Source organism: Mesocricetus auratus, unplaced genomic scaffold (genome assembly GCF_017639785.1).
Source record: "Mesocricetus auratus isolate SY011 unplaced genomic scaffold, BCM_Maur_2.0 Super-Scaffold_100676, whole genome shotgun sequence".
NCBI classification, from domain to species: domain Eukaryota; kingdom Metazoa; phylum Chordata; class Mammalia; order Rodentia; family Cricetidae; genus Mesocricetus; species Mesocricetus auratus.
In genome coordinates, this window is record NW_024429266.1 from 78,295,602 (window position 1) to 78,367,690 (window position 72,089).

The following is a 72,089-nucleotide window of genomic DNA, read 5'->3' on the forward strand; positions in this document are numbered from 1 at the left end:
TAATATATTACATTTGAATTTGAATTTGAAAGATGTTATTGCATTTGTATGAGTATTTTGAATGAATGCATTTATGTGCACCAAACTGTGCCTATGGATTGATGGTGATGTGCTATCATTTGGGTGCTGGGGCCAAACTCCAGCCTTTGTAAGAACAGCAAGTGCTCTCAACCATTGAGACAACTTTATCCCCTTATATTTTAAATCTGAAACTCTTCCTGGTTGACCAATACCATCCATTTTCAGACATCTTCCTGATACTTGTACTTACGCAGATTCTTCTAAATGTTATAAATACATATATTTAAATATTTATGGATTCTGTTTGTTTGTTTTTTCCTCCTTTAACATAACATGGTGAATCTGTATATATACAACTAACACAATCTGTAAATCTACAAGATCAGATACTGAGTTTATCTAGATTATTTTAGAAGTATGACTACAAAAAATGTTTAACACTCAAAGGATATCCCTGGGTTTCTGTCCGTGCTTTAACCACCAACAGCTGCTCTTAGTTTTTATTTTGATTCTATTGCAGCTGCCAGGAAGTTTCTCAACATCCCTTCAGTGAGCATGCCATTCTACATGAAAATGGGGCAATTAACCAGTTTCCTATTAAATGCTATTGTTAGCCACAATCCTATTCCCCTCTCCCTCCACAAAGGCATCCTGATGTCCACACATATGCCCCACACATCATGAAACACAGAAACACAAATATGAAAATGGCTTATGAAGCAAATCCTACCATTCCAGAAGTGTAAAGGTATTAGTTTCCACAAATAAATTTAATCCCTAAAAAATAGATTAGGGAATGGAGCAATAACTCCAAGTCACAGCAATACAGACATCTTTAGGAACATTAAAAATTAAGGTGTGAAGGTCTGAGCTTAGTGCCTTTTAGCATTTGGGAAACAGAAGAAGGTGGATCTCTGAGTTCGAGACCAGCATGGTCTACATAACGAGTTTCAAGTCAGCCAGGGCTACACAGTAAGACCCTGTCTGTAAAATAATAAACTGCAATTAAAGTATCCATTTATCAACACCATTCGGTGATATATTTGACTAATTTATATAGTTCTTTGAAATTTGGATTCACAAAAAATTTCAAGTGTATTAAAATAAAATTATACTAATTCTTATTACTCAAGACTGACCCCAACAGTTTATAAATGATTTATCCACAAACTACATGTGTTAGTTTGAATAAGAACGGCCCTAAAATGTTCATATATTTGAATCTTACTCATCAGGGTGTGGCACTACTTGAGAAGGATTAGGAGGTGTTTCACTGGGGGTAGTGTTTGATGTTTTAAAAAGCCCAACCCAGGCCCAGTGGCTATCTGTTTTCCTGCTGACCACAGATCCTGATGTAGAACTCTCAGCTACTTCTCCATCACCACATAGACCAGCATGCAGCCATGCTCCCCACCATGACAATGGCCTAAATTTCTGAAACTGTATGCAAGCCCCAATTCAATTTTTTCCTTCATAAAATTTCCCTGGTCATAGTGTCTCTTCATAGTCAAAGAACACTAAGAAACTACAAAACCAATTCATTTAGAAAGAATTCAGTGTTGTTCTGCCAAGATAACTTGCAGCTCTCACACAGCAACTGTTGAAGAGAATAATTTTAATTTTTTTTTTAAAGACAGGGTCTTGCTATGGAGCCCAGGCTGGCCTTGAACTCAGGGGTTATAGGCATGCACTTCCACCTCTGATTCCTTCATATATACTCATTTATAATTATAAATTATTTCTTTTTATCCAATGTATTCTTTAACCAATTCAGACATTGTCTCCTATATAAAAGGCCCCAAAATAAGGAATACACAAGATAGCCAAAAGTAGATTATAGCAATTTACTTGACATAAGAACAGTATATTTCAGGCCTATGATTTTCATTGAATAGCAACAAAAATAATCTGTACAGAAAACTTAAAGGCAATCCTATAGCATACCGTGTAAAATGTGCAAATATACTTTAAAATGTAATTATTGTGTATGCAAGGTAGAACTGCATAGCAATTCTAGTTAACCTAGTAATTGTTTGCATGTAGTAAATGCAAATGTCCAAGGCACAACTCAGAGTTGGTACACAAGTGTGTGACACATAACCTCAGATCATTTATTTGAAGCCATTAAAATAGCATGATGCTATGTTTAGCGAGACATCAGTTTATCTCTAAAGCTTCATGAAATGCCACATTGATAATGTTTGTGTGGCTAGGACAAAACTGCTCCCTGAACTTAAAAGTGAAAGACAAGATTCTCACTATTCTGTATTTTAAAAATTATATATTTATATATATATATATACATACACACCACATCAAACACAGGAAACTTCCTAAAGTCCAAAAGGAAGCCATTTTCTTATTATTAAAGGTCCCCATTACAGTATTTTATAACAATTCTTAAAAAATGTATACTTCTTTGCCACCTGTTTTGGTTAATCTTGGCTACAAAAAGACACTGAAGTAGACAGCTTTCTCCTTCCAGTGAAGATGACTAACTTACAAAGTCTCTTGCACAGTGAAAGGTGTCAGGTGGTTATAAAAGCCTGTTGCCTTTTGCGGAATCACTTTAATCTACACAGGAAGAACCAATCCATTGCGAAGCCAACAGTAGCACTGGCTGTGGCATAAACCCCCAAGTTGATCACAGTGTTCTGTGCTTTACCACCCATCCCTGAGAGTAAAGATTCTACCATTTTAATTTTTTAATAAAGCAATAGCTTTACATTGATAAGAATGCTTAAAGATTTTTTTCAAGATATTCATATATCATTAGCTTTAGCCCTATTTAATTTCCTAAAAACAAAAGGAAGAAGGAAGGACATTGTTCTTTGAAAGGGTGCTTGTGAAAATACTAAATGCTGCATATCAATGCATATCAAGCCAAGCTCAAGGCTCTCCTCACTGTTTCAGTTCTCTGCTGCTTTTCATGCCACTGCTCACTTCCTTACCATTTGACAATCTTTGTTAATTAGAGAACTTGACAGGTAGTATAGGAAAAGTACAACACAAACTTAAAGGAACACTGAAGTGAGATGTATATTTTCCTGTGTAAAGAGTTTTACTGGGAATAATCTGAATGTCATTCAAGAAAGGCAAAATACCTACAAAAGAGAAGAAATGTAGAGTAAACATGCTCTTGCTGTCTTTGCACTAGCCTTCTTGGCCAAAATCCTCTGTAAACTTCTTTAACTTCAACAAGTCATGGTCATTGACGGTTGGCTTGGTGCTGGACAGTGACCGCAGCATATCCCACTGTCAGAGAAAAGAGAGTATTAACAATGGACTTAAAACAGTAAAAACTATCATTACTAATTTACAGTCAAAAGGAAAGTCTGCAGTACCATGAGAGCCTAAGAGAAAATCCCTTACTCCTCTTCTTTGTGCCTCTGGGTGCTCATCACCTAGTACAAGGACAGTCCTAGCAGCCAGGGACCATCACCTTCCACAGTCCGGCCCTAACTCTTTCCCTTCAACAACAAGTCTGCTTCCCACTAAGTGTAACTCTGAAGGAAAATGGTAATTTCTCAAGAAATTAATAATTTCATACAATCTCTGTGGAAATTTGTAACTGAAGCAGCAAATTCTGAAAGTTGAGTCTACTAGCTATTCAATAACAGAAAATCCTCTACATTATTTCAATCCTTCCCATGAAAACTGCATTTTGTAGTAACAGGACTATATTCCTTTTGAAATGTACTTACTGAATCATACTCCCTTTATCACAAAAACACATTTATGTACATCACTCAGTTTTACTTAAATGAAGCAATGCTACAGAGTAATGAGAATTTTTTAAGTTAAAACTAATAATGAAGCTGAAAATATGCTAATGTTAGGAAGTCATTAAAAATAAATGGTTCCAGTAAAATTGCATGGGAACTGAAATAAGGAAGAACTCTAAATTATTGTGAATACTTCAAAGCAGTACAGGATACAAAAACCTTAAAAAAAATCTAATCTATCAAGAACTACAACAAAAGGGATTTCTGAATAATCAGATAAGCACCAATGAGATGAACACATACACAGACATCTATCTCTGGTGTCTGTCTATGCAGCCTAAAAAAGTAAACAAAAACAATACTATTTATGAACAGTATCATACAAGAGTTGATATTTCTGGTTATTTTTAAACATGTGAGATTCAGGGGCAAAACTCACATTTTATTTAACTTTTAACAATATTTTATGCAATATACTTGAGAAATCTGTGGATGACTTATATAGCCAGAAAACTGTGCTTTCAAAATATAGCCTTTCCAGTTAACACAAGTCTCACAACTTACGATAATTATTTTTACATCTAAGCACAATTAATATTTACAATTTCTCAAGTATTAAATATATAAGCCTGATCATAAAACTCTCTATCATCATAAATTCTCTAGCTGATGTTACAGAAATGAATGCTTGCTCTTTGACAAATTAGTGTGTACTGATTTAAAGTGTCCCACCATGGAAACAACTGGCTCCAAGAGTTTATCTCCAGGGACATCCATCCATGTCATTTCCACAGCCCCGGGATCTCCTGGAGAGCAGGGGGTCAGCAGGTCATTTACAATGCAGTTAGGATCAGATCTTGAGGGTCCACGAACCTGTAATCACAGTAACTTGAATTTATCTGAATAAATGAAATAAGAATTAAGAGTTCTGTCATTATCAGGAAAGTTAAGAATACATTATTTTTTATGCTGTATTAAAATGTTTACTCCAAGAAAAATATTATATGGAAAAGATGTTATCATTAGGTTGATTTAAAATATTTTAGATTTTGGTTGATTCAAAATTTTTCTTGATGCATTCCTATAGCTTTGTATTTCATAAAATAATTTACACACCTATTGGGGTTAGAAAGGAAAGATGCTCTGAAAGAGAAGCAGTTACTTCTGGCTACCCCTTCTCTTATCCTCCTCTGATGCTTATTAAATGGTAGTTACCAAACACACATTACAAAATGTTCCAAACTTGTTCTTTTCCATGGCTGGAAAACTTGTGACATTTTGCAGGACTATTTAGTCTTAAATTATTCAATATCTATGTCTCTTTTAACAAAAACTTAAAGCAAAACTTCATGTGTGGTGGTTTCAATAAGAATGTCCCCCACAGTCTCATATATTTGAATGTATGGTTTCTATATGGTAGACAGTTTAGGATGGATTAGGAGATGTGGCCTTATTGAAGAGGTATGTCATTGGGGGTGGGCTTTGAGGTCTCAAAAGTCCATGACAAGCCCAGTTTGTGTCTCCAATTTGCAGATAAAATGTAAGCTCTCAGCTACTCCTCCAACACCGTGCCTACCTGCCTGCCTGTTGCCACGCTCCCTACCATGGTCCTGGGCTCACCCTCTGAAACTGTAAGCAAGCCCTCAGTTACATGCTTTCTGTTATAAGCTGCTTTGGTCTTGGACATGGTGTCTGTTCACAGCAACAGAAAGTGACTAAGACACCATGTAAGTGCTATACTGGGTAGTTTTTTGTCAGACACAAGTTAGAATCATTTGGGAAGAAGGAAACTCAACTGAGAAAAAGACTTTTTATCAAGCTGGCCCATATATAGGAAAGTCTATGAACCATTTTCTTGATTAATGACTTGTGTGGGAGGACCCAGTCTACTGTGGATGGTATCACCTGTGGGCAGATGGTCCTGGTGTATGTAACAAAGGAGTGACAGGAAGCAGCACTCCTCCGTGGCCCCTGCATCAGTTTTCGTTTCCAGGTTCCTGCTCTGATTTCTTTTCAACATGGACTATAATCAAAACCCAAAGAAATAAATCTTTCCTCTCCAGACTGCTTTTCACATCAAGAGAAAGCAAACCAAGACAAAAATAAAGTGCTTAATTTCTGTCATTTCATGAAACACAGCATAGTTAAAATGAAGTTTCAGCAATTTCTAATAAAAGAACCTTTGTAACAAAACTACATACACATATTTAGATGGTAAAACATTTGTATCAATTTGGGGTTGCTGTCAAGTTTATTTCATGATTAACTTTATTTAAGGACTGATGTAGGTGTACAGTACATCTTTTCAGCTTGCTGTAGACATACTCATACTTAGTCTACTTGTGTTTATGTCTATCTTTCTTCCCCAGCTGTATGAGATCAGGGATTTTAGTCTATTTACATGGGTATGGTGCACATATGGTGCAAAAATAGTAGACTCTGCTCCAGATTGCTCTGGCTACCCCCAAAGTACATTTTCAACTATCAGAACGACCCAGAAATGCCTCAGATCACTTCATAGAAAACACAGTACTTTAGGACCATGATTAATCTCCAGTGGAGAAACTCCCTCCCTCCCTCCTTCCTTCTTTCCTTTCTTTTTCTGGTCTTTCAAGACTGGGTTTCTCTGTGTAGCCTTGGTTGTCCTGGAAATTGCTTTAAAGTCACACAGATTCACCTGCCTCTGGGATTAAAGGCATGCACCTCCATGCCCATCAAGGAACTATTTTCAATGCCACAGAAAGATATTTATTACATAAGCATACTTATTATAACGTTGAGCCATTCCAACTCCTGTGAGAAAAAAGCCAGGGCACATGACAGGCAGACTAAAGCTGTTTACCTTTTTGAAATGAGTAGCCGACTGAACTTTTCTAACAGGTTGCATAAGTGCATCCCGTACAATGACACTTATATCTGCTCCTGAATAGCCATCTGTCTTCCTCCCAAGTTCTTGAAAGTCTGCTTCTGTGAGGCTATTCTGAGTACTGCCCAAGTGCAGTTTAAACATGGCTGCACGGGCATGTGCTTCAGGCAAAGGAATATAAATACGTTTCTCAAATCTGAAAATAAAAGAAATTATACAAGTGGTGCTAAACATTTATGCTTAGTTTCAATGTAAAATTCGCATATTTAGAAAAACCATAGACATTTAGTTAGGTATAACCAACTGTATCACATTAGGGTGAACACACCCAGAGTTAAACATCCACATATGTAAGTGCATGTGCACACACACAGATACCTGCCTGTCTACCTCAGGGGAGACTGGCTATAATATACCAAAAACTAATGTCAGAATAGTCAGGAAACAAATTTTGCCTGGTTCAATCTTCCACATGCAACTTCTGGCTCATTTTTGGCTGTTTGCTTCTGGGATTCATGGCATAAAGGCAGGTTTCACAAGATCTGCACACTCAACTTGTGATAAACAGTAATGACTCATAGTATAAATTAAGGACTACCATAATTCTCTAAGTTAAAAATAGCAAAACTATTTGAAATCTTACAGACTAAACATTACACAAGATATTCTTTTCACTATGGAGTTCATTCTGAACAATCCTTGTACTATACATCATAACTAGTTTATTAATAATTTTACTAGTTGTGGTGGCTTGAAAGAATATGGCCCCCAAGGGACTGGAATTATTAGGAAATGGGGCCTTGTTGGAGGATGTGTGTTACTGTAGAGGTGGGCTCTGAGGTCTCATATATGTTAAAGATACTGCCCAGTGCTACAGACCACATTATGTGACCTACAAGATGGAGGACTCTCAGCTCCTTCTCCAGCACCACGTCTCCCCGCACACTGCCATTCCCACCATGACACCAATGGACTGAACCTCGGAACTGTAAGCACCCTCAGTAAGTGCTTTTCTTATAAGAGTTGCTGTGGCCACAGTGACACTTGGCATCATAAAATTCAGGCATTTGGAACGAAGGGAAGCAAGGAAGAACAATTTTTGCAGATTCACTGTGGCAGTGATATTTTAAAATTTCTCTTACCTTTACATAGGCTTGCTTTGGAATCAGGCCACTTTCTAAAACTGCCTAACACAGTTCCTCTGGTGGTATTGGATGCTAATTTAGCATTCTGTCAAATCAACAAATGATAAAAGTGGCACACACTCAAGTGCTCTGTTTATCATGCAATTAAAGAATGCTCTAGGGAGTTCCAGAGCTGTTAGGAATCTATACACTGTTTCTATAGCTGAAGTCTCAATTTCACCTTAAAACATGACAAACTTTTGTTGTTTTAAACAGAGTTTATACAGTCTAAACTGGTCTGGAACTTGCTACCTAGCTGAAGATGACCTTGAGTTCTTGGTTCTCCTGGCCTTCTAAGTGCTGGGATTACAGATGATTGCCACTTCACCCAGTAGCAAATAAACTTTTCTTATTTTTTAAATTAAAAATCTATCTACCTTACCTAGCATGGTAGCTCATGTCTGTAATCCCAGCATGTGGGAGAGGCTGAAGAAGGAGGTTGCTGTTGAGTCGAGGGCTAGCATGAGCTACAGAATAAGGGGTAAGAATAACAAATCATTCTGCCATGGCCACCAGTATGGTCTCCAGTGGCAGCCCAAATGAACTTCAACACAGCTTCAGAAGGCAGTATAAACCACAGACACCCATGTGGTCTTCAGTGGTAGCATGGACCACAGGCATCAACATGGCCTTCTGCTCCCTGCTCCCTCTGATTGTACATGGCAAGGAAGGTTCTTTTGCAGAGGTGTCAATGACTTCAGACTCAGAGTTGAGAAAAACAGACAAAGAAGGCTTCTGTGAAAACCCCACCCCCAAAATTAACAGCCTAGACAGGAAACCATAGAGAACTCTGCAAAATTGGGATATGGATGCTGAAATGTAGCTCTCCACAACTGAGGACTTCTGGTAGGCGTGGAGATAGGAAAGGACTCAGTTTTCTTTAAGGGGATGGCCACTGAGAGTTTGACCATGGTCCAGTGACTATATAGACAACACAAATTGGACTTGTCTTATTTTGGGGAGGGGGTACACAAGGATGGGGGGCAGACCTTTGAGAACTGTAAAGTGAATGTGATCAGGGTACATTATATGAAATTACCAAGTAATCCATAAAAATATTTTGTTTGGTAAAAGAAAAGGAAATCATTTTGTAGAACTTTATGTGAAGGATTTTCACAGAGATACAGACTGTTTTTGTCAATTTTGAAGTATCATTCCTCCTAAACTTAATCAAAACTAAAGTTAAGTATAGACACCAAGCAAAGTACTTTTCAAAGTGGAAAACTCCAGTATATAGAGTCCTCATCTTCACTCTAGCCAGCAAACAAACAAGCAATGACCATTCCTTGCCCTCCAACACAGGGGAGAAAGAGGGTTAGGATTGATTAATAAAAAGGATTCAAAAATTTAAAAATTGAAAAGTTATAAGAATAAATTCCTATAAAGGGAAGGGACATGATCACTTATTGCTACACCTCTGGTTAGAAATAATATGTTTATTCTAACAACATACCTTCGTCTAATTGCAGAATCCAGAACCCAGGGTATATTTGTAGCTCCCAGAACCAAAATACCATCATTGTCCACACCAACTCCTGCATTAAAATAGGTAATGTTTTAAATGATAATTTGATGCTTTCTTTTTTAAAAAGTTATTGGTGTATACTAACTACAGGTAACACTGTTACTTAGGGATATTTTCACAGACGTATGTAAGGCATTTAGAATATACTCTCCCAATGTCCCATCTCTTCCCTTCCCATTAGTTCTTTTGGTTCCCTGAAGCAGTCTCTTCTATTTATATGACATATAGATATGCATAGGTTTACATTTGTCATATAATCCAGTAACCACAAATATGAGGAAATATATCTGTCTTTCTGAGAGTGGTTTAGTTTATTTAATGAGATTATGTATAGTTATGCCCATTTTCTGCAAATGAGAATTTCATTCTTTGTACACACGTACACACACATATACACACACACTCACACACACACATTTTTAATCTACTCTCCACTCTGTGTTTGTATGTTCCACTAAGAAAGGTAGTTCTTTATGTAACACTGATGTACTTCATCTTCATCTTTACAAAAACTGTAACTAATCAAGAACCACACTGCTCAAGCACCAATCGCACCATCCAAAGAAGCAAATCTCCTAGATTATGAACACATACTGTTAATACTCTTTTCAAAATATTCTTTCATGCACTTCCTGGTACCTGAGTAGAGATAAAATCTATTTACTAATAATATCTGTGAATCCTGTAAGACAATTACAAAAATGATACATCCGTGCAGGGAGTGGTGGTGTATATCTTTAATCTCAGTGCTTAGAAGGCAGAGCCAAGCGGATTATCCATGAGGCTAGCTTGGTCTACACCAGAAGTTAAAAGCAAGCCAGGGCTACATAGTGAGATCCTGTCTTAAAACAAAGCCAAGAATGGCAATAATAGGTTTTAGAGAAATTCTACATAAATTCTTTTTCCATTGATGGTTAAGCAAGAATCAGAAGTTATCTTGAAAACCATTAGTACTACCTTGCATTTGAACCAGGAATTCGGTCTTAATTCTCCGTGCAGCTTCACTTTCATTTTCGCTTCTTGAACCGCACAGAGAGTCAATCTCATCAATGAAAATAATGGAAGGCTTGTTCTCTCTGGCAAGCTGGAATAAGTTCTTAACCAGTCTAGAAGTAAAAACAAATAAAGCTGGTACAAAAGGACCACAACAAGGCAATATACCCAAAGTATAAAAACCACAAAGACAAAAGGCTGTAGGATAGAAAACAATAAATTACAACTAGATACTAAATAATTCACTAAGCTATTTGCACAGGCACACATACAAGTGCATACACATACTTACTAGCTTTTTTCCCACAAAAATAAATTCCCAGCTAGGTACTGAGCTTGACAGAGAAATGAATATCTATATTATATTCTTCCCCTGAGTATTTAGCAATGGTACATGAAATCTATTAATGCACAGAGTGACACTTACTTTTCACTTTCCCCCAGCCACTTAGAAACAAGGTCAGAGGAAGATATAGAGAAAAACGTTGAGTTGTTTGCTTCTGTTGCAACAGCTTTAGCTAAATAGGACTTTCCTGTTCCTGGTGGGCCAAATAATAGGATTCCTCTCCAAGGTGTCCTCTTCCCTACAAGTTGCATTAGAAAAATATAAGAATTTCCATAATATTCATTTCAGCTACTGCAGACATTGTCCACACTAAGGAATGCTGTAAAAAGATCTTCATTACAAAGCTGTCAGTAAGATTAAAAAGATAGTTAAAACTCATCAGTCTAAGTGTATGTGACTTGCTATGTCTAGAAACATCATAAAAAACGCATTCACAAAAACGCTGACCGCCTCAGAGGAAGTTCATTTACTTGCTCACTCATCTATTCAATCAATGTATAGAGACTGCAATGCATGATACAAACAAAGGGTCTCTTCTCCCCAGGAAAGAAAGTTCAGTTAAAGGTACTGCTCAACACTAGACTAATGCAAGAAAGACACAGCCACAGAGCAGGGCAGCTGCAAAGTCTTGCTTCTAAATATCTGTCACCTGTGGAGGATGACAGGGTGCGACGCTGACAGTCTGGAGTGCTAACGAATTCCTGATTTACCAGTAAACACAGGCTAGTGTGACAATCAGCTGCTTCAATGGTTGGTAATGATTGGGAGGTATCACTGTAAATCCTACTTCTACTTAAATGAAACAAGGAGGAGGGAAAAAAATCAACTTTTTTTGGTTCCTTAATTTGGCTAATCAGAAATTATTTGCCTAAAATATAGTAGGCTGTATAGAATTATAAAATATAAATTTAAAAATTCACATACAAACTGCAAATAGGTATTCACTGTCTGCAGCAGAATGATCTTGATTATGAAAGAGTTGATTAACTTTTACTTGAATTCTGATTTTCTCTTTCTTTTGTAATTTTATTTTTATTTTATGTGCATTGGTGTTTTGCCATGGGTGTTGGGTTCCCTGGAACTGTAATCTCAGAAAGTTATGAGCTGCCATGTAGGTGCTGGGAATTGAACCTCAGTCCTCTGGAATAGCAGTCAGTGCTCTTAACCATTGAGACATCTCTCCAGTCCCCTGTTTTTCTGTTCTAAATGCATACACCTACAAGGCAGTGTTGCCCTAAGTGGGTACTTGGTGCACAGAACACTGAAGGATTGAAAATGATATTCCGTAGTGCACACTTTTTATTTAAGTGATTACCTTTTAAATGTTTATTAAACATTTCTGATCCTTATAATAGATGTGGACATCTTTCAGTAAATTACCATGTGGATTGAAATTTATTAATATGGATATATATATTATATTTTAATGAGTTTGTACTATTCCAGAGATTTACACGTACTGGCTGACACTTAGATTATTCTACAAATATAGATATGAAAAGGAACATCTTTATGAAGATAAAGTTACTACATTTTAAATTGTCAATTCAAGATAATTCATAATATAAAGACATGAGCTCACAATGCTCTACCTTAATCGCTATATGCTTGAAATAAAAAGCGTTTAAAAGTCATTTCACCTGTAAATAGATGAGGAAATTTAATAGGCAGAATCACAGCCTCTTTAAGTGCTTCTTTGGCTCCTTCAAGACCAGCAACATCACTCCACTTCACATTTGGTCGCTCTATAACAATGGCACCTACAAAATATTGGGTCACCTTTAAACTGAGAAAGACTAATTCAGCAAAGTTAGAAAGCAACATTTAAAAACCACACTGTATCACAACCCCAGAGAAGCTAGGTAACAAAGAGAACACTAAGACAGACATACATGGATCCCCCTGGGAAGGGGAAATAGACAAAATCTCCTGAATAAATCAGGAGCATGGTGGGTAGGAGCTAGGTTAGAAGGGGAGGGAAAAGGGGGATGGTAGAATGGGAGAGGGGAGGGGAGGGAAGGGAAGGGAAGGGAAGGAGAAAAGGGAAGGAGGGAGGAGGAATCAGAGGAGACCAGGAGTGAGCAGGATGATTGAGTTGGGGTAAGGACAGATATCTTGACAGAGGGAGCCATTATGAGGTTAGCAGGAACCTGGCACTAGGGAAATTCCCAGGAATCCACAAGGATGACCCCCAACTAAGAATATAAGCAATAGTGGAGAGGGTGCCTGAACTGGCCTTCCCCTGGAATCAGATTGATGACTTCCTTAATTGTCATCATAGAACCTTCATCCAGTAACTGATGGAAGCAGATATAGAGAGCTACAGCTAAGCACTGGGCAGAGCTCCTAGAGTCCAGATGAAAAGAGGAAAGAGCTAAGATAAGCGAAGGGGTCAAGACCATGATGAGGAAACCCACTGAAACAGCTGACCAAGTGGGAGCTCACTGACTCCAAACTGACAACTGGGGAACCTGCATAGAACCAAACTAGGCCCTCTAAATGTAAGTGACAGTTGTGTGGCTTAGGCAGTTTATGGAACCACTGGCAGTGGGACCAGGATTTATCCCTAGTACATGAACTGGCTTTTTGGAGCGATGTGTTGTTCAGCCTAGATATGGGGGGAGGGCCTTGGTCCTGCCTCAATGTGATGTGACAGACTTTGTTGACTCTGAAAGGCCTTACCCTCTCTGAGGAGTAGATGGGGGGTGGAGTCGGGGAAGCTGGGGGATGAGCAGGAGGGAAAGGAGGGGGAACTGAGATTAGTATGGGGAAAAATAAAATAAAAACAATGTAAAACTGTACTAAGACTGTCTTCGAAGTAGTGTAATGAAGTTGTTAAATGAAATCAGGAAGAGGCAAGAACTTAGGTGGTTGGCTGAGCACCTATGGACAGGACTCAGTGCCTACATTTCTGCTTCCTCAATAGTGAAATGAAAATAGTACTACCTGGCCAAACCACATAGACAGGATAGCCCAAGGATCAGGTGACACAGTGAGTATAGAGCCATGTACTGTACTTCTTCAGTGGGGCTGGCTTAATATTTCTCTTGTTAACACTCTCTGTTGAGAATAACAGAGAGAATACACTTTGGTGATTTTTAACTAAAGACAGAAAGACAGGAGACGAGATCAGGAAAGACAGAAGAAATAGAAATGAGAGAGGAACAGATAATGGAAAAGACAATGTGTTCTTAAAGATCTGCGATTCTTCCTTGAGATTTGTCAAACTTTCTATCTGGCTTTTAAATAGAATTTTTTTTAATTAGCAAAGTTAAAGGAATGATTTAGCTTCTCAAAAACTATAACTGTTATAGTAAGAGTGCAAGAAAAGAGTCCTGTAATTAGTAGAAGAAACCTCTAACTATTATCAAAAGCTTTTCCAATTTTCTAGTACACAGGAACTGCTTTATTATAAATGACTAAACAGTCCAATAAGATGAGAAGTAGCCACTCTACACCGGGAAATGGCTCAGTCAGCAAAGTCACGCCGTGTAAGCATAGGCTCCGAGTTCAGAGAACTTCCCAGCACCCATGTCAAACTGTGGTGGCGCATGTCTATAACCCCAGCTCTGGGAGTGTGGGGAGCAGAGACAGGAGCTCACTGTCTACCAGCCTATAAGCATTAGGTCCAGTAATAGAGCTTGTTGCAAAAACTAAGGTAGAGTGATCTAGGAAGACGCCTGAAGTCAACCTCTGGCCTCCATACACATGCACACACGAACATACACAAAAAGATGACAAGTAGTTGTTTAAACAGAACATAGACATCTCTATGTACAATCACTGATCATATTACTTTTAAACCCAATTTCTTGTGAGGGATTATCACCTATGATTCTAAGCCTATATTTGGTATAAAAATCTCTAGTCATTAGGCTAAAATTGAATAAAACCATATTTTGCAATCTAAAAGTTCACTGTGACACACAAAAGTCAACGTGCATTGTTTATGCTCCACTAAGATCAGTAACCTCATGATAAAAAAAATCTACACCACATGATGAGGCTTCATTTATTAAATGAAAGTAAATTCTCTTTAACCATGTACATCTGGCTAACTCAAGATTTTCATGTAATCTAATACAAAGAGAAGCTGGAGAAACAGTTCAACTGGTAAAGAGCTTGCAGAACAAGTGTTGAGAACTGGAGCTAGGATTCCCAGTGCCATGTAAATGCCAGGTAGATGTGTGATTGCATGTGATCACAGCATGTGGGGATACAGAGGAACAAGCTGGCTAACTAGACTAAGTTGAATGGTGAGCTCTGGGTTCAAGTACAAAACTCTGCCTCAATACACAAGGTAGAGAATGCTCACGAACACAGCAATGGCTTCTACACACACGCACATACCCTTCCCAACATACCACGAATACCAACACACATGAACATGCATGTACATATGCATATACACCTCCTTCACCAAGTATGCATGATATATCCCCCCCTCTTTTTTTTTTTTTCGAGACAGGGTTTCACTGTATTGTTTTGGAGTCTGTCCTGGAATTTGCTCTGTAGACCAGACCAGGCTGGCCTTGAACTCACAGAGATCCACCTGCCTCTGCCTCCCGAGTGCTGGGATTAAAGGCATGCTCCACCAATGCTTGGTCCCCCTCTTTTTTTTTTTTTTTGGAGACATGGTCTCAATATGTCTGGCTGTTTGGAACTATCTGGCTGGCCATAAAACTTACAGAGCTCTGTCTGCCTCCGCCTCTCAACTGCTACAGGAGGCTCAGCTTATTCCCATGTTTAATTAGTATTTCTATTAAAGTTCAAAGGTGACTTTGCAATACTTAGTTGTGAAAGATTAAGTGCCAGACAAAACTTAATGGTTTATAAAACTAAAAAGGCAAGGAAGGTAAGATTACTGAAAAATAGAAACTGACTCTACTTCCAAGAATATAAGTGCACTGTTTTTTTTATCATTACACTGTATATTATATTAGGATATTATTTAGGGGCTGGTAAGATGGCTCAGTAGACAAAGGCACTTGCTGCCAAGCCTGTGGATCCAAGTTTGATCCCCAGAACTACATGATGGAAGTACAAAACTGATTCCTGAAAGCTATCCTCAGACTTCCATATAGGTGTTGTGGTGCGCGCGCACACACACACACACACACACACACACACACACACACACACACACACACACACACACACACTAAATACATACAAAAAATTAAATTCAAACAGACATTTAATCTTACAAGTCCCTGAATTAGCTAACAGAAAATTCATACCATAATCCATTTAATCCTAATAATCATATATTAAATACCATAATCTAAAACACAAGTAAGATGTTAAAATATTATTTCAGAAATAAGAAATTTTAAAAATTATAGCATGTGTGTGTTTGCATGTGTAGGTGGGCAGTCCGTGTGTCTTGTGTGGAGGCAGAGGACAACCTCAAGTTCATTCCTCATTCATCATCTTCTTTATGAGACAGAGCTCCCTGGCCCAGAGGCCACCTGGCAGGCTGGGCTGGCAGGCCAACATACCTGAGGCATTTACCTAGCTTCACCTCCCAGCACCAAGATCATGGATGTATGCTACTATGTCTGGCTTTAGTATGTGAGTTCTGAGACTTTAGCTCAGATTCTCATACTTGTGTGGCAATCATTTTACTGACTGAGCTATCTTCCCAGTTCAAACAAATAAGATACTAATCCATTAACAATCATTAAATTAAAAAACAAAAAACAAAACACGGCAAAAGCTAGGCATGGTGACACAAATCTCTAATCCCAGAACTTGGGAGGTAGAGGCAGAAAGACCACAAATTCAAGGTCATTTTCAGCTACATAAAATTTAAGGCCAGTCTGGGCTATGTGAGACACTGTCTTCAAACAACAACAACAAGACCCCAACAAACAAACATCCCTTATAGGAAAGGCTAAAGGCCCATCCACATTCTATTTCACTCTGAGACTACATAAGCTTCTACATCTAAATGTTGTTTTAGGAATTACAAGTGATAGGAATTTACAAATAACTCTGTTAAAAACTGACTATATTATATGGTCTACTTTTTACTTGGGGTAAAGGAATGGATAGAGAGAAACTAAACCAAACCAGCAAAGTAAACAGATAGGAGACAGTTCCTTGCTTTAAAACTTAAAAGGTCTACTTGGTGTAGATCAAAATTGGCAGCTTATACACCACTTCAGGCAGTGCGGTGTAGCAGGGTAAACCCAAAGTCTCAGGGAACTGTATCTATCTGCTACAAATGCTACAAAAGTTCTTGGGATATAAACAAAAAACAAACCATCACCAACAAAAATAATCCTATTTTCAGGGGCTGGCGAAGTGTGGCTCATTGCTTAAAGAGAGCACAAAGAAATCTAGTTTGGATCTCAGAACCCATATCAGGCAGGTTACAACTGTTGACACTGAGCTCCAGGGAGATCTGACACCCTCTTCTCATCTTAGTGGGCATCTACTCATACAGACAGATACAAACACATAGATAAGAATAAAAAGTAATAAATCTAAAACCCAAAACTCTGCTCTCTGTCATAATCAATTATATAGTTTTCAACACACAAAGTTTATAGTATTCTCATACATATCTCAGTGGGGCGGGTAGAAGAGAAATACTACCAAAATGAAGGAAGTAGTATAGCAAGGTCTAATACCACACCCACACCACGCTATCCAGTAACCAAACTGAGTCTACAAATGGGAATCCTTTGGTTAAAAAGTTTGTTAGCTAAGACTCAAAGGTGCAAACACATACTACCAATGACTAAGCCTTTTATTTGGAAAGTCATCAGCTAACATACAAAAAAAAAAAAATCACATCTCAGCAATTAAAGAAGCCAATAATTAAGCAGATGCCTTTTTAGACATGCTGAGCTACCATTTATCAGACCTAGAATTTATTAAGATCCTTTTGCATTATCTTGCTTTCCTTTCCCTGAAAGAAATGTCCATTTTCAAGATGGGGACTCAGTTTCTGAGAGCTTGGGGAACTTGCCCACAACTTGAAAGCTTGAAGTGGTAGATCTCAGAGTGGGATCCAGATCTGTGTTTACAGCCACTCCATTAGGCCACTGTATTTTATGACAGCAGAATCAAAGATCCTTGACATGTGTAGCAGATAAAGAGAGAAAAGAAAAGTGTAATGAAATAAGCACATCTGTGAACACTGGAAAGTGGGGGAGAAGAACAGGGAGAAAAGGAAGCTCAGATCAACTGCAGCCATGGCAGCAGAAACAGTGTAACTCCTAATCCATTCAGTTCCTTGGGCCTTGCAGTGTGTTAATAAGTGTCAATGCTACCTATTTTACAAGGGGCAAATAAATAACAAAGAGCAGCTGATGACAGCCTATTGAAGGCAGATATGAAAACAAACCATTTTTTAACTTCATTAAAAACAACAAAATATTAGAAAGTCTTGAGAGTAAATCCTGGTCTGGAACCAAGCCAGTATGTGACCCACCAGCAACCAAAGCCATTTTTTCAAACTCAGTGAAATATAGGGAAACAAAACAGTTCAAGGAGATAGATAATCCATAAGTCTTTTCAGTAAGAGTAAATTTAACAATGAAATCCAGAGTAACCTTGAAGTTGATTCTGTAGTTTCTTTTTTTCAGGATCATCAGATTCTGCTTCCCCATCACTGTCATTCCTAATGAAAAGAATTTAATATATGCAAAAGATCACTCACTGCTAATAAACAATGCAAAAGTGAAGGAAAGATAACCTAAAATGTTTAAGCAAGAAAAGACGTTGACATTAAAAATTATTTTTAAGTGTTCCAAATGATGCTTTTAAGAATATATTAAAACAGGGAGCAGGCAAATAATAAATAGGGAACTATGCACTGGAAATGGACAAGACCGGAATGAAGTTAGACAAACCCCCATCCTCATGACATACTTGTGCATTTATGTATCCACAGTTTGTATGGCCCATACTATTCAATGAAGGTTTTAAAATAGAGTACAGGAAATTGTAAGAAACTACAAAAACATCAGGACCAGGTCAAATATAACTCAACAAGACTTGGTGCTAGGATGAAAATGTATAATACACAATTATCTACAACATAACCCTTTGCCTGAGGTTCCCCAAAAAACAGGTAAAGCTTCCTGGTGAAAATCTTCTGAACATCCAAGAAAAATGGCCAACCTTCTTGTGCTGATTACTACTTAACACAAAGCTAGACGACTTGGGAGGAGGAAATCTCACTGAGGAATTGCCTCCATCATGCTGGACTGTGGGCACTATCTTGATTACTGACTGATGTAGGAGGGCTCAGTCCATTGTGGGCAGGTGAGCTTGGGCTATACAAGAAGGATGGCTGAGCAAGTGAGGGACAGCATGACAGTAAGCAGCATCCCTCTATCAGTCTCAGCTTCAAGCTCCTGCCTGGACTTCCTTTGGTGGTGGACTACGGCCTCTATCTGCATAAATCCTTTCTCCACATACTGCTTTTGCTCATGATATTTTTGCACTGCAATACAGAAACAAACTAGAACGGCAATATTTCACATCTAGGGATTTACATTGAGGAGATAAATTTTAAAATTTCACTGCAAGGACAGTCACATCTACAGTATGATAAGGGAAAAAAGACAAAAACGATTTATGTTGTTATAGAGATTAGCTTTATGAAACAATACTCTACAGTTTTTAAAAGCAATGTTGTAGAAACAATTAATGGAAAGATGTTCCTCATGCAATGTTGGGTGAAAGAGTAATTCAGAGAAGAAAAGTCTTACCAACTTTTCAGATTTTAAAATACAAAGAGGGTGGATTAAAACATTTGATGGACTTGTGCCAGGGTGGCATACCCTGGTTATTTATAGAATAGCAGGGCTATGGATGAAGTAACTAGCAAGAGCTGAGTCAATGACACTCCAATCTTGTATTCAAGTTTCTCATGCTGTAAAGACCATTTAAAACAAACTGTCCTTTGTAGATTCCCTTGCAAACAGCCTTTATTCTCATCAGACTTGAGTTCCTCCAAAGTGGGGGTTGCTTGCATGAAGAACAAATCTTCAAGTAAAACCATTGGTTTGCTCTGGGGAAGCTGAGGCAGGGGTCTTGCTGTGTATTTCTGAGCCCTAGGAATATCTGGTGAGGGGAGTGGCAGCAGCAGCAGGATCTCTACTTGAATATAAAATATCACAGGCATGAATTCACAATATGTCCCCATATGGTATCCTGGGTAGTTTTCCTAATGATTGGAACTCAAGGCTGATTCTCTGTCCTTAAAATTCTGTAAGGTAATTCCTATAAAAATCAGCCTAAGTAAGTCCTGCTGCTTATAACCAAGATTGTTATTTAGTAGAGAAGACTGGCGCTCCCTTGTCAGGCAGCCATGGCAGAGCAGGTCATTCATTACAGGGTCCTTACTAACATACCACGTGTCCCAGCAGACAGGGAAGACCAAATGTGCCTGCTGGCAGAAGTCTGTGAGGTGTGGAGGCCCTGTATGCTCATGATGAATATGTACATTTCATGTTGGAAATTACTATGTACAGAATATAAAATACTCTTGGCATGTCACAGAAATTCTGTTTCCTAATCACATCTTAACAGAGAATATAAAACTCAGAGCTTATAATTTTCTTCAAACTCTGCCACACAGAGCTGAGGCAGTCAAATCTAAATTTTATGCTTCTCCTGTCCTTAACTTTGGCAATGCCTATTTAAAAAGCAAAATTTCATCATGAGCAAACATGGGAGGGGAGCACTGTCTATAGGCCTCCATCCCTAATTCCCTCATGACCTTGGGCATCACCTAAGAAACCTGTATTCTGCAGAACATGAACTGCAAGCATCATAGGCTCCAGAGCTCACCAGATCCTCAGTGCTTCCAACCCAGGCAGGTCATATCAACCCAGAATCTCATTTTCCTAATGTGTCATCTGAGCCATGCTGGCAACCCATTCACAGAACTATCAAGGACAAATCTAGCTAGAGCATGTCCTCCCTGCTTAGCAGAGCTGGGAATGCATGCACTAAATGTGCAGTAAGTTCTCTTTACATTTGTGCTACCTTGTGCGTCTAGGAAGATATTTAAAAACTGGAGTTCACTGTTTAAATCATGTGCTGTTGCTTCTTCACAATGACATAACGCAATTCGACATTTAGAAAAGCCTTTGCATAAAGTAAAAACTGACATTATTAGAGTTCATTTTCATTTTGTCCATAGGGTCAGATTTAATTCACAGATTACTCCTATTGAATATCTGGGTTTTGTTGGTGCCATGCCCACAGTGCTTTCCCAGTTACCTGAAAACAGTCAGGGAGGTGTAAAAATGCAGTAAGCACAAACTAGCAAACTTTGATCTTTGAAAGATTTGATGGTAAATATTTCTGGGTTTTGTGGTTTCTATTGTAACCACTCAACTCTGTTGTTATAGTACAAGAGCTGCCTGAGATGACAGTAAATAAACTGTCTCAATAAAACTTAATAACTGAAATAGGCAACAAGCTCACTCTGGCCCATGACTCATGGTTGGAAAATACCTGGCTTAGATGAAAGAAACCTATTACTAAATAAGAGGTTACAAGATGTAAAATCTAACACTTCAGAATACATACCCCTTGTCATCAACGGCACTGGACTGTTCCTCTTTCACAGGCTTCTGTGGCTTCTTCTCTTTTTTCTTCAGATACTCCTTCAGTTTTTCTGCTCTATCAAGATATTCTGTACACTTGGCCCTGATACTTTGCTTGGCTTTATCACCTTGTGCTTCATCTGTAGAAAGAATGAGACACTATTTCATTAGCATTTGTTGTGGTCTGAATATGAAATATCCCCACAGGCTCATGTTTCCAAACAACTGGACCCCTGGACCCCGGTGGGTGGCGCTATCTAGGAAGGTTAAGGAACATAGAGGAACTATGACACTGGGGGTGGACTCTGAGGTCTTATGATCTGGCTCTACTCCCTGTTCTCTAGTTTCCTAAGTGTTGATGGTCTGTGATCAGTTAGCTCTCTCACTCACAGGCTGGCCTCACACTCCTGCTGCCATGCCTTCCTTGCAATGACAGGCTGGAGTCACTCTGGAACTGTATGTAAATCACCCCTTTTCTGTTCCTTCTTGCTCGTTCTTTTAGGTTGGAGGCCAACAGTGGGTGTGAATTTAAAAACAAAACAAAAAAAACTTCAGAGCAAAATAGTAGATATTTTAAGTTAATGTTATATAATCACAAAGTATTTAGCAGTCCATAGGTTTCAAATTCTTCCCTTAATAGTTTGCAGATAGCTGAAAGCTGTCGTACATAAAACCAACCACAAGCTGGGCTCGGTGGCACATGCTTGGAACTCAGTGAGTTCAAGGCCAGCCTGGTCTACAGAGGAGTTTCAGGACAGGCTCCAATGTTACAGAGAAACCCTATCTCGACAAAACAAAATAAAACAAAAACGCATAACAAAAAACCAACCACAAAAGACAACACACAACTCTGAATGTAGAATAGTGATTCCTAAAGGCTAAGAAGGGAGCAGTTAGAAAAATGGAAGCTGGATTTGTTCTCTGTACATTACAGGCATATGTTGATAGATAAAATTAATACAAGTGAATAAAAGTTTAAGATATACAAGATAATCAGATAGAGACTCCATTAACATCTTTGTCTGCTTTATTTCAAAGCATACAAAGTGACAGAAGTCACACACATTATGTGAACCAACAACACAGTAACTTTACTATTACGTTAAAGGTCTCTATCATGGCTATTTTGAAATGTGGACTTGAACAATACAGGCAATGCATAGGCTTATTCTCATGTCTCTTAAGTGTTACATTTCATTCTCAGTTTTTCCCCTCCACTTAAATGGGAAAGCTCAAATTAAAATAACTCACTGCAGTGAGCGTAAGATGGATCTTACAGGTTTTCATGCACTTGTTTCTCAGTGTTGAATCTCCAGTTCCCAGAATAGAGCCTAGCTTATGATAAACATCAATACATTTGTAAAATACATTTAATATTGCCCAACTGGTTCTTGTGACAGAATCATTTCCAACATATGCTTAGGAAAGATTAAGTTCAAATCATATAATCTGGATAGGTTATCTCTAAAACAAGGCTTTCTCCACTGAATACACAAAAAGATAGTGGGTGTAAGAAGTAACAACTGTAATAGCTGCCACATCTGTTAGGAGTACTTAAAAGCTAGGAGAACAGGGACTTTCTTTTTAATGGGTGGTTTAGATCTTTAGAATTCTCTTGGCCTATAACAATTTCTTCCCTTTTCGTGCACAAGTTTAAGTAAAATAAACATGCCTTACACTTAACGACATGGAGAAAATACTGAACAGCATGTTGGTAGAGTTGAAGGGCTTCCTCATAGTTCCCAGCTTTGTCTTCCTGGGCTGCTTTGCTTGCAAGATCTATTGCTTTCTGTTTGAGGAAGGCAAAATAATAAATTTAGTATGAAAGCATAAATCTTAACTTTGAAGCAAATAATATTCCCTCCAAAGCACACAGTGAAGGAGGCAGTTAGGGAAATTCTCAAAATTTAAGAACTGCTGAACTGGAGACATGGCACTGGGATAAAGGGCACTGGCTAGTCTTCTGGACAACCAGGGTAAAATTCTCAGCACCCACAAATGTCTGTGACTCCAGTTCAGGGGATCTGACACCTTCTTCTGGTCTCTGTGGACACCAGACACATACGGCTACACAGATACACATGGAGACAGAACACCTACACACATAAATTTAAAGAATCTGGAAAAAACCTAGTGCTGCTTTGCTTAAAGCATAAACATAATGCACAGAGATAACAACAAACAAACAAAACAACAACAAAAAAACCAACCAAATCCATGAAACAATGAGATACCAAAACTCTGAAAAGTTCTCAAAACAATACTGAGCAAAAACATTAAAAAACAAATAGTGCTGGGCAGTGGTTGTCCATACCTTTAATCCTAGCACTCAAGAGGCAGAGGCAGGCAGATTTCTGAGTTCAAGGCCAGTCTGGTTCAGAGAGTTAGTTCCAGGACAGTCAGGGCTACATAGGGAAACCCTGTTGTAAAAAACAAACAAACAAACAAAAATAGTTTCAAATAATATTAAAAGATCATTAAAATCATATTAAGAACATCTTAGTAGCATGAAAAGAATCTGAGAAACATTTTTTGATGGTTTGACAAAGATTCATTTTCATCTTTGTGTCAGGAACTATTACAGAGATTAAAAAAGGAAGACCTTCCCAGAAATAGTGCCACACAAACATAGCCAAAGGATATTTAAAGTGATGTAGAACCAAATGAACAATAAGAAAGCAGGCTTTTAAATGGTATTGTACCAAATGGGCATCCATGAGAATACAAAAAAAAAAAAAAGGAATCTTAACCTAAATCCAATGTGTCTAGCAAAAACTAACTTAAAATGAGCAGACTTAAACCTATAAAAAAAAAAAACAACAAAACCCAAAAAAGTACTTACATTAACATCAAAAGCACAGTATATACAAGGAAAAGATGTTACCATGGAACATACCAATTTAAAAATATCTGTGTTCTAAAAAATTCCAATAATGAAAAGACAGTGCAGACTGGGAGAAATACTGTGAAGCATAAGACAAAAGAAACATCTACTAGGAACCATAAGGGGACCCTGAAGACGTAACAGTTTAAAAAGAATCCATTAAAGGGCTACTGAGATGGCTCAGCAAATAAAGGGTCTTGCTATTCAGCTTGATTGAGAGACCCACACAGAAGAGAACCGATTAGTCTTGCAAGCTGTATCCACGCAAAAGCCTGTACATGAATGAATGTTCTAGGCAGTTTTCAATGGTACCACTGCTAAAGAGCTATATAAATACCATGGAACACTAGGCAGCAAGAAAAAGGGATGGACTATTGATACATAAGATTTGGATGAATCTTGAGGCTATTATGTTGACTGAAAAAAGCCAATGCTAATGGCTGAGTATTAAAGCTCCATTTATATATTGTTCTCAAAATGTCAAAATCAGAGATGGGAAGTGATGAATTCTGCCAGGGAATTGGAATGTGAGTGAAAGAGAAAATGGAGGTTCAGTGTAGACTTAAGAGCAGCATGAACGTTCCCTCTGGAACTGCTCTAAAGTGTCTGCTTATACACTAATTACATGTTTAGTTTTGGACACTAAGTCTGTGGTGACAGACACACAAACACACAGAAGTACAAGCCAATCTGCGGAATGAGTGAGAACTGTAGAAACTGTCAACATCAATATCCTGATGTGATACTGTACTGGTTTTACAAATGCAACTAGGGGGAGGAGTACACTGAAAACCTCTCTTACTTTTTAAAAGTGCACATTGTCTCAAGGATTAAAAGTACTCACTGCTCTTCCCAACACCTCCACGGTAGCTCACAACCATCTGTAACTTCATTTTCAGGAGACCCAATGCCCTCTTCTAGCCTCCATGGGCATTAATAACACACACAGAGCACAGACATAATGCAGGCAGAATATCCATACACATAAAATAAAATAAATTGCAATGTAAAATATTTGTAGACATATGAAAAGAACAACCATGAATTATTAAAACATTCTAATGGGGAGAGCGTGTAGGCGTGGGGCTGGTGAGATCACACACACACACACACACACCACTCATATACACACACTCACACACCACTCATACACACACACTTACATACACCACTCATACACACACACTTGCACACACCACTCATACACACACAAATAAAAACCGCAGGGTTAGAAATAAGAGCAAAGGGGTGTCTATGTGAATATACGAATGATACTCTTTAGGTTACACTAAACACAAGTGCATAAATAACATGAAAATCATTCAAAACTTCACAACCACTTACATGCAGGTTACCATTATACTTGGAAGAATGTGCTTATTTGGAGACGCAGGCGGGGCTATATTTCTCTTATGTTTTAAAATTGACAAAAATGAACTAGTTTTATGTTTCACAGTTCAAACAGTGAGAAGTCTTCTCAAGTTTTTCACTAGGTGGGATATAAATGTAGAAGTCACAGATATGGTTACCTGCTGTTTAGGAGAAACTGCTCACATAACCATATACTCTGAATGCTCAGTGGTAAACCACATGGCAGAAACAAATTCCTTATGCAGACAATAATTTTCTCCAGATCATCTTGAAATGCTGCCTTTCTTCAGTCACTCATTTCCCTCTCTCAGTCCACATTGGGCAATAGTGAGCTGTTACAAGCCCAGTCTGACATGTTAAAACCTGTTGTTTCTTTTCTTAAGACAGGATTTTGGTATATTGCTCAGGCAGGTCTTGAACATATGCACTCAAGCAATCCTCCAGGTTTATCCTTCAGAGTAGCTGGGATTATACATATGTTCCACCATACCAAGCTTATGGCAAAATTGTTATTTTTGGTATCTGGTGCCAAACACTGTATAAAATACATAGTCTAAACCAGCCTTGCATGTCAAATCCTTTCAAGTCTGATCCATGACGAATGCCCCATTTCACCCCTGGTTTTGGTGGCATTCTGCACTTGAGACTGTGTCCTGCACAGTTTTGAAGAACAAATTGTTCTTTAGGAATACTGTCCTTTCCATTTCCCTTGGTGTCACTCTACTTCAACCCGCTCTTGGTTTTGCCAAACTACTACCTAATGTGTGGACAGCCCCCTCCACTCTGCTACCCAAACAGATCACCGCATTTTGATGTCTCCTCACTGCCAACTAGCAGAATTCAAACACCGGAGCATGGTCTATCTATATGGCCTTACATGCTATAGTCCCTAGCTCTGTACTGGAACATTCTAGCCCTACTTCAGTTGGCAAATTCTCAGAGAAGGCTCCCCGAATCTTCTAGAGTTGTGTTCTATCCCTGCTGTCAGCTCTCCCTATATCCTTTCTTATCCATCATTATGACTGCATTAGCTGCTGTTTGCATGCACAGGCCACCTCCTCAGTTATCCTGTGAAGACAGACATCTTTGCCTAAAGCTTTTTAGCCTAGAATGGCACTGGTTGGTAAATGATGGACACACTGTTAACTTGCTGAATGAGTGGAAATTCCAGACTCCTCCTGCTCTTAAAGCAATCCTGTCCTTGGCCGGACAGTGGTGGCGCACGCCTTTAATCCCAGCACTCGGGAGGCAGAGGCAGGCGGATCTCTGTGAGTTCGAGGCTGGGCTGGACCGATAGCCTCCAAAACAATACAGAGAAACCCTGTCTCGTTAAAAAAAAAAAAAAAAAACCAAAAGAAAAAAAAACCAAAAGAAAAAAAAAAGCAATCCTGTCCTTGGTTATTCCTGTCATCTCTAACAACAACCCCTCTCCTCTAGGTATTTTCAGCAGCACACAAACAGCCTGCTACAGGTTTCATATCTGACACTGAAATACTTTTCTCAGAATTTGGTCTGAGGCTCAATTTTATTTATGCCCTCTCTACCCAAGATGTTTTTAAGGACTCATAGCTGACAATCTTTATGATGCTGATTCATTTTCAAATATATTCCATTTTTATTACAGAGATGTTCATGTAATTCCTATGAATAAAACTTTCCAGATTGCTATAAGTATAAACATTTGTTTTTGCTGTTATTTATCTCTTTGCTTGTCTGTCTCTCTCACTGGACTAAAAGCTCCACAGAGTCAGGGGTTATGTCTTCACTTTTGCATGCATCAATATAAGACTGACTTATGACCAAGTGACTTAATTACTCCAAGGCCAGCAAGGACCCGGACATCAATATAAAGTACAAAGGCTTGTAAGAACTGAGATTGACTTTTTCTGAGTAGATCATGGAGTATCCATCCTAGAAAAATCCCTGGACAAAAAGTTCCAACCTCGTCTGCCAAGGCTGACTTTTTCTCTATGCTTAGGAGTCCGTTTCCATTGCACCCTTTGATATTTACTCTATCAGTGACATACCACTGAACTGTTCTGCCCAACCCTCCCGTATGGTTGGGGCCTTCCTCTGAAGAAAAAAACGTGTTTAAGCTGTCTCAGATCTAGAGATACAATATACCATTAATAATGCATCAGTTTTCTTGGGTTCCTAGACTTCTCTCTAGCTGTCATCTTGGCATCTCTTTACCTACACAACAAAATCCCCCAAAAAGTCATGTAGTGATATCTTGTTTATACACTAACAAATAAAGCTTGCCTGAAGATCAGAGGGTGGAGCTAGCCACCAATCAACCACAGAGGTCTGGAGGTTTGTATAGACAGACAGGAAGTGAAATGGCTGGGCAGAGAGAGGAAGTGATAAGGCAGGAGGAGACAGAAGGTCCATCTCTTTTCAGCTGGGAAGTTGATGAGGTTAAGGTGGCTGTGATTTTGCTCCTTGGTTTCTCTGAACTTTTAGCATTTCCCCCATATCTGACTCCAGGCTTTTATTACTAAGACCTATTTGAACTTGTGTTACAAAGCCACGTTCACTTGGGTTTCTTGATCTTCCATTCCAGAAATGCTGTCTTTTGACTGCCAAAGCACACGCTCATCTAACTTCCTCTCTACAGGACACATCACTAACAACAAGTACCCAAACAGTACCATTAGCTACCGACTGTGCTGTGATTATTTTCCAGTGTCTTTGATATGCTATAGGGTTCTTGTTTTCTTCTCATTCTGTGAATTCTCTCTGTGTCTACCCTTATGCCAACCCCAGAATCCTTATTTCTGGAAAAGCTCCCCAAACACGTATGTATGAAACACACAGTTGGCATTTTCATTTGGCTATCTCAACAAGCATTTCAAAGTTAGTTCAGAACTCAACGTTTTCTTCTCTCCATGCATGCTTGTCTTGTATCTTCAGAACCAGCTTACATCCATTCTGATAGTAAACCTAGAACTCTTGTACAAAATCCAGACTCCAACTCCTCCTCCCTCACTATTTAATTGAAGGCTTAGACTGAACTATTTTCTTTCTTAAAATTTTCTCTGCACCAGCTTTACTTGTCCATTTAAAGCCAGTCACCACCTTCTATGACACAAACCTCTCTTGTAACTGGTCTCCTTTCATTCATACTGGCTACCAACTAGATTTGTTACTGTGTGAAGATGAAAGTTAAGTGTGAAAATCCCACTCCACTGTTCAAGGCCTCTCTGTTGCTTTCTATGTACAGCAGAATGAGGACCCACCATGGAACACAGCACACAAACTCCTGTGACAGTCTGCTTCCACCATTCATGCTCCTTCCTTATGGACTGAGTTCCTGTCATCAAACTGCTGGTACAACTTAAACCAACTAAAGCTACACATATAACATACATACAAAGAAGACCTATGCTATTGCCCCCCTGTAAAATTACAGCTTCTCAAGGCTTCAGTGCTAGTATGGCCCTCCTGATGCAACACGCTCTCCAGTATATACTTTCTGTATTCCTATGTTTTGTTCTATTGGTTGCTTTCTGCTTTTACATAAACCATTAGATCTGTCGCGCACACATATACACACAGTCACACACAGACACCAATTCCCCAAATCTTAATATAGTTTTATATGGATAACAAATATTTAGGACTGGGTCATCTTTGAGTGGGTTTTTTTGTTTTGGTTTGGGTTTGGTCACATTCTTTTACTTGGAGTTTTCTCCATCTCTCTACAAGTTTTTTGTTTTTTTTTTTTTTCTATTTATGCATTTTTTTTCTCTGCCCAGAAAGCCTTCACCATTCTCCTTCAAGGGCCCAGAATTTTTCAGTGAAAGAAAACCGCAAGCTTGTAAGCACATAGACCTGGATTCAAAACTAACCTCAACACTAATTAACTGTGTTTCTTTAGCATACCATAGCCTCAGAAGCTTGAGTTTCTAACACAGTGAAACTGGAGTAGCATTCACCTTGAGGAGCTGTCTGAGGATTCAATGAGATCACACCAAACACTGAGGCAATTACAGTTAGTATTCGTTTTTATCTGGCATCACATCACCTCTCAGGGAAACATTTCTTATTTGTTCTTGGAAGGGTGAGCTACACCCTTACTGGATGCCAAGCCACACTAGTCTCTAACTCAGCTATAGTATATAAAGAACTGGCTTTTGTTGCTGTTTTGGTTTTCCAGACAGGGTTTCTCTATGTAACAGCCCTAGCTGTCCTGGAACTTGCTCTGTAACGATGCTGGTCTCTAATTCACAGAGATCCACTTGCTCCTGCATCCCAAGTGCTGGGATTAAAGGCATGTGCCACCACCGTCCAGCCATGAAACTGTTTTTAAATTCTGTTGCTTGTTTGCTTTAGTTATTTGCATCCTGCATTAGATTTAAACCATCTGTCAACAAAGATTTGTGCTTTGTTTGTTGGAGGTTACTCATTTCCCAGTTCTTCATCTACATTTCCTCGGTTAGAAAGTTGAGAAGGCTGGAGAAAAGCACAGCTGAAGCAACCACTAACAACCACTCAACAACCCTCCTTTAATAGTATCAGTTTCCATCTGGTCACCAAAGAACATCTAGCAATCCAACTCATACATTCCAACAACACATTCTGGTTATAGAATCGAACTACAAATGTTAAAAAGAAAGATGATGAATATTACAAAAGAAATCTTCAATATCCAAAGGAAAGCCTTTATCAATAAACAAATATATTCACACACACAGAGAGAGAGAGAGAGAGAGAGAGAGAGAGAGAGAGAGAGAGAGAGAGAGAGAAAGACAAAACCAACAAAAAGTCCTAAACCCCCCCAGCATTTTCTGAATAGAACTACAAAAGCTTGGTGGAAAAGATAAACATACAAATCAGCAAGGAACTCACTCTTAATTCTTAGAAATAGGCCATGGTTGCAATTAGACTTTACTAAAGACAGGAAACATCTTCATAATCTTTTAGGCTAAATCTCCATAAAAGCCCCTCCCATTCTTTGTGTGTACGCTCCCTGTTTAAAGGGCCCTACTTTGGGTGGAATTTCGTCAGAATCAATTATCCTAATGTTAAGGAAATAAGTTTACATTATCATTGCTAGTTATACCAAACACTCAACAAGTACCTATTTGACAAACTACCGAAACACCGATATTGAAGGGTATTTCGTTCTACTCTGCAGTAACTAACTAACCCACTGGGCTAGAAGTCTTAGGTACCAAGCCACATTCAATGCCGGGAGAGAGACAGTGTCACAAACATTTGTCAATGAATGCCGATCCACGAAGGAGCAATAGTCTTTTCCTAACATTAGCTATTTTAGGAATCCAAAATTTACGTACTTTTTTTTTTTTGAGGCGAGGACAGGAAAGTAAACATACAGATTTAAAAACTCCTTAGTCTTACATAATGCAACTTGGGAGAACGTACATAAAAACATATCCCTGACGAAATCAGGGGGCGGTGTGTTGGCCGCCTCTAACCCCAGGTTCTTTGGCTATTCTCCTACGTCTACTCACCGGACGCCTGGAAGAGCCTTTGTTCATCAGCAGGGGAAACCAAGACTAACCCTGTTCTAGACTGTCCCGGGCAGCGCTCTGCAAAAGCTACGCTTTCCCCCTCTCTTCCTGGTAGAGAGACTGGAGAGCTTCCTGATTGGAGAGATCTGCCCAGTTCGGCCCAAACTCTACCGGTTTGTTTTCCAATGTCACCAGCAAACCAAGAGTTCCCACAGGCGGCGAGGCTGAGGTGACAAGGCCAAGTCAGTCTGGGCAGAGCCCCTTCTTCCAATTAGGGTCTGCGCAGCCCCGCCTTCCTGGGCGCGGGACAGGGGCGCGCCGTTCTCCGCTGCCCGCCCTCCCCCCTTCCCCGCAGCTCCCCGGCCCCGCTCTTCCGAGGGGCTGAGGAGGAGGGCCGAGTACCTGGAGGTTGTTGCCCGTGGACGCCATGGTGGAGATCCGAGGCGGGTCCCTGCGGAGGAACGCGGGGCGAGGACCGCGGCGGCGGCGGCGGCGGCGGCGGCAGCAGCACCGTCGAGTCGCACCCGGGCCACAGCCGCAGGCCTCCGGGTGCTGGTGGCCGAGACCCCGATCGGCTCTGGAGCCGTCAATCTACTAGGAACTCCAGCAGCCGCCGACCCTCGTCCCCAAACTTCCGCAATCCCGAGCCCCTTTGGGCTCTGGTCCCGCCTCGGGCCCGGCACTTCCGCTTCGTCATCCGCACGCGCGCTCGCGCGCGCGCTAACCTGTCACCCAGGAGGCGGCTCGCCACAGGTGAGCTCTCGCGAGAGGAGAACGGGAAGCCCCGCTGCCCACCCAGGCCTGGCGGAAGTCAGGCTGGACGCCAGCTCATTGCGAATTCCGTCTGGCAGGGCGGGGCGGCTTGCTGGGTTAAGGGTAAAGCAGTCACGGGAGTGTGAAACTTCTGAATATTCTTTTCCCCCTCTTTGCTCTTCGTTCATGTGTACGGTCGCTCATTTGGCTTTGTAGGAAAATAAAAAGTTACGTAGTTCCTAAAGCCCTTGGCTTGGGGACGTTGGACTTGTTTTTGTTCCGGGTCCCTCAGTTTCCTAGTCCGTGATGTGTGACAGTCACGTCCGTCCTCCTGGAAGGTGCTGCGTCCTAGTCAGAGGACCGCAATGGGCGACCAGTACGACCTCAGGCATCCTAGCTATGGCCCGCTCCTTCTGCTCGGGGGAGCTTGGCAGGGATTTCTGTAAACACGTCACAGGCAGCCACGGCCCTGCTGCCGGCGAGAGGCAGTCCGCCCAAACTCGTCTTGCAGAACGAGTAGATAAAATACCAATTACAATGTACAAAAGGAAGTCATTGGCTCCAGGGCAAGTGCTTCAGTTACGTTGGGCATATCAGGGTTAGTGGCAGAAATGAAATATTTCTTTTTCCCAGTCCACTGCACAATCCCCGTCTTCTTCGGTTTCTTAGAGGAGAACAGAATAGGTTTTTAATCGCTCCATAATTTTATTTCCTATGTATACGCTTACCCCTATCGTATCCTAAGTACTGGCTTTCTGCCTTTAATAGTCTGGTCAACCACCCTTGAAGTTGTGCGATGTAGTTCTGTAATACCCCTCTGCATTTTCCGCTGGCGTCTCTTCACCCTCTAGTTACAGGATTTTCTCAAGTCACATCTCCTTGCTTCACTGTCTCCACTCGTCTGCCTACTTAAGGCGTCTAGAGACAGAAATGACTTCAAATCAAGACTTTGAAGCCCACGGCTGTCCTCTACCTTGCGTTTGCTATGTCCTTTCCAAGGTCCATTCACGGGGTTTTACTTGCTGCAAGACAAATTCAACACCTTGAAAGCCAAATTAGTTGTCTTCCACCACAAATTTCCTTCTGTGGTTTCTCTTTGGCATCACCAAACCTGCAGCATTCAGGCTCAAGACTCTACCCCACCCTCTGCCCTGCAACACAGTCCTGACTTCTCAAACTCTCCTTTCCCAATAAAGTACAATAGGAACCCATCCTTAGAATGCAGGGAATTTGGTAATTAGTAAGCCGTTTAATTGCTTAAAATCAGTTACCGGTTCCCAGTGATTGTCAAATAAACCTGACTTCCTGAAAATATGACCAGACTCTTAACTTACCTTTCAATTCCATCCCTCAAAAATTTCCCTTTTGTGTGCCGACGCTGGTTGAATCCAAGAGGCCTTGGCGGTGAAAGTGCCCTCCATAAACGAGTTGTACCCCCAACCCTTCAGCCCTAAACACTTAGTGGAACTAACTACAGATGCTCACTAGGCATCAACACACTGGAGATGTATCTTCTTGCTACTTAGAGTCTGAACATCAGTGGAAGAGAGAAGAGTTTAGAGAGAAGCCTTGATGAGATGTATTGAATATCACCATGAGCCAGACTGTTCCAGAGACTGGATATCAACACAATGTTCTCTCCATGTGCAGTGAGGAAGGCACATTTTCTCCATGGTATTATCCCTCCACATCTATAACCCCAGCCAATTATGAGGAAAAAAAAGAAAGTATTTACAGAGTGTTCCTGCTTCTGTAAAATAAACAGAACTCTGTAAAAAAAATCAAGGTTATAAAGACGGGACACCCGAGACGTTGTCCTAGATTGAAGACTATAAGACATGTCAACTAAATGTGTGGGATTCTTGATTGAATTCTGTTGCAGAAAAAGGACATTAGTGAAAACTGACAAAAGTGAGGGAGAAAATGTGTAGCTCAGCTAATGTATTGTGTATTACCATCTTAGTTATTTAAGATGCTGGGTAACAAGTATATTGGAATTCTCTGTATTTGCAACTCTTCTGCAAACATTTCAAAGTAAGTTTTACTTTCTGAAACTACTGCTATCTGGTCCTTACATCCTAGCACAATAAAAACTGCCTATTGTGTATATAAAATGTAAATGGAGCCTTCACTCCTACTGACTAGTGGTCATGGTACTGGAAGGTACTCTACATTACCAGAGGAGAAAAGTGACCATCAACACAGCCTCAAACCCTGGGATCTACCACCTTGACCTGCCTGCCAATATGCTGGTACAATACTTGAACAGATGTGGGAATAACCAACCACTCTCTGATTGGATTTAAGACCCCCTCCACAAGATGGAACCCAAGCTTGACACTGCTTGGGAGCCTATGAAGTTTAGTCTGGATAATCCATGAGCTTAGGAGGAAACCAAATAGTGTTGTTTTGATAAAGGAATACCACAACAGAATGACTCCTAACGACATTCTGCTATACCCATAGATCATTACTTCATTCACCCATCATCAGAAGCTTCCCCTTGTGGTAGATGGTAGCTAACACAGAGACCCTCAACTGAACAGTGCGCAGAGTGAGTGACCTTGGAATACTCGGTCTTAAAAAGAATGTCTCCATCACACTCTCCAGTCAGGACTCAAGAGAAGGAAAGACTTCAAGAGCCAGAAGAGTTAGATGACACTAAGGAAACAAAACTTTCCAGACACAAGGAGACTGATACACATAAAAACTCAGACTGGCGGTATGGACAGGTATGGGGATATATTATTTATGATTTATTAAAGCTTGCCTGAGGATTCAGAAAGCAAGAAGCCATAGAAGCCAGGCACACACCTTTAATTCCAGCAGCCAGAAGCCGGGAGGTGGTGGCACACATCTCTAATCCTAGGACACAGGATTAAGTGGTAGACAGATCTCTCCGAGGTCAAGGCCACCCAGGGATACACGAGATAGAATCAGCCTAAAAGAGTAACAGATCATACACCTTTAATCCCAGCACTGGTGGTATAAAAGATGGAGGCAGGTTCTTCAGTGTTGAGTAGGAGCATTGATTCTCAAGCCACACTGAAGATAGGAAGGTTCAGTATCCAGGAGGATAGGAAGACATTGAAGTCTGAGAATTCTTCAGCCATGCTAGGGAGAGGCAGCAGTTTGAGGCTTAGTGAAGAGCTCATGTGTGGATCAACCTGAGCTTGAGGTGAGAGTAGTGGCCAGCTGCTTTGCTTCCCTAATCTTCAGGTTGAACCCCAATATCTATCTCTGGGTCTTTTTCCTGTTACATATTGACACCCAATGTGGGGGCACTAACCCATGACCCTGAGATTAAGAGTCTCATGCTCTACTGACCTGAACTAGCTGGGTTGAACACCTCCCCCCAAAAAAATTTACCAAGAAAAATGATCTGACCTAATGGGATCTCTGGTGTCTCCTAAATGAAGATTGAACCCAAGCTGGGTGGAGATCACACACACTTTTATTACTGCCACTTGGGAGGCAGACACAGATCTCAGTGAGTTTGAGGGCAACCTGGTCTACAAAGCGAGTTTCAAGACAGCCAGGACTGTTAACACAGAAAAACCCTATCAAAGAAGAAGGAATCCCACAACAGTTTCACCAGGACTATGATAACACCATTAAACTGAACAGTAACAACTAAGGATCAGTTTTGGACTACAAACTGCTCAAAACAATTTCGAGGAAGCCAACTGAGATGATCCAGTCTCACAGACACTGCTCAGAACAATTTCAACGAGGCTAGCTGAGATGATTCACCCTCACAGACTACTCTAGCCAGGACTTGAGACAAGTCCTGCACTTTGACACCTTGCAGAGACTGGATAAAAATGATACAGCTTGACAATTAAACCAAAGTTTTCTTTTCAGGACCCCCTAAAGATGCTGTCACCCACAGACAGCAGTAAGTAACTTTAAGAAAAAGAGGCCCACATTCCCAAGAGGTGGGGTGGGTGGTTTCTGGTCACTCATTGTGTTATGGATATTTGTCATTGTTTAACGAGATTGGTTACAAAATGCTGTTGGTTACAGTCAGGAAGAAAGTTGAACAAAGGGGATTGAATTCAAAGTTTTTGTTTTGGAAAAAAAAGGAATACAGAAAAAAAGATAAAAGGGTAGATTATTGAATCTACTCTTGAAAAGAAAAAAGGGAGGATATAGATAACATAAAAAGATAGATTATTGAATCTACTTTTAAAAAGAAGTTACTAGTTTTACATTGGGTTGAACTTTTGTATATTGTATACAAATATTGTACATTGATGCAAATTTGAAATTAATTGGTTAAAACATATGTTTCTAATATTATTCAAGGTATATGTACCTATACAATCCATTTATCAAATTTCTAGTCCTTGAAAGTCAATATTACCAACTATGGGATAATAAGGAAATGTAAGTGAGTAATTAGTCACCTATTACAGTCCAGCTTGTAATCACATTAGGTAATAGCTTCAAGGTCAAGCAGATATATATCTTAGAAAGACAGGTCATCTTCAAACACTTCAGAGATCTAGAGAATTTGGCATTTAAAATGTTTTAATGGCATAGGTTTTTTAAAATGACAATGAGACATGTTTGCTCTTGGCAGCACCAATTTCCTTCAGAGAAGATGATGGGCATCAAAGAAACTCACATGAAATTTACTTTCTTTGTGGCAAAGGTAAGTCATGGGGCAAGAACGTGCCCTTGCCTCGACTGCTGACAGCATGCTGTCCAAAATGGACAAACAGGACACAAAGCAGGACAGTCCTTCAGAAAATCCTGCTTCACAGAGAAGTCTTCCAGAGATGGTATGCCTATAGGCCAAAGGTGGATGCCTTCATGTTGCAAAGGAACTTGGGTGACTGTCCAGGGAGTCAGCTGTCTCTGTCATTTCTCACGCTTTTTGGAAGGTGCTTGCTTGCACTTCCTGTTTACTCAGTTAATAATATTTCCTTCTCAGGTCTCTGAGGGAGTTGAAGACTAGATAGTTATAGTTTTCATAATTTCCCAAACTCAGAAAAGGCTAACTCACTACAGATATGTAAAGTGTAAATGGTTTGAAAGACATTAAAGGATAATTTGGTAATACAAATTAGAATAGGAAATAAATTAGGTACAAGAATTTGGACTCACCAAGAAAGGATAGACAATGAAGTGTTTTCTCTGAATTTGTCAAATGCAAATGGACTAGATATTGTTGACAAACTTATTACCTGTATATAGTGTACATACTTATTGTATATAGTTTTTCTTATGTTCATTGTAGCCTTTTTGTATTAGACAAAAAAGGGATTTGTGGTGATACATTATTTATGATTTATTAAAGCTTGCCTGAGGATTCAGAAAGCAAAGTTAGCTAGTAGCCATAGAAGCCAGGCACACACATTTAGTTTCAGCAGCCAGAAACTAGGAGGTGGTGGTACACACACCTTAAATCCTAGGACTCAGGATTAAGAGATAGATGGATCTCTCTGAGCTCAAGGCCACCTAGGGGCACACAAGATTAAATCAGTCTAAAAGAGAAACATATCACATGCCTTTAATCCCAGCACTAGATGGGTATAAAAGAGAAGCAGTGTCTTCAGTATTTATTGGAAGCATTCATTTTCCAGTCTCACTGAGGACAGGAGCATTGATTATCCAGCAACACTGAAGATAGGAAGGCTCAGTATCAAGGAGGACAGGAAGACGTGGAAGTCACAGGATTCTCCAGCTAAGCTCAGGAGAGTCAGCAGTTTGAGACTTGGTGAAGAGCTCATGTGTGGATCATCCCTTTCAGCCTGAGCTTGAGGTGAGAGCTAGTGACCAGCTGCTTTGCTTCCCTGGTCTTCAGGTTGAACCCCAATATCTATCTCTGAGACTTTTATTCTTTTTGTGTGTGTTACAGACAGGATTCAAGCATACGGGGTCCCACTGCTAAGCAAGAAGCTATCTGCAATTGGCATCCACTTGCAAAGGGAAATTTAAATTTTTCCAATGAAATCTCATTGGATATACATACCACACTTAGGGGTAAGCTCCATGCCAACACAAAACAAACTCAATGGTATTTTTGTACCGTCTCATATTGCTTTGCTTGGTCTTTTGTTTTCTTCTAACTGTTTTTCTGCCCATATATTATAGTTTCTAGTCTTGTGTCTTTAAGGGATGTGTGTTTTACTGTGTTCTTTCTTATTCTGCTGGTTTTCTTTCTGAAGACAGAGAGAAAGAAAGCAGAGCAGGGAGGTGTGTGGTGATATATTGTTTATGATCTAATAAAGCTTGCCTAAAGATCAGAATGCAAAGTTAGCCACAGCCACAGAGGCCAAGCACTACACACCTTTAATCCCAGAAGCCACACTAGTTAGCCATAGATGCTGGGCACTTAATTCCAGCACTAGAGAGGTATATAAGACTGGAGCTCAGGGTCTTAAGCTGCTTTCAGTCTCCAGCCATGGTGAGGACAGGATTGCCCCAGCCTTGGTAGAGGTAAGAACTCTCTAGTGGTCGGCTGCTTTGCTTTTCTGATCTTCAGCTTAAAACTCAATATCTGTCTCTGGGTTTTATTATTCGTACTACAGAGGTGGGTGGGTGGGGAGGTGGACAGGATCTGGGAGGAGTTAGGAAATGGGAAGTCTCCATTAGGACATATTGTTTGAAAAAACTTTTTTCAATAAAAAATAAAAAATGGAAGAGGAAATTTTTATATGTATAACAGTTTACAAAATACTTCTACATACATTTTTTCTTACTGAATTCTTTGAGGAATGTTGTAAGTGTCCTGGCTGATTTTGTGTGTCAACTTGACATGAGCAAGAGGCATTAGAGAGGAAGGAACCTCAGTTGAAGAAATGCATCCATGAGATCCAGCTGTAAGGCATTTTCTCAATTAATGATCAATGGGGAAGGGCTCAGCACGTGGTGACTGGTGTCATTCCTGCTCTAGTGGTCCTGTGCTTTATAAGAAACAAACTGAGCAAGCCGTAGGAAGCAAGCCAGTAAGCAGCACCTCTCCATGGCTTTGCATCAGCTTCTGCCTCCAGGTTCCTGTCCTGTTTGAGTTCTGGTCTTGACTTCCTTCAGTGATGAACAGCAATATGGAAATGTAAGCCAAATGAAACCTTTCCTCTCCAACTTTACTTTTTGGTCATGGTGTTTGTTGCATCAATAGAGACCCTAACTAAGATAGTAAATGTCCAAGTTGTATAAATAAAGAAGCTAATTGTTTGATCAAGACAGCACTTTTCAGAGCTGGAGAGTGAGCTCAGGTCACCTACCCTCAGAGGAATCTCATCTGAGAATTATGACAAGTGAATAGAGGCAGAATGTGCTATGCCATTGGAGAGGATGCTCAGCTTTGATTACTTGGACAGGGATGCCTTATGGAAGTGTCATTTGAACTGAATCTCAAAATTTTCAATTGGTTTCTGAAGACCAGGACATTTCAGACAGCAATCAGAACAGAATAAATGCATAGATGAAAGTTATCCAACATGTTTATGGGAGGCTGGCATGCAGGAAGCAGAACATTCTGGACAAAGACTAGCAAAAATTGGAGCTGGAAATGTATACTGCTAGGTGATCAGGGATTTGTGTGTTAAGCTTTTTCTGCAACTGATGGGGTTTGTGGAAGCCCAGAATTGTTGGTCCTTCTACACTCTGGTGAAGTTGTGATTGGTGGGTTATTGGCTTTATGAAGATGGATCTCAGTATCTGTTAAGGATGGACCAAGAGAAAGCAGGTAATAGGATGAAGTAATAGGCACCTTGAAACTACACTTTAGGAGAGAGGGCATAGAGCCAACAGTATACTCTTCAGTTTGCTTCCTGCCTCATGGGCTTTGGTTAATACTGGATAATTTTTTTCAATTGTTTTTGATTAACTGAGCCTGTTAAATAAACACGCAGCCATCCTTCAAGTGCCTGTTCCAATGTCACTTCCTCATGAAGTCTTGGAAATGTCTCAATTCTCACTGTATCTTGGAACTTGAATTCCCCTTAGATAGTGTGTGCTGAGTGCTTGTTCATCATAAATACGGAAAACATCTGTTCCCCTCATTGGCGTAGTATGTTGCATTTCTAGGTGTAGAATCTCCGAGGTCCCACCTTTCTAGACTGTAATCCTCTCATTTTATAATGCCCTCTGCCCTTATTCTCAACACACACCCACAGATCGTGTACTTCAGTAACCAAAGTTAATTGAGAAAGGCTGCCCTTCCTCAAGGGAAACCTTTCAGGGAAATACTTTCTGGCTTCAAGAATTTTGGAAATGAGGGAGATCAGTGGAGCTCAAGGGTGGGCATTTGTGAATTCAGCCTTTGAAAGAGTTTCACATGAAATTCAGTTTCACAAAGACAGAATCCATCTCAGTCTTAAATGAAAGACTTACATGAAGCGCATAATAGTAAAACCTTCTCTATACCCCGTACAGCCACTCATGTATACCCAGAAGTCAGGTCTCTACTTGCTGAGTTGTCATCTCTCCCATAACCTGGGATACAATGGTAAGCAGGCCAAATGTTGGCAGGACTGGTTCTGCGGAAGAGGTGACTCATCGGCACTCTCTGGCTGGAAACCTGTTGGCCCATTTGGAGTGTCATACCTTTCTGAGTGTACTAAAGTAATGTGAAAGCCAAACCCTCTCAACTTAGGCTACTTGTTTTATTCTTCTCTTAAGTTTTCATTTTATTTCATTTATGTGGGTGGGTGGTTTGTATTTCTGTGCACCACACGCTTGCCTAATGTCTGTGGAGGTGAGAAGAGGGCATCAGATCACCCAGAACTGAAGTTACAGAGAACTGTGAGCCAAGATGTATGTGCTGGGAACTGAACCTGGGTCCTCTCGAAGAGAAGGGTTCACCACCCTTTCATTACCAAATCCGTATGCGCCTCTAGCGTGTCGCATGGCTAGGGCGCAGTCCTAAAGTCTCCTCCTACAATCATGTAAATTGCAAACTTTATAAAGGAAATCATTTAATTGGGGCTGCTACAGTTTCAGAGGTTTAGGCCACACCTGCTCCAATGCTATCTCCTAATAGTGCCACGCTCTACTGTGGGGCAATTACATTCAAACCACCACATTCCACTCCCTGGCCCCCATAGGCTTGTAGGCGTAACATAATGCAAGATAAATTTAGCCCAACTTCAAAAGTCCCCATAGTCTATCACAGCCTCAAAATTGTTTAAAACCTGAAGTTCAAAGTCTATTCTGAGATTGATACAATCTCTTAACTGTAATCCCCTATAAAATGAAAATGAAAAAAAAGCAGATGACATGCTTCTAATGTATAACGGCGCAGGATATACATTACCATTCCAAAATGGAGGAAAGGCAGCATATTAATGAAATACTGGACCAAAGCAAGAGCAAAATCCATCAGGGAAAAACTCCAAACTCTGCATGTTTGTGCACGGTGTCAAAATGCTCTCAGGTCTCTGACTCCTTCCAGCTTCTTTGACTGCAACACACTTCTCTCTCTTGGGCTGCTTCCACTCCCTGTCAGCAGCTCTCCTCAGCAGGCATCCCATGACTCTGGCATTCTCAACATCTTGGAGTCTTCAAGGCAATACAGTCTTCACCTTCACAGTTTCATGCAATGGCCTCTCTAGGACACCCCTGAAATATGCCTGGCATCAGCAGCTTTCCTTAGTCACCCCTTAACTTTAAATCCAGAATGAAGGGCCAAAGCCGCCAAGTTTTGCTGCTGCTGGGGCTGGGACATGGACCCCTTGTTCAATTACATCTTTACCACTTTTCTGGTTTTGATGGTTTTTTCACTGCCTAAGCTTGGCTATTCTGGTCTAAGTTTTTCTTTAATTCCTTTTCAGAGCTGGGTGGGATCTTGCCCTGAGGTCACCACTCCTTTTAGTCGATTTCTTAATCTGTTTGTCTCCTCGAACACAGGAGTTAGCTCCATTCCACTGCCTGGTGTGCCCCCCGCCCCGTCCCCTCAGTCATTATATTTTGTATTTTTACTTGCTCAGCTTTCTTGTTTTCCTTATAAGTCTTCATAAGAGTCAACACTAGTAACTACACTACAGTCTATTCTAGGCTGTATTGAGATTTCCTTTGTCAATGCAATTAATCCAAAACTCTTGACTTTAGCCTCAGGTAGACTTTTCAGACAGGGGCAAAAAGCAGCATCAATATCCACCAAAATATCACAAGAATGACCTCTAGGTAATATACTGAAGTTTTTCTCCTCTGAAATCTCTTGATCCAGGCCCCCACCATCACTCTCAGCACCATTGTCTTCCATGCTCCTACTAGTATGGTCCATTAAGCAGTGCTTAAAAGCAGTCTGCTGCTTTGCTGACCCAAAGTACCATATATCAGTTCTTGACGCTATAATTTTTTTTTGAAACAGGATGCGATGGTCGATTTTAAACATTAGCTTCATGGGGTTTATGCATGTGGGAATGTGCTCACACAAGCGCAGTTGCCCATGGAGGCCAGAATAAGGGGGTGGGTCACCTGGTGCTGTAGTTACAGGTGGTTATAAATTGTCTGACCTGGGTGCTGGGAGCAGCATGCACTCTTAACTACTGAGCCTTCCTCAACTATAAACATTTTTAAATGATTCGGTTATCCTTATGAAAAAGCACAAACTAGTTGTAGTTTTTTGTTTGTTTGTTTGCTTGTTTTTTTTTTGTAGAACACATAGAGACACTTATGATTCAGTCACTACCTGAACACTGATTATGTAACCCTTTGGTAAATTTTTAAGTGAAGATAGTACTCTGGGGAAGAGGAGATATAAAGACAGAGTGACCCTTGAGGAAAAGGTCAGCTTGAGTGAACACTTATAAGTAGTAGGCTGGTAACGTTATTCTCTGTGATTGACTAGTTTCTGTGTGTGATATGTGGAGATAGACTTGGGGCACAAGAGAGATGGCTGAGCAGGTGAATACTGTTCTTGCTGAACATCTAAGTTCAGTTCCCTGCACCCACATCAGGTGACTTAAAGCCACTAGTTCAGCTCCAAGGGATCCATTGCCTTCTCTGGCCTCCACAGATGACTGCACTCATGTCGACATTCCCACATGCATAAATGACATACTTACATGCACATAGGTGCCCGTGATTAAAAATAAAAATAAAATCTTAGAAAGAGATAGGTTTGGAGACAGGTTCAAATGCTCAGATGAAAAAACCAGAAACTGCCAAAACGTAAGAATTTTTTGAAGCGGATGTTTCAGAGTACTTTAAGGTAAGGGTTTTAACTCAGTAAGGCATTTACTAGTCTGTTCCTGCACTAGGTTTAATGAAGGTGAATTTTAGATCAAAACATGAGACATGCAATTCTTTTACATTTATTTTATTTGTGCATGCATGCATGCATATGTGTGTGTGTGTGCGTGTGTGTGCATATGTGTATGTTCTTGCATGCGTGTATGCATATGTGTGTGTGCATGCATGTGTGTGTGGTATGTATGCATGGGCATGCTTCTGATCTTGTTGGAGTCAGTTTTTTTCCTTCCACCGTGGGTGCCAGTGGTCAAATGCTGGTAGGCACAGTGTTCACACCCATTTGACATAAAAGCAAGAATTCCAGGACATTGTGAGTGCTCTGTGTGGAAAGGACTCCAAGAACAGACATGAAAGTTGGTGACACAGATGTGTGTGAACCAATGCTATTTTCCAACTAGCTAGTCAAACGATGCTGGCTGAGATTCTGATGGGTATGCTGCAAGTGAAATTGATGTCCAATAGATTCAAAAGAGAAATCTAACACGGCCCTTTCTTTCTGCAAATCTGTATTACAGTTGAAAAAAATGAAGCAGAAAGCCGCCTTTGTCTTCCCAAATGATTAAGAAATACAGCGTGTGTTTTAGGAGTTAAAAACAAGTGGTAAGAAATGCCTGGATTCAATGGCCACAGAAAATGCTGGGCCTGAACTGTGCTGCAGAAACTGGATACAGTGAAGGAATTTGCTTGCTCATATAAAGACACTCAGTACTACAGGGGAGAGCTTTCTTTTCATATTGTTCAAATTGCAATTACAAAATGGAAGTCCTAAAAGCCCAAATATTTATTCATAATCTTGGCCAAAGTTCATGTTGGAGGACTAAGAGTAAGTTAAAAACCATTGCCAATTCAATTATTTAATTTTAGTGTACTACAGCCCAAGTTGCCAAATGATCTCATTACCAAATTATATCCTAGGGTCATCCTGGGAAAATAAGCCATCTGATGCCAAGCAAACTATCCCCAAGGATGATTCCTGGCCAATGACATTTTCTGACATTGCAAAATGGCTGTGTTTTCCATAGGAAAATGTCATCTCTGCTCCTGGTACTCTCGGCTATTTCTACAGCTTACGTAAACTAGAGCAGCAAAGCATTAGATCAATGAGTATCACATACAACCCACCCAGTAACTGTAAATGGCAGTAGATGGTGGCCCAACACAATTTGTAATAGGTTTTGTGAAGAGGGACTTAGGTTTATAAAACTATGTGGGGGCTAGGGAAATGGTTTGATCAATAAATTTCAAACTGAAATTCAAATCCCTAATGCTGACATAAAAGTCTAGGTGTGGTTCTGTGCACTGAGGGTGTACACACAGAAGGGTCCCTTAAGCTTATTGGTCAGGTATTCATGCTGAATTGAATTCCATGCTCAGTGAGAGACCCTAAAAAAGTGGTAAGCATTAGAAGTAGGTACCTAATATTGACTTCTGGTCTCTATACCTACGCTCCTGTACATACACATGTAACACAGACACACACACACACACACACACACACAGGCACGCACGCACGCGCACACACACACACATATACACACAAGCTTTTAGAGTTAATCACAAACGCCTTCCACATATTACTCTGACCAGGTAGCCACAGTCATTAAAAGCACAGTGTTGAGACGCCAGACTTGGAAGCATTACAATAAAGACATGAAAACACAGCAGCGCTCAGTTTTCACCCTTCATGTTTGTGGCCTGTCTTTTCAATGGTGTGGCTTTTTAGAAGCAGGAGGTTCAAGTTCCCTCTTAAAAGAGAAAGTATACTATCCCCTTTAAGGCAAGAAATACCCCCCAACACAAAGCAGCTTTACTGTGCCAGGGGCAAGCGAAAAACTCTAGAAAATGGATATCATAAGAGCCCCCAAATGGTAGATCTAGGTCAAGAGATATACCTTGGAAGGAGATGGAGACATTAGCTTATTCATAAGTTAGATCTCCTCAAAGACCACAGAGTGTAAAGTATCCGTAATTGATCCAAGTGTCAATCGAGAGATCTAAACTGGGTTGACTATGATATGAAAGGCATATAACACTCCTAGGCACTTCCACATTTCTCCAATGAGAAGGAGGTACATTGTGCATGGATCATATAACGCATGGGTATTACAATACAATTACATCTTAGAAATAACCGTGATGTTGTGATTCTACTATGCTCTGCCTGCTCTCCGTGGTGTGGGGAACAGGGCCCTCTCTAGGCTTAGAATCTTGAAGTTCTAGGTTTGACTCCAGCCCAAAGCCTTTCTTAGAGATAGAAGGCATCTGCACGGAAGGACCCCATCTCAGAACTTAACTGCAATACTGTCTTGGGTTTTTATTTCAGATTTCCTCTGGCCTCAGCAACATCAGCCTCTCCGCTCTCACCTGGAGGAGATAGCTCAGAAGCCGGTTCCTCTGAGTAGCCAGCCCTTGCCCGCGCTGCTCCTGGACCACTCCGCAAACTGTTTTCGCAGAGTTGCAGAACTTTGATTTCTTCCAACGGGAACGGATAATGAACTAACTCTTCAAGAACAGGGACGGCGTAGACAGGGAGGTGCTGGGAAAGGGTTAAGGCCGGAAATGTTATAAAGGATCGCGCCCTTGTGTCAACAATAAATCCTAGTCCAGCCAGTAAGTGACTAGTGCTCGACAAAGCAGTGAGCTAGAAGTCAGCCCCCTGAAGAAGCCCCCACTGGCAAATGCCAAAGCTTTACCACTTTAGAGAGCCATGGTGGTACCCGTGAGATCAAGGGAAATGGCCAAGGATGGAACAAACATGCGTGCTATTCTGGTTTGCTGAAAGAAAGAGGAAACCCCCAACAGTAGCCACAGTGTGGTGAAAAATGCAGAAGCACAGAGCAGCAGGGCCACGATTTGCCAGCGATGGTGACGGAGAGGATCCTGGAACCTGACAGGAGAAAAGCTTGAGCTGAATAGGCCTTATTCAGTCAGCAGTGTAGCTAGAGCTTAGAGCCTGTGGGAACTGGCCCAAACACTGTGGGACCCGTGGGTGTTATGTGTACGAAGTAACTGTGATCCACCACAAAGGCATTCCGAGTAAAGTAACGCACTCCCAACAGGCCATTCGTGAGTTTTCCTAAACGTTCATGAGCAGTCGTCTGTACCTACAGAGGAGAGAGGTCTATGCTGCGTCAGCCACACTGATGCCCCGAGTCAGCCGTTCTCAACCTGTGGGTCGTGACTCTCACGAGGTCGCATATCAGATATTTGCATTACAATTCATAATAGTATCCAGATTGCAGTTATTAAGTAGCAACAAAATAAACTTTATGGTTGGGGAGGGTCACCACAACCCGAGGAACTGTATTAAAGGGTACAGCATTAAGAAGGCTGAGAAGCACTGCTCTGGGCCCATAACTGTAAAGTCTGTTTCATTTTTCTCCTATGAAAAGAGTGCTATTCTTTGCCATCAAGTGTTTTTTAAAGGTAAAATAATACTGCCCACACCCACCCCTGGCTAGTCACTGAGTGCCCACTACAGGCCAGAGATCCCAGCCAGTTGTCTCTCATCTTTGTAGTAACCTCGTGAAGGAGGTTTCATTTCGAAAATAAGATGAAATTTGAGAATATTGAAGTGGCTGTCCTTGGGTCTCACTTCAAAGTCACCGAGACTTTTTCTTTCCCGTCTCAGTTCCTCAGGAGTGAAGTATGAATGGAAAACACACTTCTAAGTGTCCATGCTGATCTCAAGTACTGCAATTATGCCACACTTTGTGGGACTGACTTAAACTAGCCAGCAGTTTTAGAGATGGGTAGCATGGATAAGGGAACCATAGATGAGAGGCTAAATAATAGCAGGGTGTGGCTGTGTACAGCCGTAGTTTCGGCTACTTTGGAGGCTGAGACAGAGGATCACATGGGCCATGGAGTTCAAGGACTCAGCTTGCCTGTGTAGGGGCACAGTGTGCTGATTGGGGGCTGTGCAGATCCCTCCATAAAACCTTCCAAGAAAGTTAGTTTTGTGTTTGTTTTGTATCCCCTCAGTTCAGGTCAGCTCTGCTGGGGAATACTCTTTTTCTTTTTTAAAGCTAACACAGAGAAAGAAGTGAGTGTCGGGTATTGGACACCGAGTGTGAGCAGAGTGAAGTCATGTTCAGTCTAGTTTTGTCAACAGGTAAGGTCATACATACAGCAGAAGCTAGTATGAGCAGTAGCATGGAGTACAGGAAGCTACTGGGAGCAGCTTGTCGTGAACGTGAGACACCGTCTCTCCTCCTGCCCCGTGTGTGTGTGTGTGTGTGTGTGTGTGTGTGTGTGTGTGTGTGTGTGTGTGTGTGCGCGCGCAGATGTGTGATATGGGGTGGGGGTCATGTTTGTTTCTATTACTTTATTGGTCATATAAGAATTCATTTACAAATAATGTCTATGGAGAGAAATGTAATTGTAATAGATTTTTAGATTTCCAAGCTCTGTTACTTTGAAATAGTTCTGTGATGGATTGAAAGTAACTTAAAAAAAATCTTTTATTTTATGTGTATGGGTGTTTTGCCTCTGTGTACATCTGTGCACCACATGCATTTCCTACAGAGGCCAGAAGAGGGCGGCGGATCTCCAGAAACGGGAGTTAAAGACAATTGTGAGCCTCACTTAAGTGCTAGGAATGGAATCTTGGTTATCTGGAAGAGCCGCCAGTGCTCTTAACCACTGAGCCATCTCTTCAGACCCTAAGGAAATTTGAAAAATGATTTATAAAATAGTTTGTCAAGTGCATTGATGCTTAAAAGAGAAGACTGTGTCTGGAGTGTGTGGTCTCCCCTTCCTTACTGAGTTTGCAGTTAACGGGAGGTGGCTTTAAAGAACACCGTCTGAGAACCGTGGAGGATGGGAGTCTCATGCCAAGATGTCAACATGGCCAAGCTCTGTCTGAAGGTTTTAAACAAGCACTGACTCCTTTCCGATCCTGAGGGTCACCCCCAGTCTCCAAGTATCTCCGCCTCTCTCAGCAGCGCGCACCGCGTGAGTCTCGGTGCCAGATCCCCCTGTTTAATATAGGAACACCACTCAGGACCAAGAGCTCTGCGTAACGACAATATGTCAAAGCAAACACATTTATCATCCAAATATTTCCAGAAGGTTACAGAAAGAACTGAACTTCAGAACAATTAGCTTCATAAATGTAACTGCTATTGAGACCATTAACTATGACAGCGCATTAAATATTGACTACCAAGTCTTCCTTGCTATAAATATTTTATTATGAATGACAGGGTAAAGCTCCTTTATAAATAATAACATCAGGACAGTTTGTAATCTTATTCATCAGTGTTTAGAGATCAGAAAGAGGCATTCAAATTATTTTTTAAATTGTAGTTCAGAAGATTTTACAGAAAAAAGTAAAATAATTTAAATATTGGTTTTCAGTTTCATGGTTTATGGATTCATGAAAAGAGTTTTCCAATATTGGGTTCAACTGTAAATTTTAATGAAATTCATTGTTTTATTCAGTACAAATTACTTTCATTTTCCCAGTTTAGTTCATTTATCTGTTAATGAACAATCTAAAATTGGTTAAAAACAGAATTTCTATTCCAAATAGTGCCAATTTCCCACTTAGGTTTTTTCAGTCAAGTGTGGTAAGGTCGCCATCTACTGGCTAAGTTTAGTAACTACAACAGTTTATTCCTTAAAGTCAAACAGGATTTCAAAATGAGTAGTTAATTGTGGTTCTTTGAAAATTGTCTGGGCACCGAGGCACACGTCTTTGATCCCAGTTCTCAGGAGGCAAAGACAGGTGGATCTCTGAGTTCCAGGTCAGTCTGATCTACAAAGTGAGTTCCAGGACAACCAGGGCTACGTAGAGAAATTGTCTTGAAAAACCAGGAAAAGAAGAGAAAAGAAAAGAAAATAGAAAAAGAAGACAACAGTTAGAGGTGGTAGCATCAGGCTAGGAACTCTGAGATGCAGGTTAGAAAGCCAGCTGGAAGTAAGTTTGACATACAGCTCTTGGGGTGGCGTTAGAAATTGTACAATGCCATTCAATAGGAAAAACATGACTCGTGTGTAATTAAAATTAAAACTTTTATAATGACCACATTTTTACAAAAGTAAAAGTGAAACCAGAAGCTGGAAGTGTAGCTCAGTGGCAGGACATATCCCTAGTATTTATAAGGTGCTGGGTTGCGTCACCAGCATTGCCAAGACAACACCCAAATGAACAAAACTAATCTCACCTAATGTTTCCCAAGCATTACCATCCCAAAATTTTGTCATAATAAAAAGAGGAAAGATATTTGCATTTTTCTTTTTGAGATAGGTTTTTTTTTTCTGTAACTTTGGAGCCTGTCCTGCATCTCACTCTGTAGACCAGGCTGGCCTCGAACGCACAATGATCTGCCTGCTGCTGCTTCCGAAGTTCTGGGATTAAAGGTGTGCACCACTATGCTCAGGCAATTTTCTTTTTTTAATTTAAATTAGAATCAAGTTTGCTTCACATGTCAATCCCAGTTCCCTCTCTCTCCCCTCCTTCCCACCCCTCCCCAGCCCTTCCAACCCCCCCACCCAAACTCCATGAAGGGTGAAGCCCTTCATGGAGGATCTCCAAAATCTGTCATGTCATCTGGGACAGGGCCTAGGCCCTCCTCCATGTGTCCAGGCTGAGAGAGCATCCCTCCATGTGGAATGGCCTCCCAAAGTCCATTCCTATGGCAGGGATAAATACTGATCTACTACCTGAGACCCCGTAGATCCCCGAGGCCTCCTCATTGACACCCAAATTTGGGGGTTCTGGATCATTCCCATGCTGGCCTCTCAGCCATCACTCTTGGGTCCATGAGCTCCCCTTGTTCAGGTCAGCTGTGTCTGTGGGTTTCATCAGCCTGGTCTTGACCCCTTTGCTCATCACTCCTCCCTCTCTGCATCTGGGTTCCAGGAGTTCAGTTCAGTGCTTAGCTGTGGGTTTCTGCCTCTGCTTCCATCAGCCACTGGATGAAGGCTCTAGGATGGCATATAAGGTAGTCACCAATCTCATTGGGGAAGGGCATTCAAGGCAGCCTCTTCACTGTTGCTTAGATTGCCAATAGATCTCTCGAAATTTCACTAGTGCCAGATCTCTCCTCAAACCTACAATGGCCCCCTCTATTATGGTATCTCTCACCCTGCTCTCCTCTATTCTTACCCTGAGTCAACCTTCCTGTTCCCCCATGTCCTCCTCTCTCCTCTTCTCCCCTTGTCTTTCTCCCAGCTCCTTCTCTCCTCATCCCATGCTCCCAGTCATCTTAGGAGATCCTGTCCCATTCCCCTTCTCCGGGATACCATGCATATCTCTCTTAGGGTCATCCCTGTTTCCTAGACTCTCTGGGAGTGGGATTGTAGGCTGGCACTCCCCTGATCCATGTCCAAAATCCATATATGAGTGAGTTTATACCATGTTTGTTTTTTGTGACTAGGTTACCTCACTCAGGATGGTTTCTTCTAGTGCCATCCATTTGGCTCATGATATTGTCATGGAACCACTCGTTTTGTTTCTTAGGGACTTTGAAAACTGGTGCATGGTTTCTCCATCTTAGTGAAGACTAGCCGCATCCCTGATCAGTAGTCCCTGGGGCTAGTGGCTGTCATATTGGACAGTGTAGAACTGACCACATCAAGGTGGGGTGCGAGCCGCACCACATTCCCAGTTTTACAATTTACCATCCACAGCTCACATTGGTCCAAAATCTCCTGCCCATTATACACTTGTGCATTGGCTTCCAAGTACCTGAAGTTTGACATGTGCTTGTATCATTGCTGGTGAAGGGAGCATGAGCTTGATGACGGCTCTGGAAGGCATCTGACATTCCATACCCAGACTTTGACGTGTTCACGCTTCTGTTTTGTTTTATGATGCTGTGACTAGGGCTCAGAGCCTTCTGTATTCTGCATATGACTCTGCCACATCCCAGACATTCAGGGTTCTGGGCCAGCAGTTACGTTTATGGAAATGGAGCATGAGGACATGAGTAAAATCATGGCTTCTGGGTACCGAGCACCTGTTTGCTGGATGGGCCTACATCCCTCCTCCCAGATTCTGCAGGTTTGTGTGCCTTCCCATGTTGTAGTCAGCATCCCTTGCCTTTTCTCCCTCCACACAGGTCTGCTTTGTCCTGCTCCTAGACAGCCCACATGCCCTGAGACTAATGACCACACCCGAGGCTTGCCTTTTTTCCTCTTTTCACTAGGGTCAGAGGTTGGGGTGGACTAGCTAAAATATAAATGCATACATGAAATAAAGTATAAGTAGATTAAAATACATACATAATGAAACTAGTGAAGTTTCTTATTGATCACAAAGATCTTTCTTTTCCAATGCCTTTTGTTGGGTCTAATTAGAAAGAACTGTAGGATTTTTTGGGGGGAAGCCCTTCTAACCAAGAACTAGACTCTAAAAAAGTAGGAAATCACAGATGTGATTTATGCCTGTCGTTGGCCAATATTGTCTTATTATATCTGGGAAAAGCAGTAGTACATATACAGCTATAAAAAACCTTTTTTTCCAGTATACCATCTATGTAGAATGGATATCTTACCACTTCCAAAGATTTATTTTATTTTCAATATGTGTGTGTGTGAGTGTATGTGTGATTGAGTGTAAGTGTATGTGTGTATTTATGTGTATATGTGTGGGTGTGTGTATGTGTGTGAGTGTGTACGTGTGTGTATGTGTGTGTGAGTGTGTATGTGTGTGAGTGTGTATGTGTGTGAGTGTGTATGTGTGTGAGTGTGTATGTGTGAGTGTGTATGTGTGAGTGTGTATGTGTGTGTGAGTGTGTATGAGTGTGTATGTGTGTGAATGTGTATGTGTGTGAGTGTGTGTGAGTGTGTGTGAGTGTGTGTGTGAGTGTGTATGTGTGTGAGTATGTGTGTGAGTGTGTGTGTGAGTGTGTATTGTGTGATGTGTGTGTATGTGTGTGTGTGAGTATGTGTGTGAGTGTGTGTGTGAGTGTGTATTGTGTGATGTGTGTGTATGTGTGTGTGTGTGAGTGTGTATGTGTGTATGGGAGGATACAGAAGCTCCCTATGGAGCTGAGATAGAGTTATTGGTGTTAGTGATCTGCTCACCCTCTCCCTTCCCCCATCCCACCCTCCATCTGTCCTTCACATCCCCTTTGGGGATGCTGGGAGCTTAGGTCCTCTGTAAGAACAGTGCACACTCCTAACTGTTGAGGGTGTCCAAAGTGAAGTCTTAATTGATTATGGTCTTTACTACTTCTCAGGGATGCCAGGGCAAGAATCACTGCCTTCTCTCCACCTCTCCCCTTCCCGGAATGCCTTGCATCACATTTGAGCAGTTGCATAGAACCTCCACAACCTCACCCTTCTTCCCTCCCTCTTCTGCTTCCTGTCTCTTCTCCCCTCCCAGCCTCACCTCTTCTGCTTCCTGTCTCTTCTCCCCTCCTAGCCTCACCTCTTCCCCTTCCTGTCTCTTCTCCCTGCCCTGCAGGCCTGATGGTTCCACCCATCCATCTCCCTGGTTTATGACTGGCCTGGTGAATGGCTAAGGAATTATAAATTACGCAAGGTACCTGGCATGGCAGTCTGCAGTTGCTTTTTCAGGCAAGCCATGGAGTGACCACAGACGCTAAAGCCACCCTCCCCACAACATTCATTATAGCCCTTCATGTCAGGCTCACAACCTCCTCATACTTACTAGGGTAATTTTTAAGAATTTCACATAGGAGTACTTTGTATAATTTCCACTCTTCCCTCCAATTCCCCACTTTCTGTCCAGTTTATGACCTCTTTGCCTACAATCATTATTGTTTTTTACACACATAAACATGGAGCCCATTGAGTGTGTTCTTATGCACATGTGGGGACTTGTCCTTGCAGAAGATTGCTTCTCCTCACAGCTGCTCTTCACCTGGGCTTGGGCCTCTCCACCTGGCCTGCTAACTGATGCTGTGGTTATGTAGATGCTGTTTAGGCAGTTGTGTTGCTACGGTTTCCTGGGTGCAGCTTTCCATGAGAACCAGTCTGCATGCAGGTGCAAAGGACCCCTTTAAAGGACAGACCCCTGCCCACTTACGCTCTCTAGTCTTCTCTCATCTCATCCTCTCTCATCATTCTTCTCTCTCATCTCTCTCTCTCTCTCTCTCACATCTTTCTTCTCTGTCTCATCTCATCCTCTCTCATCATTCTTCTCTCTCATCTCTCTCTCTCTCTCTCTCACACACATCTTTCTTCTCTGTCTCATCTCATCCTCTCTCATCATCTCTTCTCTCTCATCTCTCTCTCTCTCTCTCTCTCTCTCACACACATCTTTCTTCTCTGTCTCATCTCATCCTCTCTCATCATCTCTTCTCTCTCTCTCTCTCTCTCTCTCTCTCTCTCTCTCTCTCTCTCTCTCTCTGTCTCGTCTGTCTCCCCCACTTTCAGTCTCACTATAATAAACTATGGTTAATATGCTCTCAATGACTTGTGCTCCACCCGTCACACCAGTCCTGGTTCCATAATTAATAACAGGAGGTATGTAGAGTCTCCACAGATTCCAATATATAACTTGAAGTGACCGAAGAGGACAGAAAGCAGAATTTGACTATAGTGGCAGGGACAAGGAGCTCTAGCAAAGGAGATAAGAGGACAAAAGGGAGGGAGGGTAATGCAGAACCAGAGAGAGATAGATAACACTAGGTATGCTTGAAAAAGCCACAGGGAAATATTATTTTATAAGCTTACTTTAAAACACTCATATGTAACATATATGTGGGTATATGCTCATGTGCATGAGCACACATACATGTAGCTTAAAAGGATCAAACTGTGTAATAATGCACCCTGCCTCAAGAGTCAGTCTATCTAAGAAAAATCCCAGCACCAGGTCTAGAAAGTCTCCCTTCAGGTTGTTGGTCAAAGGGGTCTAAGAGGTCCAAGAAACTCCTACAACAATACAGACAACTGCTACTACCCACGCTGCCACCCAGATGCTGAAGGTAAGGCCCTATCTATCGAGTGGGTATCCTAACCAACATGCTCCTCTGCCGGGGGTCCAGCATGTATCAATCCTGCGATGCAGGGGCCATCTATCCTGGACTGATGTCTTTGGGGCTGTGCTCGGAACCAGCTGAACAGCCCCAGGTCCGACCCTGAGTGGGGAGTGTGGACCAGGGAAGTCCTAGCTAGTCAATGGCGTTAAGAACGAAGACAGAGACATCTTGTCATTTCAGGAGGGCTCTCAGTCCATACTGGAGACCAGGATTTATTCAAGCATCTCTAGTCCTTAGGATGAGTGTGGGTCCATCCAGGGCCCAGGTCTTTTGTTATACAAGCTAGAAGCCATTCTCCCCTGTGGCCAGTTTATTCGGAGGTAACCAGGTGACAACAGGAGATTTTAATTTGAGCTCCTGGAATATTCAGTCTTTGACACTCCTCACACCTCCTAAGCTGAACATCCTCTGGTTTCCCCCTCTCTGTGTTGCTAAGCATGCCCCCAGCTCTGCCAATACTTTGAAGAGCAAAAGTAAGTCATGGTCAAGGTCATTTAAAATGTGTGTTCTCTTCCCAAAGCTCCACTTGATACCAGAACATGTCCAGAGAGGCTTCAGTCCAGTGAAAGACCCGAGAAGCTGGACTCTGAAATCAGGGATTGTGGGTGCAGCAGCAGAAAAAGGAGAAAACAAAATGGATGAGAGGGAGGAGGAACACACACACACACACACACACACATACACACACACACACACATACACACACACACACACACACACTCCCTCAGGAGCAAAGGTAGGCTAGTTTGTAGCACTGATGTTCCTTCCCTAGGACCTCTTTACACCTGGATTATCCCCCAGAAGGTGCCATATACCTAGTGGAAGGTCTTCTAAGTTAATTCTCCCAGGAAATAACTCTGCTCCTGCTCAGAGGTGTGTCTCTTAGTCGATTCCAGATCCTATTGAGTTGGCAGTTAAGATCAACCATTGCCTCCTGTCATCCCAGACCCAACCTTTAGGGTGTAGGTGGGTTAGGTGTCTTTTAGCTGCCTTCTAAGCCTTTCTATTTCATTCTAAACCATAGAGTCTTTCTGTTGGTGTGAGGTGGGATTAGGAAGACCTGGATCTTCTCTACCAGCCTCCTTCTGATAGTTTCCATACTACATTTTTTGTTGCCAAACCTGGTCATGCCAAGACTCATGGGAAAGACTGTGAGTGTAAATGAAGGTTTCACCGGGCGTTCAGAAGTGACATCTAATAATATACAGCACCGAACATGAATACAATCTTGGTTCACAAGAGAACTGGATTCTAAAAGAGCATGGAGTGCGGGCAGTGGGCAGGAGTCTTGTGGATCTGAGAGAGAACTATAGAGGATTAAGAAGAAGGCAGGAGCATGTAGGAGAACAGTCAGGGTCAGAGGTTTGTACCTGGAAGCTTGGGAGGCAGAACCTGAGCCTGATGGGGAAGTCCTGTGTATATGCCAATAAAGCACTATTGGCCAATAGGGAAGCAAGATAGGTGGGACTATGAGTCGAGGAGTATTCTGGGAAGGAGAAACACAGGGAGTCACGATGTAGCTCCCATAGGGGTAAGAAGTCTGGACCCTTTTTTCCGGTAAGAGAAATACTTAGATAGGGTAAATACTTAAGTCAGAGCTAGCCAGTAAGAAACAAGCAAACGGCCAACAGCTTCATAATTACTACAGCGTCTAGTGTGTTATTTGGGGACTACAATGTGGCAGAGCCCTGGTGACACGTGGGGAAAACCAAAGTGGCTGGCAAGGCTTCACCCAACATGAACCCATGGAAGCTGAGCCAATAGAGGTGGCACAGTTGGAAGGTGGGGAATTCAGGGCAAACAAGACTTAACCTTCTGCTCTATGGATGGTTTGTATTACAAGTCTATAAAAAGTCATTTTTATTCATTTTCCCATTTATTCAGTTTAGAGTACTGAGGCAGGGGAATGGAGGGAGAGAGTACTGGGAGAGATGACTGGAGTTGGAGGGGCATTATGGGGGGCGATGTGGAAACCTGGTGCAGTGGAAACTCCTTGGAATCTATGATGGTGACCCTATCGAGGACTCCACTTCCAATTTATCCACTTGCAAGATGTGCTGGGGGGAAGGGGACACAGTACTTGTATGAATGAACAACAAATGACTGGTCCAACTTGAGGCCCACACCGCAAGAGGGAGCCTACTTCCGGCACTGCCTGAATGGCCAGGAAGCAGAGGCTGGATAGCCCAGGGACCTAGGATAGAACCAAACATGACTGACCATAAAAAGTCAATGAAAAAATTTGCCATGATATTCTGTTATTCTCATGGATCAGAGTCTACCTCAATTGTTATCAGAGAGACAACTTCAACCAGCAACTAATAGGAGCAGGAGCAGAGGCCCACAGCCAAGCATTAGGCTCAACATGGGGAAACCTACAGATGAGAGGGAGGATTGTAGGAGCCATAGGGGCAGAGGGTACAAGGAAAACACAGCATGCAGGGGCTCACAGAGACTGAAGTGGAAACCTGTGTGGCTCTGAGTTAGGTCCTCTGCATATCAGCTGTGTATCTGGTGTTCGTGTGGGACTCCTGACAGTGGGAGTGGGGGCGTCTTTGACTCTTTGTCTGCTCTTGTGACCCTTTTCCTACTGGCTTGCCTAGTCCAGCCTTGATATACTGTGTTCAGCTGATATTCCCTGGGAGACCCGCTCTTTTCTGAAGGGAAATGGAGGAGGAGTGGATCTGGGGGAGAGGGAGAAGGGAGATCTGGAGGACAGGAGGTGGGGGAAACCGTGGTCAGGATTCAATGCATTAGGGAATAATAAATTTTTAAAAAAGGATTTATATACATTTCTCAAAAAAGAGTATTGAGGATGAAAACACATTATTTACTTTATTTAGTGAAATGTTCTTTTAACTTTGAATAAGTGCCTAGACATTTGATAACTCAAAAATTGAAGGATATAGTATCTTATAGGAATTTTTCTCCCTGTGCCCCTCCCTGTCTGATGTGTCAACCTGAGTAATTTCTTTAAAAGTGCTGTCAGAATGAGACAGCAATTATGTCATTCATTGGCAGTAAGTACCTAGGGAGTCTTCACTGAGAGGAAGTTAAAAAGAGTCCCCAGGGAAACATGTTGCTGTGCTTCTAGTTCCATGAGACATTAATGTGTCTCTGAAAATGCATGCACATGTACTTTACTGCTTATTGCAACATAAAATATATCCCTGAGGTAGGGTCCGTGTCATGATGACAGATTCAAGAGTTTGATATTCATTCCTCAAAGGTATGATTCAACGACTTGAGGTGACTGGAGGATTTGAAATATGAGCTATTTCAATGCTCCACAACCCTTCTATTTTTTTCAAAGTGTGAGCTCATCCTTGTGAGCCAAGATTGTCTGAAGATATCATGAAAGTATCATGTAACAGAGAGGTGGCCATTCTTCCTCAGAGGCCAGCCTTCTGAGAGCCTCATGTAGGGGCCTGTTAGTTTACCGTTTGGGGAACAAATCCTGCTTGGAACTGTGCCGGTTTCACAGAGAACCTGTCCAGTCCCATTTGTATCCTGCAGTCAAATGTCTTGTGAGGAAATAAATGAACTTTTTAGAGATTTTTGTGGGGCTGGATTTGGCTGAGTAAAAGAGGAAGGGAGGCCTAGAAAAAGAGAGGGGCGAACCTTACTGGCTTACAAACTATTAGAAAGAAACATCATTAGGTAAAGTAAAATATTCTATGGGATATTTTTAACAAATTTGACATTTTAAAACTATTATATATAATAGTTTAAAAATACCTATGATTATACATCAGCTAAGTAAAGTGTATTTTCCTTAGTCTCACATTATTTATATAATCAAAAATGAAAAAAATGATTTGAACTCCTTTTAAAAATATTTATTTTTATTTATGTGTATATGTAATAAGTGTAGGTGCCCATGGAGGCCAGAAGAGGGCATCAGGTCTTTTGGAGCTGGAGTTAAGGTGATTATAAGCTGCTCAGTGTGGGTACTTGGAACCAAACAGAGGTTGTCTGGGAGAGCAGTTATCACCCTTGACCACGGAGTCTACTCTCCACTCCATATCTTTGATTCTTAGGCAAACACAAATCAGTACTGTGGATGCATGAGAATTAATTGTTAAATTACTGAAGTTGCAATCAATGAAGACCTGTGGCCCATTAATCCTGTGATAATGGCTTAAACTGTACAGTGGCAGCTGTCCCAAGGCTTCTGAAAGGGCATGTGAGGGGCTCTTCTGTCTGCATGGGATAGAGTCAATTCATGAAGCTGCGTTGTGTACTCTATTGATGACAAAACTTGGAAAACAGTAACTGAGTGACAGATGACACAGGAGCCAGACCAATCAGATTGGCACTTTATGATCTTCAGTGACGGTGCTATGATGTGTGGCTGATGTTGTGGGTTCCACACCCTCTTTGGAAAAGTGGCTAGTGAGGTGTTGTGGTAGATTTTACGATCAGGCTGCTCCCATCGTGGCTGAGGAGAGCATGCTTGTGTTGACTTCCGTGCCCCTTTCATCCCTTTCTTTGAGAAACCTTTTGACTATTTATCTTATTTTATTTCCCTTGACTTTTACCTCACCGATTTCCTCATTATCCACTTCTTCTGTATCTTTTAGTGCAGAGTGTTAGATTGGTTACTCACTGACACAGGTTTTTTCTCCCACGGGTCCTTTCAGCGTGCAGAGATAAGAAACATGTGCATGGATACATATATAATGCCATATCTACCAAGTGACTGAAAACCTTGAATCTTTTTTCTTTTTTTTGTATGTACAGAGATTTTACATATTTTCATATACATTGATCCTGAAGACTTTTATTTCCCATAGGAGTCATGTAATATTAGGTAGTACAAAGTCCAAACAATGTTTTATTTTTCTTCCCCCCATCCTGAGCTGTTTCTTTTTTATTTATTTATTTTTATTTAAATTAGAAATAAGCTTGCTTCACATGTCAATCCCAGCTCCCTCTCTCTCTACTCTCCCAACCCCTCCCCAGCCCCCCAACCTCCCACCCTATCCCCACTCCGCTTCCCAGGGAGGGTGAGGCCCTTCATGGGGGATCTCTAAAGTCTGTCATATCATCCAGGGCAGGGCCTAGGCCCTCCTCCATGTGTCCAGGCTGAGAGAGCATCCCTCCATGTGGAATGAGTTCCCAAAGTCCATTTGGATGCCAGGGATAAATACTGATCTAGTGCTCAAGGCCCCAAAGAATGCTGAGGCCTCCTCACTGACACCACATTCAGTCCCACACTGGCTTCTCAGCCATCAGTCTGGGGTCGATGAGCTCCCTCTTGTTCAGGTCAGCCGTTTTTGTGGGTTTTACCAGCCCAGGTCTTGACTCCTCTGCTCATCACTCCTCTCCCCCTGCAATTGGGTTACAGGAGTTCAGTTCAGTGTTTAGTTGTGGGTGTCTGCCTCTGCTTCCATCAGCCACTGGATGAAGGCTCTAGGATGGCATATAAGATAGTCACCAGTCTCATTGGGGAAGGGCATTCAAGGTAGCCTCTCCCCTATTGCTTAGATTGCCAGTTGGTGTCATCCTTTTAGATCTCTTGAAATCTCACTAGTGCCAGATCTCTCCTCAAACCTACAATGGTTCCATCTATTATGGTATCTCTCATCCTTCTCTCCTCTATTCTTCCCCGGACTCAACCTTCCTGTTCCCCCATGTCCCCATCTCTCTCCTCTTCTCCCCCTATCTTTCTCTCAGCTCCCTCTCCTCATCCCATACTCCCACTACCCTCAGGAGATTCTGTCCCGTTCCCCTTCTTAGGGTACCATGCATATCTCTCTTAGGGGCCTCCCTGTTTCCCAGACTTTCTGGCAGTGGGATTGTTTGCTGGCACTCTCCTGCTTCATGTCTAAAATCCATATATGAGTGAGTACATACCATGTTTGTCTTTTCGTGACTGGGTTACCTCACTCAGAATGGTTTCTTCTAGTGCCATCCATTTGCCTGCAAATTTCAAGATTCCATTGGTTTTTTTCCACTGAGTAGTACTCCATTGTGTAAATGTACCATATTTTCTCTACCCACTCTTCAGTTGAGGGGCATTTTCAATTACAGTCCCATGGAGATAATCCCACTGATTCTATAAAGGCTGTCACAAGCCACCTTGCATAGTCTACAGTGTGGTGTCAAAATCTGTTGCTGAGATGAGGTTGGGGGTGAAAAGGCAGAATTATGCACTTGTGTCAAACACATCTTTCTGTGGATGAAAGCGAGTCCAGACTCTTTCCCTTTTTCTCTTCTGCTTTCCATTTTCCTTTCTTCAAGTTGCTTTAGCTTTGGGAGGGTGGTCACTTGAAGTGGAGATGGAGGAGGAGGAATCTCCACTCTGAGTGAGGAAAATGTCTCCAGAAATCAGAGAAAGGCTCCTGTCCATGCTTTGGGTAATGCAGGACACTCATATGGAAGCCGTTTTCTGAGACCAGTTCTTCTGTGGACCGCAGGTCTTTGGAAGACAGCTTTTAGTAGGTGCTTGCAGAAAGAGGAGTCCCTGTCTCTGTTGGGAAGAAGCCTGGGGGAAGGGGGAGCTGTTTGGAAACAAGGCAGCAGGGGTAGTAAGAAGATGCTGGAAAAGTGGTTGGAGGCAACTTGGAAACAGACCCTGTACCATTTCCCTTGTTCACTTTCATAGCTATTGGGAAGCAACCTCTCCAACTTTGCCTTTTAAAGTTTATTCAGCTTTACTTGGCTGAGGAATAGTTTGGAAAGTAAGAACAGCTTCTGCTGGGAATGGACTAGGACCTATTGAAACCAAGAGGAAAGAATGAAGGAAAGACTTCTTTAGTGCAATGGACAGCAAGCGTATCAACAAGACACAAACTTCATCTGGGAAGATTATTGAATTCTTAAGTTCCAATTTTCTCATCATCAACATCAACCCCAAGAACAGGGTTCCTCTGCCCATGCAGTAAGCCAGATCAAGCCATGTTAAAAAGTAAAAGACCAGGTATACTTGAGCAACGCACTCCTGGGTGACTTTCCGGCCCTCAGAGATGAGTCGGGGGAAGAGGGCAGGAGAGAAATCACATGGCTGATCTGAAGGAGGGGGCTTAAATACCCTGTAGGTGCTGGGGGACAACACAACCTCCACAAGCTGGGTGGGTGTCCAATTACCGTAGGCAAGGTCCTGAGCAGCTAGCAGCTTTCTGGGGAGGAGCTACCCCTGCTGCCAGGAATTCAGAACTGGACTTTTGGGGGCTTGGAGAGAGAGAACTGGGGCCTGAGCTGGAGATTTCAACCTAATAATCATCATAAAAAATATGAAAATATTTAACTTTATAGTGGCATAAACCTCTAATGTGTGTGAGGGCAATAAAATTACTATTGAGAATAGCAAGGAGATTTGAAAGAAATGGTGGAATGGATAAGAGTACTGGCCTTGACTAACTGTCACACAAAGGCTTCACCTCAGTTCCTCACGGTGTCTTATCTGAAGAAGCACACGTGCAGTTCTTTGAAAATTGGAAGGGGCTGTTTCTGTGGTAGGGTTCTCCTGTCCCTTCACCTCCTGCTTTCTTCTCCCAATTGCATTCAGCCTTGCCCACTGGGTCCTGAGAGCCCCTGCTGCTCCCTGGACAGTGCCCTTTGAAGTAAAGTTTTTGTGCCTTTCTAAAAAAGTGAGAATCTTCCTCTCAAACTTTCACCTTTCTTCAAAGTTGTGGAAGAAGTTTTAAGGGGCAGGGAGAAGATAGAGAGTCAACATATTATTAGTCTATGCTTCTTCCGGATTAGATGGGATGCTGGCTTCCCATAATCTTGTTTTGTGGTTGTTGAAATGTGAAATGCAAGTTGGTTTATGAGCATCTACATACTGGTTTATGATCATGTATCATGCGTGTCATTAACTAAGTAGCAGTGGTGGGAAACAACATGACTGATCCTCCTAGGTTGGGCACGTGGTAAAGGAACAAGGCTGGTCCTTCCCAGGCACAGCCTCCAGAGAAAGTACTGATTTCCAACCATCTTCCCCCTCCCTAGTTTTAAATTTTAGAATATATTCCAATTACCTGGGAAGTTGTTTATGGAGATTTTAGGGTTCCTCCCAGAAATTCTGAATCAGTAGGATTGGGTGGGGCCCTGCCCTGAATCTGCAGTCATCCTGGGAGACTATATCGTAACCAGTTTCATGTCTCAGTTTGAGACCTCCTTTATCTAGCTCTTTTCAACCCTGGCTGCTATTTAGAATTGTCCAGAAGCGTTTTAAAAGCTACTGGTGTCTGGATGTCATCCCAGATAAGTTTTTGAGGGAAGCAAGTGCTTGGGAATTGTATTTGCTAAATGCTCTGAGATGATGCCAGCATGCAGCCAGGACAGGGAGGATCCCAGCTAGACAACAATGTCGACCCTCAATCGCATGCATTGTGTTTCTATACAATTTAAAGTGTTTATGGAAACCTTGCAATAATTCTATGAGTCTGGTATTTTGAAAACACAGGCTAGGAGCAGTTGCTGATTAGTGTAAGGATGTGTATTGTAGCAGTACTGGAGGTCTCTGGGGGACCCAATGCCTTTCCTGTGCATCTAATTGCTTTCTGCAGAGAGTTGTTCTGCAGAAACAAGCTCGCCTCTCTTGAAACATATCTCAAACATTGTTTCACATTACAGCATAGATGACATGCTTGTGACGTGTTGAATGATCAGTGAGCTGGATGCAATCTTGCCAGTGCATAAAGTCAGGTTTGATGATTTATGAGGAATGTTGGTTATGAGGAAAGAATGAAGTTAAGTCTCCCTCATCTACACGAGTGCCTTCCACTTGCTGAGGCTAGAGGCTACACTTGTGGAAGTCCCTCTGTTCTGCCTGGCAGGTGATCTCCTAGGACAGGTACCACTCATTTATCCAAGTTCAATGAATTATCTTGCATCTCAGTGAGAATTCATTCATTAGTAAAAGTGGAAAAAGAACATTTGATATAGTTGTCCCCCTCCCAGCTTCTCTCTGAAGTATCCTCTATAGAGGACATGACAATAGTCTAGTCACTTTCCCTTTCCCTTGCCTATGATGGCATTGGCTGCTGGACTACTTAGGTGTGGCTTGCACAGCTGTTAACCTACTCATGGTTACTCATAGAGCGCACCCAATTGCTGGGGGCTGATTGGACACCGTCATTAAATGCCCCACCCATTGCTCCATTGACTCAAGGATTAAGAAAGAAACCCTTTCAGCTAAACACGGGGATCTTAGACATTTCCTGAAGCTGTGTAAAGTTTGTGTGGGTAAACTTCACCCTATAAGTCTCAACACAGAAATTTTTATTTTAACGATGCATTTGAGTTTGACAGAGGCACCAAGAATCCAGGTTTTTTATTTTTTTCAAGAGAATCATGGAATAAGATCTAGATTGTTAATGAGACACTTACCTTTTTTTCCTGATACACAACTGCAAAGAAGCCATGCTTGCTTCTTCGTGTGTTCCTCCTCCCTGCCACACCATGGTGAGCATCAGGCTTCAACAAGAGGGCTAAGAGGCCAGTCCATTCTGCCCCTCTGTGCCACACACTCTGCCTCCAGTTTTGGTTGTCTTCCTGACTTACAGTTTATTTTCTCTCTAGAATTCAGTGAGTCTGTGATTCTGTCAAGGAATGTTCAACAAAGTTTAGTTTTCTTCCAGCCTGCAGCTGCAGATACATATCACACACACACACACACACACACACACACACACACACACACACAGTAACAGCCTTGTTGAGGTATAGTGGTATAATCCATGTAGCCATAAAATTCACTCTTTAAAAATATACAATTTTTTTCTAAAAAATGTATTCACACCTTGCAACCATCACTATACTGTCTGTATTCAGATGTTCAAAAGCACTACAGGAAACCAGGTGCCATCATTAGCAGCCACTTATCTCTGCTATAACTTTCTTCCCCCTGCTCCCAGACCCAGGGGTTCCCCAGTCTTCTTTGTGTCCCTGTTGGTTTGCTCCATCTGGAATTGTGTATAAAGGGAATCATATTCCATATTGTCTGCTGTTTCTGGCTTCTTTCACATACTGTAATGTTTTGAAAGATCATCTGTGTTGTAGCAAGTTGGGTCCCAGCCCTCACGGGGTCTCTGTGAGTCTCTGGTCAGCCAACAAGTACATCCTGTTTTCCAGTCCAAGTGCATCCTGTTTTCTAGTCCTGGCTTACTGCCCTGGCCTTGCCCCACTGACATCAACATCCTGCAGGAGGAAAACACTCTTCCACCTGAGATTTTTCCACTGTGCTGTAAGCCTGTATATAAGGCTGCTCCCTCTCTATGAGAGAGAAACCTCTTAGCACTTACAATAAAGACACACACATGCATTCTCTTGCAATAAAGGGACATACATGCATTCTCTTAGCACAAACGGCTGATGGCTTGTCTTTCATTTCCCGATACTTCAGACTTGCTCGTGGTACTGGCACCACAGTAGCATGTATCAGACTTGGTTTGGTTTTAAGGCTGACATCGTTGTGCCCAAATTCTGAACCTCCAAATCACCAAGAGATCCATTCCAATGCAGAAGCAAGGAGTCTTTAATTTTAACAAGCTAACTGTATTAAGTAGGTTCCTCCATCTGATCAGCACAGCGGACGGAGCAAGAAGGACCCGGAGGGACCGAGGGTCAGGGATTTTATTGGGGCAGAGCAAGGGGAATGTCTAGGGTCTGCAACAGTCTCAGGATTGGTACACTTCTGAGCTTGGACAACCTGTCCTGAATTAGTTGGTCAGGAATGATTGCTATGGCCTATAGGCCCTCCCAGGGCAGTTGTTATGCTCTGCACATTACTGTTACTGGAAAGCACATCCAGAGTCTGCCAGCTAACTTCTGATTGGTTCTTTGCCACGTGGAGAGTATCTGGCTTTCTAGTGACTGGGGCAGGTCCAGCAAGGTCAGGTCAGAAACTCAGCAACCTGTACTGAGTTGGAAGCCTACATCTTGCTGGGTCTTTGCTGAAGCCTGTCTTGGATGCTGATGCAGGGTGTTGGGTGAAGGTCTGGTCCCTTCAACACAATACCTCATTGTATGGATCCACCATCTTGTGTTCATCCATGCATCAATCCAGATCCATCTAATGACGCTACTATGGGCCTTCATGGATGAGTTTCCAGAGAGTCTCTTCATGTTGGGAGTGTACATTGAGAAATGAAATTGCTGAGTCATGGGACAACTCTGTCTACTATTTTAATGAAGTATCTGTGGGACCCAGAACAGCTTGGACACATTGCTGCCTGCTGCCATGGCATGCTGAGTTTTCAGTTTACTGGTAGACAGCACAGGAGTTCCAGGAAAAGCCATAAGCCGATACCACCCAGAGAAGGCCAGCATCTAATGGGAAGTACCTGACATTCCAAACATCTCAACCATTAGATAAGATTAGATAAGGTCACCAGATGTCCTTGAGCCCAGCATGCACCTATTCCCTTTTTGCCAAGACACCCGTAGTCAAGTGTCAGCCAGTCAGGGTCTTGAACCCTGGAAATCTCCTCATCCCCAACCTCTACTATGATAAAAAACCTACCCCAACCAGGCTGGGCACTCTGTTCTCAACCATTGCATGGGACAGATGGAGAGTCCAAGCTGGTGCTTTAATACAGGTTCTGTGTTTTTGCATATGGATTTGTCTCTATGGTGGTCTTTGGGGGGGGGATCCTCTCAGTCTGGGCATAACAATATCAGATTGTTTTCAAAGTAGTTGTATTTTTTTATTTCCAGCTGCAGATGTGATGTAAGAGGGTGCCATTTTTCCCACAGTCACCTGCATGCCATTTTCTATCCTTTTTTATTGCCACCATCGCAATTGTGCAGTGACCTCTTGTGATTTTCCTTTGTGTGACTAGTGATTCTGATCATCCTTTCATGTCCTGATTGGTCATTAGCAAGTAGTTACACAAACATTTATTTGAATCCTTAGCATGTTAGAAATTGGGTTTTCTTTTCATTGTCAACAGGCAAGAACTCTACATATTTTACATGCAATTTCATTATCTGGTTTTCAAATATTTTCTCCCATTTGCTTGAGTGTCCTTTCACTCTTTTGGTAGTCTCTCTCTCTCTCTCTCTCTGTTTTAACATAATTTTTAAAATTTATCCTTTGGGAATTTCACATCATGCGTCCCAATCTGACTCATTTCCTGTTTCCTCCATATCATCCTTCACCCTTGTAGGCCTCACCAAAGGAAATTAAAAAAATATTAATTAGAAAATAAAAAGAGAAAGAAACAAAACAAAAAACCAAACCAAATCAAACAACAAACAAACAAAAAGCTTCTCCATCTTTCCTGTCTCTCTAACACCTATTCTTAGTGGCACTGGGAGTTATGGTGTATCATGTAGTACTCCCTTTTGTCCAAACATCTTTGCTTACAAAATGTTCATTGTAATGAGTTGTTGGTCTGGTTCAAGGCTTCTTGGTTCTGGTACACCATTAATACTGGACCCTCACCAAAACTCTTCTTGGATATCCTGTTGTTGCCCTGAGTTATGGAGATCCCTGGAGCTATGGTTGCATAGGATCAGTCCCTTCATGTACTTTAGCAGGTCACAGATGGAATAGATATTGGGATGGGCCAACTCAAAGCCCTGGATGCAGGCCTGGGTGGTAGCTGAGTTGGTTAGTCCATGCCTAAGGGAACACCCCACCTTGAAGAGGGGAGGAGGCAGCTCTCCTGTCCCCTACCCCCCATTAGGGCCAGCTCTCCTGTACACATGGTGAGGGGTGGGGCCAGCTGTCCTGAGTGCAGGGCCAGCTATCCTACAAAGGGAGGGACCAACTCTTCTAGGACCAGTGAAGGGTGGGGTCAGCTCAGCTTGGCCTCCCAGACATCAACACAGACCTCAGGTGCAGCAGGACTACAGACCCAGACAAGGCCCTGAGAGGCAGCTTGAGCCTGGATTTCACCATGACCCCAGGGGCCAGCACAGAACACTCAGATATGTATGGCATGGCAGCATGATTCTTGGACATCAACATGGTGTTAGGTGGAGGACAAGACCCTGAGCATTGACACAGCCTTCAGTAGTAACAAGAGCCATGGACATTAACACAGACACCAGCTGTGGTAGGGCCACAGACCCAGACACTGCCCTCCGTTCATTTTGCTTAACAACTCACTTTAGTTCATTCTTATTTATTTATTTACTTATTTTGTATTTTATTTTAAGAATACAAGAGAAACAGAACTGCTTCTTCAACATCCTGGTTAAAAATCTTCTTAACTAAGTGTTCAATTTTATTGCTCAGGAGTTTTACTAGCATAAAACAGAACATGAGATCAGTTCAAACAAGATTTTTGACACTGTAGTAAAGGTCAGTTTCCTGCAGTTTCTAATAGTGTCTATGACTTAGTTAGGATTTCTATTGCTGTGAAGAGACATCATGACTATGGCAACTCTTAAAAGGAAAATATTTTATTGGGATGGCAGCTTACAGTTCAGAGGGTCAGTCTGTTATCATCGTGGCAGGAAGCATGAAGGCAGATGCTGGGTACATCTTGATCAGAAGGCAACAGGAAGTGGACTGAGAACTGGGTGGTAGCTTGAACATACATGAGACCTCAAAGCCTGCCTCCACAGTGACACACTTCCTCCAACAAGACCATGCTTACTCCAACAAGGCTACACCCTTGTTGTTTCTTTCAAACTACCACAGTCTTCCTCATGTCCATCTGAGACCTCACTATTCAGGCTCTTAATGTCCACGTTTCTAGCATTCATCTGAGAACTCTCCCAGCTTCTAACCCTTGTAAAGTATCCAGGTCCAAAGCTCTTATCACATGTTGAGGTATTTGCTACCAGAAATCTCAGTACCAGAGTCCATAATTGACTATACTCTCCAGAGAGATAGAGCCAATAGGTGCTATGCATGTATGCGGGTATATTTATTTACTGTTAGGAAATAGCTTATACAGTTATGAATGCTGATGAACCCCAAGATGTTTAGCTAGCAATTGTAAGACCTCACATAGCTGACAGTATAATTCTAGTCTGTGTTCCAGCGTACAAGAACTGTGTTCAAGTCTGTGTTTGCAAGAACCTGGAAAGCTGATGGCATCATGTCCAGTCTGAATTTCACTTCAGACTGGAGAATCCTTAGATTTCACAGTTCAAAGAGTCTTGCAGATGGGGAGAGAGACACTCTTGCCCTCAGTCTCTTTGTTCTATTCAGGTCTTCAGTGGATTTGATTTGGCATGCCCATAGCAAGAGATATATTGACTTTTCTCTCTCTACCAACTCAATTATTGATCATCTTATTCCTATCCATGTTCTCTCTTTCCAGCTTGCCAGGCTATTTCTTATTTTCTCCTACTATATAACAGTCTGTATATTGGGCTTTGTTTGTTGATTAGATAGATAGAAGGTCTACTTAGATATCATCTTCCAGAGACGATGTCAGTTTGTCTCTCCTAAGCACCCACGACTACTGCCTCATTAGATGACAACACTTGTGTGTCACAGAGATGACTTAAGCTAATCTGTAGTCTCTATAAGAGGATTTGAAGCACTAAATAATGTTTATTCCAGATTTCTTCCCTTTGGAGATTCAAAGAAGGCCCTGGAAAGTTTACCAGGCTGACCTTTGACCCTTAGGAGTCCTCAGTGCCAGCTTTTCCTCTTTTCCCTGTGAGGTGGTCATGGTTGCTACTCCACCTCTCAAGCATTCTTTTTAAATGGGGGAAATGCTGGAAAATCAGCATCAAATGTGGAACTTATGTTTCCGGGTTGTATCCTTTGGGCTTTGAGATGATTCTACATTACTGCTTAGTTCTTTCATGCAGACCATTTCAAATACCTTTCCAGTTCTTGTTTCCTGAGTTTCTTCAGTCTAAAGGTTGATCAGATTCGTCTGGATCTCTGTTACTGGAAATGGAAATCCTTTCTTCATTCTTTGGCCTACTATCATTTTCCACATTGAGGTGGAAAGATGACTCCAACATCTTCCCTAGTCCTGCTGATTCAGTGACAATCCAACCACTGTAGCTTGAACTAATGAATAAAACAAAGTTCCTCTCTGAAAAATAAAGTGTCCCTATCTTTCTGTTTGGGCGACAAGAGCCTACAGACCTTAGGAACATCAGGGTGGTAAATTCATGTCACATGAGAATATTTTTCTTTGCTGCACTCATTTTTTTTTGGTGTCAATCATGAAACAAATTAGTCCTTGTATTTTAAATAGGAAAGGTGAGATAATATTTATTGTGTATGTGTGTGTATGGGGGTGTATGCATGTGTATGGGGGTGTATGTGTGTGTGTGGGGTGTATGTGTGTGTGTGTAGGTGTATGAGCATGTGTGTGGGGTGTATGTGCGTGGTGTGTGTGTGTGTGTGTGAGTGTATGTGCATGTGTGTATGTGGGTGAATGTGCATGTGTGTGTATGGGGGTGAATGTGCATGTGTGTGTATGTGTGTGTGAATGTATGTGCATGTGTGTGTGGTGTGAATGTGCATGTGTGTGTATGGGGGTGTATGTGTATGTGTGTGTGTGTGGTTGTATGTGCATGTGTGTATGTGGGGTGTATGTGCATGTGCTTACGTGTGTGTGCCCATGGTACCCAGAGGTCATATTTAGGTATGGAACCTCAGAAGCTGTGCATATTTCTTTTGAGGAAGGTTCTTGTATGATAATTCCTGTCCTGTCCTAAAAGCAAGGTTTATAAAAGATAGGATTTAAAACAATACTAGTTTACTGAGGTAAATTGTTTACAATGTGAAAATCTGGCTTTGCCTTCCACAGATTAAAATTATGCTGTATGTCTCAGGACCACAGCTGAACACCAGAGACTGAGATATCCCCATTTTATGATGCAGACCTAACTAAACGGTCTGACAAAGGGTCACCCCTTATCTAAGATCTCTTCAGGCTAGCAAAGACCAATTTAAAAATACATGTCTAACATTCTTGCTTCTACTATCATTGGTAAATTGTAGCTAATTTGGTAAACTAAGTCATTCAGAAAACTGTTATGTCCTATATTGTTGTACTACATACAAGCCAAGCATCTGTTAACTCATATAAGATCAACTTCTTTGATATGTCCAGATTTAGCGTAAGTTAAGCCTAAAGGACATTTGTCTAATTTAGATATACCTTACAGATAATGATCCCCTGATCCTCAAAAACCTCAGAGATATGAGAAGATGGCATTTTAATAAAGAAGTTTTTCTTGATAGAGACATGGCAGCCCCTGGCAACACCCCTGTATCTCCTCCAAAGAAGGTGAGGATGGCCAGAGAAGAATTCCATCTGGAGCTTGCTTTAAATGTAGCAAAGCCAGCCATGGAGTGGAGGACAGCTTTACATTTTAACCGCTACCAAGCCCCTGTCCAGACTGTGTACAAACAGGATCCTGGGGGATCAACTGCGCCCCAGGCATGCTGGTCTCTCCAAAAGTTTCTACTCCACAGAAAAGTCTGTCAGATCTCCTGGGATTGACGGTCACGGAGAGAACTGGGGTAGCTTCCTGTGTATCCAGAAAGCTGTCTCTCTTTACCCAGGTAAAATTTATCCTTTTCAGATCTGGAAGTCTTTGGGGACTAGGGTACTGACAGATTTACCAGTTTAACAGCTCTCTCCAACCTCCCCAGGCTACAACCACCTTAGTGGCTCATTAGTTGAGTTTCCTGTTAAAAATACAGACAGGCTTGCCTCGATCACAGGTTTCATACTACAGGATAAACAGGTTTCAGATGTAGCTTTGGAGGTTCAGAGCTTTAACATTGATAAGTGCAGCTTTGATAAACTGATAGAGCACTGAATACAAAAAATTTTCAGAAGTTCTTAAATGCCTGTGGGTTTTACCGATCCCACCTTTTAGGATGGCATAGCGGCTGTTTCAGCATTACTGCATCGTCTCCAGCCACATATGACAAAACTCTATTGAAATGCCAACTCCTCCTCGTCTGAAATAGGTTAGCGTTAAAGGGTGTATGGAAACCTACAGGTGTGTCCAACTGTTTCTCCTCCCTCTCTCCTCAGTCTCCTTCTCATCCTTGGCTCGCTCAACCTCTTTTGTTCAGGAAATTTTCTCTGGCTGTCTTATAGGTATAGATTCAAAGGTATGTTTCATCAAGCTAAAACCAGGCCCCAGGAAAAATGTTTTAACCCAAAGACATTGCCTCTTCTCTGATACCAAGTTGTAAATTTGTTCCAGTTGTCTTATAGACAACAGCATGTTCCTGGGAAAGAATTCTCCCACTATATCAAGAAATCTGGCCTGGTGGAAACTAATACCAGTCTCCAGAGCCCGTCTTTGGCCCCACCCATCTTTGAGCTCATATTTTACAGGTCTACTCCTCTTCTCATGCCAAGGTCAACCCACAGGGGTTCCTCCAGATATGCCAACTCCTGCACTAACTCCAAGGACACCACCCGGGTGAGCACTGGCAGGCTGACTTCACCCACATGCCCACCCACAGGCTCCATTATCTCTTCACTCTTACTGTCACCTTTACAAGGTGGATGTACTCTCTACCTTCTGGGAAACAGCAGATGTGACGGCTCAGGTACTCCTGAATATATTATGCCCAAACTTGGTGTGCCATCCCCACAAGCTCCTGGGACATCAGTGCTGGTACCATCTTTCCAGACTCAAGGGCATATCTGCCCTTTTGTCTGGCTCATTCACCCTTGCCTCTTCTGTACGCCCAGGGCACATCTCCATCCCTTTCTTTCTGGTAGGCTTCAATCTTCCCACGCCTAGCCCCATTCATAGGGCTGTTGTTAATAATCTTTTTTTCTCCTAGCAACCTGCCTCCTCAAGGAATAGACTTGAATGGGAGACCATATGCTCAAGGAGTCTGGGATGTTTAGGTGGAAGCACCAGCTCAGACCCCACCCCTGAGAAAGCCCACCAAGTGGTGACTCCTTCCCCTGAGATGCTGAAGACCATGCCTGCAGCATACTTAAGACCCGTCATGTGATTTCTCTCCTGCTTTCTTCCCCTGAGAATTACCTGGGTATTGTTTTGCTCTATTAAATCTGGTCGTATTAATTCGGTTTGATTTGGATTACTGAGGCAGCAGAGAGACTTAATATCAGGGTAAGGAAACCTTTTTGTTCTCTCACCAGAACATGGGTTTAGATGACTTGGCCAAGGAGCTACATAACTCCACCTCCCCAACTCACGAATCCTCCTTTTGCTTTTTTTTTACATAGTTTTTGGGAATCAAATTCAGATTCTAATGTTGGCACAGGAGGCTCTTTACCAACTTAGTTATCTCCTCAGTCCCCAGTAATGCTTCTTTTA

General features: G+C 41.7%; 1 protein-coding gene across 1 annotated transcript; it reads right to left on the reverse strand.

The window, feature by feature from the left end:
- Positions 1-1,851: 1,851 nt before the first annotated feature.
- Vps4b (vacuolar protein sorting 4 homolog B) lies at positions 1,852-31,658 on the reverse strand. The gene is made up of 11 exons (XM_040737589.1): positions 31,372-31,658; positions 22,915-23,026; positions 21,221-21,377; positions 18,226-18,293; positions 12,301-12,420; positions 10,742-10,898; positions 10,279-10,427; positions 9,250-9,331; positions 6,589-6,808; positions 4,479-4,619; positions 1,852-3,276 (listed from the first exon to the last, which is right to left on the reverse strand). The coding sequence occupies exons 1-11, from the start codon at positions 31,396-31,398 to the stop codon at positions 3,175-3,177; spliced, it is 1,335 nt and encodes a 444-aa protein (XP_040593523.1). The 5' UTR covers positions 31,399-31,658; the 3' UTR covers positions 1,852-3,174.
- Positions 31,659-72,089: the final 40,431 nt, after the last annotated feature.

Bases quoted from the DNA above. Each gene is read 5' to 3' on its own strand.
- Vps4b (XM_040737589.1), bottom strand. From the start codon at position 31,398: ATGGCGTCCACGGGCAACAACCTCCAG. The intron at 10,899-12,300 runs GTGAAATGACTT...TGCAACTTGTAG, and splicing joins ATTTCCTCATCTATTTACAG to GGAAGAGGACACCTTGGAGA. The intron at 3,277-4,478 runs GTGGGACACTTT...TTTCTCTGACAG, and splicing joins TGGAGCCAGTTGTTTCCATG to TGGGATATGCTGCGGTCACT.